General features: G+C 44.4%; 1 protein-coding gene across 1 annotated transcript; it reads left to right on the top strand.

The window, feature by feature from the left end:
- Window positions 1-22,437: 22,437 nt before the first annotated feature.
- LOC143766264 (oocyte zinc finger protein XlCOF8.4-like) lies at window positions 22,438-59,902 on the top strand. The gene is made up of 7 exons (XM_077253795.1): window positions 22,438-22,464; window positions 54,344-54,477; window positions 54,607-54,786; window positions 54,870-54,993; window positions 55,077-55,174; window positions 55,373-55,463; window positions 58,196-59,902. Exons 2-7 carry the CDS (start codon window positions 54,400-54,402, stop codon window positions 59,014-59,016), a joined length of 1,392 nt encoding a protein of 463 aa, XP_077109910.1. The 5' UTR covers window positions 22,438-22,464; window positions 54,344-54,399; the 3' UTR covers window positions 59,017-59,902.
- Window positions 59,903-72,089: the final 12,187 nt, after the last annotated feature.

Genomic DNA, 72,089 nt, shown 5'->3' with positions numbered 1-72,089 from the left:
GATCTCGCTTCGGTCAAGAGAAGACCTTTCAGTGGCTACAAAAGCTAGTTTACCAACCTCATTTAAAAGCCGCGGTGGAAGAGGCCTGTCAGCAATGTAGAAACTGCGAATTAGTTAAGCCTCCGGAGCAAAGAGCTGCACAAACCATCGTGACTTCCGCACCTCTGCAAGTATTGATGACAGATTATCTCACGATAAGTCCGGCCCACCAGGAATACGAGCAGTGTCTAGTAATGACGGACCATTTCACTAAGTTTGCCGTTCTGACTCCGACACATGACCAAACTGCCGAGTCCGCAGTACATGCCATCTTCAAAAATTTCATACAATTGTACGGCTGTGCGAAGAGAATCCACTCTGATCAAGGTGTCTGTTTCCTAGGGCGAGTGATGGAATACCAGATTGAAAAAGCGTGGATAACTCCGTATCGCCCTCAGGAAAATGGAGCCTGTGAATGGTTCAATCGGACTCATCCAAATGCTAAGGACACTAGAGGAAGACCGAAAAGCCCGGTGGCCTGGCTTTGTAGCTGAATTGGTGTGGGTATATAATATTCGAGTACACCGCGCCACTGGGTACACGCCATATTTCTTACTGTTGGGCCGGCAAGATCACTGAGCTAGAATTGGATCCAGAGGAGGACTACCCACGGTCGGGGGTGTCCACCTGGGTCCGATAACATAGTCATCATCTGCAGACACTACATTGCTTAGTGCAGACCAAGTTCCAGGAACTTGAACATCCGGAGACTGCTCCTCTGCGAGGGACAGCTCTCCAGGCCGGAGACCGAGTGCTGGTTCGAGACAAGCGTCCAAAGGAGACACTGGAGTACCGGTGGGAAAAAATCCCGAGTAAAACGGAGAATCAGTTCGGAAGGGCCCATCTATGAAATCCAACCTGAAGGAGAAAAAGATGTCCACACTCGAGTAGTCCACTGAAATATGCTACGTCCTTGTATGTCAATGGATCCCGAACAAATTGAAGAGGAGAAAAGTGTTCCTGAAATGTCCCCTCCGCCTGTTGTTGACTGCAAAGACGAAGAGCCACCTGAGCTGTCGCCTGTAAATCCGGAAGTGGGACAGATTCCCAAAGCTTCTCAGGCTCCTTTGGAATGGGCACGTCCCCGCCCTCATCTATTCAGCTTGACTCAACTACCCAACCTGATTCAACTACTCCTTCTGACTTAAGACGCTCCGAGCGGGCCACAGCCAGGATACCCCCCAGTAGATACAATCGGGACCAATTTATTTGGCAACAAGTCAATCAAGATCTAGTAGCATATCAACGCAAACTACAAGAACTCTCGCCCGTGGAATGGTAAGCAAAAGGAGAGGGGGAGTGTAAGAAGAGAGATCGGACCGGGGGTACCTTTTTCACGCCGGGGCCGGAACTATCGGGACTATCATCTTTATTGTCTGGGGGAAAGTTTAGTCTACGTTCACATTAGCGTTCGGCGCCGCAGCGTTGGGCGCCGCAGCGTCGCCGCATGCGTCATGCGCCCCTATATTTAAAATGGGGGCGCATGGACATGCGTTGTGCTGCGTTTTGCGACGCATGCGTTTTTTGGCCGCAAGCGTTGGGCGCAGAGAACGCAGCAAGTTGCATTTTTTTTGCGTCCAACTTACGGCGAAAATGGACGCATGCGTCGCAAAACGCAGCGTTTTAGCGTGCGTTTTGTTGCGTTTTTGTTTGCGTTGTGCGTTGCGTCGCCGACGCAGCGGCACACAACGCAAATGTGAACGTAGCCTTAGAGACTTGGAGCGACCTTTGCACTCAACAGCAGGGGGCGAAGCTAGGTTAAAAAGAGCAGAGAGTGCAAAACGGCAGAGAGACTTGTTGGGAAGAGGCAGCGCGCAGCAGGGGAATTTTGGTGCTTCTTCCTCTTAGCACCGTGACAGCGCAGGACCGCTCTACATTGTTCTGGATGCCACCTACAAAGACTGTGAACGGAGAACCGTTTTCTGCCCAATGGCCCCCCACTGCTCAAGTTACTCAATGTCATGGGCCAGTGTATAACGTGCGCGTGCCGCCTAAGAGAAACTGGATGACTTATCGAGAACTTTATCCTTACTCACCGGCTTACTTCTGCCGGGCTCTGTCAAGCCTCAACAGTGCGAAAGACTGCTCTTCTCTCTGCTACTCAGAAGCACGAGACAGACATCAAGGACTCATCATCACCGCCAAGAACCGGTACACCGACGCCTGCATCGTATCCATCACGTGCTGACCGTGTCGGCACGACTGTGAGCATCTGAGACTCTTCACACTGAAGCCGTCGGACTGATAATTTTACTAATATTGAACATTGGTTATACCTTTGGCCCTCGTTACCTCCTTCAGTACATTGATTGTGTTAATACCACCTGCCTCTACCTTCCCTCCTCCCTGCGTGGAGTATATCCCTGTTACAGTAAAGTTAATTTTCACCCTTGCTCTGCCTCCTATCCATTACTGCATCCCGCAAACTGCTCACAGTAATACATGTGGTAACCGTGTGCCGCATCAGTACCACACGGACGGGCACCAGGGAAGAAGCATTACAGTAGGCGCTGTTCCCCAGCCCTGGGTGCTGAACACGGCTCTCATCATTCTCCCCTGCTGTGCTGGCGATCGGCACGAGCAGGGGAGAATGATGAGAGTTATATTTAAGTGATAAAAGAGACAGCAGGTGGCAGCTGATGGGACTATTACTCCCATCAGCCTACCCTTCCTGCTGCTAATATCAGTGACAGCTGGGGGGTGACATCATAGAGGTTACCTCCGGTCACTGAGGCTCCATTATCAGCAGGGTGAACTGCGGTGACGTTGGAAGATCCCTGCTAGCACCGTGAGCTGTGAGTGCTCCCGATGCTAGCAGGGATCTCACTGGATCTTACCGCAGCTCAGCCCTGCTGATAACAGAGCCTCAGTGACCGGAGGTAGCCTCTATGACGTTACCCCCGGTCATTGATGCTGCTTTCCCAGCAGCTCATTCACCAGTGGTTCTCAGCCTGGACAGTCGCATCTTGGCACCATCCAGGTTGAAAACTAATTATGCCCCAGACATGGATTACGGCTTGGGACAGAACGACTGAGAGGTATTGTTGTTTTTATATTTTTGTTTTATTACAGGGGAACGAGGGCTTCGGTGGAATAGGCATTAGGTGAGTATAACTGTGATTGTTATTTTTAAATCTAAAAAAGGAAAACTGTGTTTTGTTTTATTTCTAAAAAAAATACTTTATTCTGTCTGTGTCTTTATTTACCATGTAACTATAGGATTATCAACCCCACAAATATGAACTCCGCTTGCCACTGCTACAGGGCAAGTGTGAAGAGCCAGGCAAAGTGCCAGAATTGTTGCATCTAATAGATGTGGCTTTTCTGGGCTGCTGCGGGCTGCTATTTTTAGGCTGGGGTGGGTCAATATCCATGGCCCCTTACCAGCCTGATAATACCAGCCCCCAGCTGTGAGCTTTAGCAAGACTGGTTGTAAAAAAAATGGGGGAACCCCACACCATGGCTAGTTATAGAGTTTTGCCTGGCTGGTTATAGAAAATACAGGGGAACCCACGTCATTTTTTTCATTAATTTATTTATAGCATAGGTGGCGGCTGATGAATACCCCCATCAGCCGCTCCTGCTATCACTGTTATTAGCAGCAGGGGTAGGCTGATGGGAGTAATAGTCCCATCAGCCACTGACTGCTGTCTCTTTTACCACTTAAATGTAAAGCTCATCATTCTCCCCGCTCACTGGTATAAAATTCTGTGAGGCACATGTGGTGTTAATATGATCACTGCACTCATAAATGAATTCATTGGAATGTGTAGTTTGAAAAATGAGTTCACATATAGGGGGTTTCTATTGTTCTGCCAATGTGACATGGCACCCTCAAACCATTCCAGCAAAATCTGAAATTGTACAACAAATTTTGGGTTCCAATTTCTCCTGTTACCCTGGGATAAAATAACAAAATTTGAATCTGAAGTAAATTTTTTGTGAAAAAAAAAGTTAAATGTTCATTTTTTTTAAACATTCCAAAAATTCCTGTGAAACACCTTGAATGTGGTTTTGAGCACCTTGAGGGGTGCAGCCGGTTTTAGAATGGTGTCACTTTTGGGTATTTTTTGACATATATGTCCCTTAAAGTGACTTCAAATGTGATGTGGTCCCTAAAAAATGTTGTTGTAAAAATCAGAAATTGCTGTTTAACTTTTAACCCTTATAACTTCCTAACAAAAAAAAGTTTGGTTCCAAAACTGTGCTGATTGTGTTGATGTAAAGTAGACATATGGGAAATGTTACTTATTAAGTATTTTGTGTGACATATCTCTGTGATTTAACGGCATAAACATTCAAAGTTGGAAAATTGTGAAATTTTCCAAATTTTTTGCCAAATTTCAATTTTTTTCACAAATAAACACAAGTCATATCAAAGACATTTTACCACTATCATGAAGTACAATATGTCTTGAGAAAACAATCTCAGAATCACCAGGATCCATTAAAGCATTCCAGAGTTATTACCTTATAAAGGGACAGTGGTCAGAATTGTAAAAATTGGCCCGGTCAGTAACGTACAAACCAACCTCGGGGGTAAAGGGGTTAAGTGAGTTTCCTGTAAAAACACAATGTGTGCATCGTGTGTATGTAATTCGATAAGGACCATAGGTCTTTTAGTGTTGGAGTTAAGACCCTTATCATTTAGTGTTAGAATTTTAGCCATTGTCTCGAATGTAGCAGTGTGAAGTATATGAAGTTTTACCTACATGTTGAACTTTGAGCCGTAAATTATTCAAGTCCTCTTTTGGATTCAGGAGAATGCAGCACAGTAACAACGGATCATTTTTTAACTTATTGATTAAGACACAAGAGGGATTGGGAAAGACAAAGACCCAACACACACATACAAAAAAGAATATGTACACATCAATGATGTTACCAGAAGAGGAGAGCAGAACGTATTCAACCCTGGTAAGGGTTACAGCAAAGTTTTTAGAAAATCAGTGATATAGAGACAATAGATCTACCTAACCTTCCCTGTGACTCTTTCAAGGGAGGAACCAGGGAACGACAAACCCTTGTGAAGGAATAGTGGCACTAGGCACATTACAATGGGACATAACAGAGGACCAAAGAAAACTCAGATGAGCAATTATCAGCTCACCCTCCAGACATATAACCAGCAAATACAATGGTATATGAGAGAAAATAGGAAAACATTAACATGAGACTCCCTGGAAAAAGTATCAAGTGAAAAGTATCCTCTATGGCTTAGAGGTAATAGAATCCCTCAGGTTGCATGTTTCACTGGATGGAGGTCTGCTTCTCCTGGTGCTCTTGGTTTGCCAAATTACAGGTCCTTCTCAAAAAATTAGCATATAGTGTTAAATTTCATTATTTACCATAATGTAATGATTACAATTAAACTTTCATATATTATAGATTCATTATCCACCAACTGAAATTTGTCAGGTCTTTTATTGTTTTAATACTGATGATTTTGGCATACAACTCCTGAAAGCCCAAAAAACCTGTCTCAATAAATTAGCATATTTCACCCGTCCAATCAAATAAAAGTGTTTTTTAATAACAAACAAAAAAACCATCAAATAATAATGTTCAGTTATGCACTCAATACTTGGTCGGGAATCCTTTGGCAGAAATGACTGCTTCAATGCGGCGTGGCATGGAGGCAATCAGCCTGTGACACTGCTGAGATGTTATGGAGGCCCAGGATGCTTCAATAGCGGCCTTAAGCTCATCCAGAGTGTTGGGTCTTGCGTCTCTCAACTTTCTCTTCACAATATCCCACAGATTCTCTATGGGGTTCAGGTCAGGAGAGTTGGCAGGCCAATTGAGCACAGTAATACCATGGTCAGTAAACCATTTACCAGTGGTTTTGGCACTGTGAGCAGGTGCCAGGTCGTGCTGGAAAATGAAATCTTCATCTCCATAAAGCATTTCAGCCGATGGAAGCATGAAGTGCTCCAAAATCTCCTGATAGCTAGCTGCATTGACCCTGCCCTTGATGAAACACAGTGGACCAACACCAGCAGCTGACATGGCACCCCACACCATCACTGACTGTGGGTACTTGACACTGGACTTCAGGCATTTTGGCATTTCCTTCTCCCCAGTCTTCCTCCAGACTCTGGCACCTTGATTTCCAAATGACATGCAAAATTTGCTTTCATCAGAAAAAAGTACTTGGGACCACTTAGCAACAGTCCAGTGCTGCTTCTCTGTAGCCCAGGTCAGGCGCTTCTGCCGCTGTTTATGGTTCAAAAGTGGCTTTACCTGGGGAATGCGGCACCTGTAGCCCATTTCCTGCACACGCCTGTGCACGGTGGCTCTGGATGTTTCCACACCAGACTCAGTCCACAATCTTCCTCAGGGTCCGGTCACCTCTTCTCGTTGTACAGCGTTTTCTGCCACATTGTTTCCTTCCAACAGACTTACCATTGAGGTGCCTTGATACAGCACTCTGGGAACAGCCTATTTGTTGAGAAATTTCTTTCTGGGTCTTACCCTCTTGCTTGAGGGTGTCAATGATGGCCTTCTTGACATCTGTCAGGTCGCTAGTCTTACCCATGATGGGGGTTTTGAGTAATGAACCAGGCAGGGAGTTTTTAAAAGCCTCAGGTATCTTTTGCATGTGTTTAGAGTTAATTAGTTGATTCAGAAGATTAGGGTAATAGGTCGTTTAGAGAACCTTTTCTTGATATGCTAATTTATTGAGACAGGTTTTTTGGGTTATCAGGAGTTGTATGCCAAAATAATCAGCATTAAAACAATAAAAGACCTGACAAATTTCAGTTGCTGGATAATGAATCTATAATATATGAAAGTTTAATTGTAATCATTACATTATGGTAAATAATGAAATTTAACACTATATGCTAATTTTTTGAGAAGGACCTGTAGTAATGGTGGAGTGGTGGGAAATTCCAGTTCCCAGTCTGCCAGGTTAGGAAGTGGGATCTCCAAGTCAGAACAGGTCTTTGAGGGAACGTAAGATAGTAGAGCATCTATCTTTGATAACTATAAATGCAATCGCGAAACCCCAACGGTTCTTAAGATCATAGTTTTTCAGGGATAGAAAGAGTGGTTTTAGGTGTCTTCTTCTTTGGAGGGTAATCCAGGAGAGGTCAGGATGTGGTTGAATGGAAGTCCCTTCAAAGTCAATTTTACGGAGAGTGCGGGCTATAGACATTATGGCCTTTAGGGCGGAGTGCTCTGTGCGTGCTGTCTAGTTTTATTGTATGGGATGCAGGTTGGCCCAGGATGGGGTTCAAGTGTTGCATGAAGATCTTCCTGTTCGAGTGTTGCATGAAGATCTGGTTCTGTAGCCTCAGGAATGCCTCTCACCCTTATGTTATTGTGTCAACTCCTATTGTCCAAGTCTTCAAGATGTTTGTTTCATCCAGAGGTTTAGTGTATGTTGTCACTCGACTCTGTAGTTCTCCTGGTGATACCATGTTCAGTTTCAAGAGTTCTCTCTGCTTAACATCTTGGAGAACGGTTAATCTCCCCTCTGCAGGCATCCTTAACTTATGAGACAAGGGATTTGAAGTCTTTGGTGGGGAGATAACTGAGATATTTTTCCAGGAATTTATGTCCTGAGGTGAAATTCTTTACCGATCCTCCATTGTGAATTGGTTGTCTTTGCGACTTTGGTGGCATTAACGACTCCAGCATTGTGAGCTCTTTTTACCAGAAAACTGTCCAAGGGTGTTAGGTTTTTTTTCTCTGCACCTTCTGTAATGGTTCAGTTCGCCTCTTCTCTTTCATATTGGTAAGCATGTTTTAGGCTGGGTATCAGTCCATTCTCTCTTTGTGTACGGTGAGGTCTGGAACGTCGCTTTTATGCAGTCAGTAATTTTTCTTTTTCCCGACCTTTGTCTAAACAAGTTAAAATTTCGGTAAGCGAGGCCTTCTAAAGGGTGGTCCAAGTTTTGAAGTAATGAGAGAGGAGAGTCCTTTGAGCTATTTTAAGTCAAGTGTAATTATAAGATATGCCATGTGATGGCAGCGGAGTACAGTAAATGATATGTTGTATTATGTAGTGGATACCTTTATTTCTTGTCTTATGCACTTCTGTAAACTGCCACTAGATGTCAGTAAAGGATTATGGATTCAGTGGCTGGTTCTACAACTTATGTAGTGCTAGGCAGGAAGGTTTTGCTTCTTTTCCCTCTTCAGATCTTTATTATTGTTATTATTTATTTATATAGCGCCATTGATTCCATGGTGCTGTACATGAGAAGGGGTTACATACAAAGTTATAGATATCGTTTACAGTAAACCAATTTAAAATGACAGACTGGTGCAGAGGGGAGAGGACCCTGTCCTTGTGGACTTACATTCAATGGGATAATGGGGAAGAGACAGAAGATCGGGGGTGCAGCAGCTCTAGTAGTGGTGAGGCAGCAGCTCGGGTGGTGGTGAGGCAGCAGCTCTGGTGGTGGTGAGGCAGCAGCTCTGTTGGTGGTGAGGCGGCAGCTCGGGTGGTGGTGAGGTGGCAGCTCTGGTGGTGGTGAGGCGGCAGCTCGGGTGGTGGTGAGGAGGCAGAATGGTTTCCTGAAGAGATGGGTTTTCAGGTTTCGTCTGAAGGATCCGAGGGTGGTGGATAACCGGACGTGTTATTGTTTATAGCAGGGCCGTACAACATACTGGCCACAGGTGGTAATCGAAAGGACTTCTTTCCTCTATTCCACCAGTACAGAGAGATGAATTGCGTTCGTGAAATCTCATCATAACATCTGGTCTGCAAGGAATCAAAAGGGGATGCGAATGACTTCAATCAGAGAAGATGTCCCCTGTAATGTAACTTAATGAAAATGTCTATTTGTGATCCTGACTATGTCTTCTCAGTACTGTGGTTCCTGTATAGTCCACTGTCTGATTATGACTGGTAACAACAACTCCTAGTATCTCTTTACCATTGTTAAGCTCATATTGGGAGTTTCATTCAACACAAGTGTATATGAGGTCGACCGGTCATTGCAATTGATTGCTATACTACTCTTACTTCTATATTCATGTACTGATGGTGGTTCTGGTGCTGCATTCATTTAATGACAGTGGTTATGATCTTGTATACGTAGCATTCAATACCTGGCTAGATGACAGTCTACATGTCTATGTTAAAACTCAAAACTGCTCCAAAAACTCAGCGTGAGTTAGGGTTTTGTTCCCACTGAGTTTTTGGAGCAGAAACTCCCCTCAAAACTTCTGGTGATGTATTCATGTACTGATGGTGTAGATGTTAAGATATTAAATAAGAAACTTTGGAGTTGAGGGAGCAGTGGTAGGCATTTTGTATAGAAATAGTGAAGTGAAAATTACACTGTGGATCTGTTAAGACACTTTTGTTAATATACTTTTCTGTTTTTAAACTTATCCTTTTCTAGGGGATAATTGTGCTATACCATAATACCCCCGGAGCCACTCTAGGAGATCTCCTATCCATCCATGTATGATCGAAGAAAGTTTCACATGGTAACATATAGTCAAGTACAACCAGCTGGCATATCCCAGGAGAAGCTTGAGGTTGGGCCAGCTGTGAAGTCTGTCATTTCAGACTGAAAGTTATGGGTCTAAGGCAGTGTAATAAAATAAAATATATTATATTAAAATATAATAAAACATGATGTTACTCACCTCAAATGTAGCTCTACCAATTCGCCACTTCACTGATCTCTATATACTGGCTGCAGTAGTGACAGCCCATCTGCAGCTCACATCACTGCTGCTGTAAATCACAGAGCTCAACAGCTCATGCTGTCTACATCAAGCGGAGTCGTTGAGCAGAGTCGCTGAGATCATTGGCTGTGGAGGTGATGTGTGCTACACTCCCATCACCACTGCAGTCAGTAACCAGAGACCATAGCAGAGGCAGAGAGGTGGCCATGGAATTGGGGAGGGTACATAACATTCCATTTTATCATTGTGACCTACTACTGGCTATTAGAGGCCAAAAACTTATAACTGGAAAATATCATGAAATAATGTAATAATAATAATAATAATAATCTTTATTTATATAGCGCCAACATATTCCGCAGCGCTTTACAGCTTAACAGTTTCAAACACAACAGTCATAAGTAACAACGTTAACAATACAATAATTCAAGCACAATGAGAGCTTACAATCTACAATGAGGTGGGGGAGATACAAAGTACAGAAGCTTATTTACAATGATTTATTTACAATGATGGTCCAGCCATCTTCAGGGAGAGGGGGATAGATGGAAGTAGTGAATGGGCTACACACAAACATAAAATGACTGATTAGGGAATATGATAGGCCGCTCTGAACAAATGTGTTTTGAGGGAGCGCCTAAAACTATGCAAATTGTGAATGGTACTAATATCTTGATGTAGAGCATTCCAGAGGATTGGCGCAGCACGGGAGAAGTCTTGGAGTCGGGAGTGGGAGGTACGGATTAGTGCAGAGGTTAGTCGAAAGTCATTTGCAGAGCACAGAGATCGGTTAGGCCGATAGACAGAAATGAGGGAGGAGATGTAAGGAGGTGCTGCACTGTGAAGAGCTTTGTGGGTGAGAACAAGTACTTTGAATTGGATTCTATAATGAATGGGCAGCCAGTGTAACGACTGGTGAAGAACGGACGTGTCCGAGTAACGATTAGCTAGATAGACAACCCTGGCTGCTGCATTAAGGATAGACTGGAGAGTCGAGTAAGGGGGATGCCAATTAATAGAGCACTGCAGTAGTCCAGGCGGGAGTGGAGGGTTTTTGTTGTTTCCATAGTGAGAAAAGGGTGGATTCCAGCGATGTTCTTTAGGTGTAAGCAGCACGAGCGGGCAAGAGATTGTATATGGGATGTGAAGGAGAGATCGGACTCAAAAGTAACACCCAGACAGCGCGCCTGCTGCCGGGGTGTTATTATGGTGCCACCCACGGAGAGGGAAACGTCAGGTTTAGGGTTAGTTAGTAAGATGGTGGGAGCAGAAGAAGTTCAGTTTTGGAGAGGTTGAGTTTCAGATAGAGAGCGGACATGATGTTGGAGACTGCAGACAGACAGTCACTGGTGTTCTGTAGTACAGCGGGAGTAAGGTCGGGGATGACGTGTATAGTTGTGTGTCGTCGGCATAAAGATGGTGCTGATGGTCTGTCCAATTGGGGCCATGTAGAGAGAGAAGAGAAGGGTGCCAAGGACTGAGCCCTGAGGTACCCCGACAGTAAGAGGAAGAGGAGACGAAGTGGAGGCAGAGAACAGAACACTGAAGGCGCGGTCAGAAAGATAGGAAGAGAACCAGGAGAGAGCAGTGTCCTTAATGCCTAGTGACTGGAGCCTAGAGAGTAGAAGAGGTTGGTCAACAGTGTCAAAAGCTGCAGAAAGATCGAGAAAAATAAGCAGAGAGTGGTCACCGTTACATTTTGCTGTCAGAAGGTCGTTGGTCACATTGATGAGTGCAGTTTCTGTTGAGTGTAGGGGCGGAAGCCGGACTGTGAAGGGTCTAGGAGGGAGTGAATGGAGAGGTAACGGGTAAGGCGGGAGTAGACTAGGTGCTCCAAGAGTTTAGAGATGAAGGGGAGGTTGGAGACCTTTCTGTAGTTATTTGTGCAGGATGGGTCGAGGGCGGGTTTCTTTAGTAACGGAGTAATAATAGAGTGTTTGAAGGAGTAGGGGAAAATGCCTGAGGAGAGTGAGAGATTAAAGATTGTAGTTAGGTGAGTAGTGACGACTGGAGAGACTGAAGGAGATGAGAGGGAATGGGGTCAGTAGTGCATGTAGTCGGACGAGAAGAAGAGAGGAGCCTGGAGACTTCTTCTTCTGTGATGGGATCAAATGTGGAGAGTGAGCAAGGGGAGATGCAGGGAGGTATGGGAGTCACTGAACTTGGTGATTGGGAGCGGATTTCCTGACAAATATTGTCTATTTTCTCTATAAAATGGGAGGCCAGGTCATCAGCACAAATGTCTGTGATGGGGGGCTTGTGCTTTTGGCCTGAGGAGGGAGTGAAAGGTGTCAAAAAGTTTCTTGGGGTTGTTGGATAGTGAGGAGATCAGGGTGGTGAAGTAGGTCTGTTTGGCGAGGTGAAGGGCAGAGTTATAGGTTTTTAACAGAAAAATGTTTCGAATTGAGAGTCCTCAGTGGTTGATACCTTTTAATGGCTAACTGAAAAGATGGTAAGGCTAGGTTCACATTGCGTTAATGGGTTAACGCTAACGGACTGCGTTGCACGGCGAAATTGTCGCAATTAACGCCGTGCAACGGGTCCGTTAGCGCACCCATTGACAGCAATGTGATTTGTCTCTGTAGGGCATCGCTAGCGCGTGCCATTTTCGGCACGCGCTAGCGATGTGCCGTTCTTTTGTGACAGACCTCGGACGCTGCTTCCGACGAGGTGCGTCCGAGGTCCGTTCCTCGCTAGCGCAGATCGGGGATCTGCGCTAGCGGGAACGGCGAACGCAAACCCTAAAGATACATTGCGTTAGCGCAATCCGCTAGCGCTTAACGGATTGCCCCAACGCAATGTGAACCTAGCCTAACAAATTGCAAGCTTTCGACACTACACAGGTCTCTTCATCAGGCATCGACTAATACAAATTCTGAAGAATCACATATTTATGCACAACATAGCACAGAAAAAAAAAAAAACCATGGATAAGATAAGGTTTTTTGTTTTTTCTGTGCTATGTTGTGCATAAATATGTGATTCTTCAGAATTTGTATTAGTCTATGCCTGATGAAGAAACCTGTGTAGTCTCGAAAGCTTGCAATTTGTTACCATCTTTTCAGTTAGCCATTAAAAGGTATCAACCACTGAGGACTCTCAATTCGAAACATTTTTCTATCTACTGGCTAACACGGTACCAAGATATATATCTTTTTTGTATCATAGGTTTTTAACATAAATTTGAAGTGTATGAAGTCTTCTGGTGTGCGAGTCTTCCTCCATAAGCTTTAAGCACTCCTAGAGCATCGCTGGAGAAATCGGGTTTGCGATGTGAGCCAGGGCTGTTTTACTCTGTGTTTGGAGGTTCTGATGTGAGGGGAGCTACTTGGTCCAGGGTACTTCTAAGAGTGTCATTGTAGTGATGTACCGCCAGATCAGGACAGGAAAAAGAGGAGATTGGGGACAGTGATGAGTGTAAGGAGTCTGAAAGTGTATGAGGGTTAATGGCTTGTAGATTTCTGACTGAATGGTAGATAGGAGTGTGCTGGGGTGGGCAAGGATTTGTGAGCGTGAAGCAGAGAATGTTGTGGTCAGAGAGGGGAAGCGGTGAGTTATTTAGGTAGGAGATTGAACACAGCCGGACAAAGACCAGGTCAAGGGTGTTACCGTCCTTGTGTGTCTCAGAGGTTGAGAGCTGTGAGAGGCCGAGCGAAGTGGTTAGTGATAGAAGCTGGGATGCAGATGTAGAAGTGGGGATGTTTATGGGGATGTTAAAGTCTCCCAGGATAAGGGTTGGGAGTTCTGAGGACATGAAGTGCGGCAGCCAGGCAGAGAAATGGTCCAGGAAGTGGGTGGGTGAGTCTGGGGGCCGGTATATGACCGCTACTCATGGAGAGGGAGAGGGGACGGAAGAGCCTGATTGTGGGAACCTCAAAAGAAGGGAATGAGAGTGATGGAGCTGGGGGATGACCTGGAAGGTGCATTGTGGGGAGAGGAGTATGCCGACTCCACCACCAGGTCTGTTTGTGGGTCTCGGGGAATGGGAGAATTGTAGGCCACAATGGGAAATGGCAGCAGGGGAGACAGTGTCAGAATCCTGGATCTAGGTTTCAGTGAGGGCCAATAGATTTAGAGAGTTGTTCAGAAAGTTGTGCAGGAAGGGAACATTACATACAGACCGTGGATTCCAAAGGGCACAATTGAAAGAGAGAGATGAGGGAGTGCAAGTAATATTAACAAGGTTAGTATGGTGTTGATGTGAGGTAGGGTGGCGGTTGAGGTTGTGGGATGGTGGACCAGGGTTGGGGGAGATGTCTCCCGAAATCAGTAGGAGTAGGAAGATAAAAAGCAAGAAGTTTTTGGAATTGTAAGAAGTTTTTTTGTGCAGTGTGTTTGGGCAAGATGGGGTGAGGTTTTTCAGGAAGGTGAGAAGTGCATGGGAGAGGGAAGGAGAGAGGAGCTGATGTTTATGAGTCGTGATGGAGGGGGTATTTGGCGGTGAATGTGGATTGCAAGGGAGCATAGGAGGATAGGAATAAAGCACATGGATAAAAGAGAGAGCAGAGTGTGGGTTACCTGACTCCTGCCCTGACTGCCATGGAATAACTGCCCTTTAACTTGATGCTTGTCTAATGCGATGCTTTGCTGAATGTGTGCAACCCCACACATGCGTGTGTACACATGTACACATACATACACAAATGTACACATACTTCCTTCACTGGCACCGTTCTTTCACTCTGAGCCCCATGTACTCATGTGATAGTCACATGGAGGCTGCAGTTATACACCTCGTACACACACGGCTCCGCTCCGTACACCTCGTACACACACGGCTCTGCTCCGTACACCTCGTACACACACGGCTACGCTCCGTACACCTCATACACACATGGCTCCGCACTCCTCGTACACACGCGGCTCCGCTCTGTACATCTCTACACACACGGCTCCGCTCTATACACCTCGTACACATGTGGCTCCGCTCCGTACACCTTGTACCCACGGCTCCGCTCTGTACACCCGCGGCTCCGCTCTGTACACCTCGTACACACACGGCTCCGCTCCATACACCTCGCACAACTGCGGCTCCGCTCCGTACACCTCGTACACACGCGGCTCAGCTCCGTACACCTTGTACACACACAGCTCTGCTCCTAACACCTCGTACACACGCGGCTCTGCTCCGTACACCTCGTACACACACAGCTCCGCTCCATACACCTAGTACACACACGGCTCTGCTCCATACACCTAGTACACACACGGCTCCGCTCCGTACACCTCGTACACACTTGGCTCCGCTCCGTACACCTGGTACACACACGGCTCCGCTCCGTACACCTAGTACACACACGGCTCCGCTCCGTACACCTCATACACACACGGCTCTGCTCCGTACACCTCGTACACACACGGCTCTGCTACATCCACCCTGTAAACCCCTCCTGACCCCACACATAAACTTCCCCTCATCCAGCACCATGACAACCAGCACAGCAGAGTCCTGCATACACTGAGGCCCCTGACCATGTGACCCCTGACTCCTCCCCTCCTGTGACCTCATCACAGGTCCTGTGCACAGAGCAGCCATATATGTGGTGTGCGGCTCTGCAGGTGGAGGTAGGTGCTGGAGCCCCGTTATTCACACTTGTGTGATTGGTTTCCATGTACAGTGCAAATGACAAATCTTTATGTAATTTGTGTGTGATCCATTTCTCCAAATGATGATAATAGTGTCTTCTAACAACACTGTGACTTCTCGCAGATGTCCTCTATGCCCTGCTTGTTTTTTCAGCATAGCGTCATAGAATAAACAGCGGGGTCTGTGGGGCCTCACTGGGGCGCTGTTATCTGGACCCCTCGGCCTCACTGACTGAGCTTTCTAGTACTTTTCCTCATTCATATTACAAAAGGCAAAACTATTTTTGTTTTCCTCCAGTATCTCAGTATGTTGGATGCTTTTTTCCTGACTGAGCTGTATTTTTCAGTATTTCCTTTCTGGTGAATATTGAGGGTATGTGTACACGGTCAGGAATCGGAAGCACTTTGGACGCAGCACATGTCCGCTGCCGGCTATTGAATACATTGTACAGGTGAGACTTATCACGTCTCCACAAGAGAAATAGACATGCTGCAGTCTGGAAAGACGTGCCCTATGTCCGTCTCCACGGGTGAGCCTCGGGCATCTCTGGTTTCTTGAAATCCCATCCACTATGCTGTATCATCTTGACGTTTTGCAAGTATGCAGCGTCCAACCTGCAGCATTTACTGACCGTGTGCACCTATCCTTAGGGCTCTGTTCACCCGTCCATTCAGATATTCCAATTATCTGTCCCATTGCAGACCAACGGAATTTTTTTTTATGCTTTTCAATTTTACGCCCATTGCGCAACATAAAAACATGTTACTTTTAATTTATAGTTTGCTACAATTACAACAATGCAAAATGTGTATTTTTTTTTTCTGTTTCGCTTATAGTAAATTTATTGCAACTCTTACATTACCGTATTTCCAGATCCAGAACACTGTTGATCCTATGACGACCAAACACTGTAAATGTGCTGCACTTTGTGTTGGACTTTAACTCCGCTCCATTTTAAATGTATAGCTTCTTGTTAACTCTCCTGTTTCTCCAATCTAGAAAAAGCAGGTCGGGTCTGTGGTTAGTAGACATAACGGGACCGTGGGGAGAGGACAGAAAAAAATACAGGGTGAAATTCTGAGCTTTCCTCCTACACCAACTTTGATTGTTGGTAACTTTACTGGAACACTGGATCCTACTCTTGACCATGATTTAGATGAGTGCATGGGTGAAGCAGATAGGAGCCCCTTATGGGTACTAGACCCATGAGGCAAAAGCCCCTGTGCTGATACCAACTTACACTGTGGTAAAGGTTACACCATTTACAAAAGGCGGAAAGTTATATACAAGGGTTAATATTTTCCTCTATATTTTTTTCATTATAAACTAGTATCAGTCTTATTTTTTCTTATCTTCTATGCAATGTTTTGAGAAAACTGTGTGTTATTGGTAGTATACAGAGAAAGACATAATGGCTAGCAAAATTTCATGTATGTGAAAAGAGGGTAGCTGATGGAAATTTCCAATGGGAACTACATTAGTCTGTAAATGGTATAACAATCCTGCTCACAGGGTTAATAAATAGTGATGAGTGAGCATGCTCATGTGCTAATAGTATTCGAGCACGCCGAAAATACTCGAGTCGCTACGACTGTTCGACAGCCATAAAACATGCAGGGGTTGCCTAACAAACGGGCTATCCCTGTATGTGTTGCGGCTGTCGAACAGCCGTAAGAAATGCACACACTGGGACTCGATTATTCGAGCACACCAAATATAATGTTCTACTCGCCGTGGCTGCATGTCTTGTGGCTATTCGACAGCCACAACACATGCATGGAATTCCTAACATACAGGCTATCCCCGTATCTGTTGCGACTGTCGAACAGCCGATAGACATGCAGCCACATTGACTCGAAGATAGTATTCGAGTACGCTGAAGATGCTCTGTTAGCACATGAGCACGCTCTGTTAATATACAGAATTGTACACTCTGAAATGGTGTGCATTTCTTTTCTCTGAGCATTAATGACTGACAGGGTCGAGTCCCACAATTTTGGCTTCACTGGTGATCCCGTAATCTGACATTGAGTCAGAACAAGCGGCTTCAACCACGATATGACCTCATCTGATGTCGGTACTTGAGCATTAGCGAGTTTGTGTGCTGCGTATAACTACTTTATATTTGGAGATTGAGGGTTTCCAGAAATATTCCGCCTCTCTTAAAACCCTCTCATATAGGTTTGGCTACGGCCTCCCCAGCCTTTCTTCCGTTAGTATATAGTTAGTGATGAGCGAGTGTACTCGTTGGTCGTGTTTTCCCAAGGTGGTCTCTGAGTATTTATGACTGCTCAGAGATTAATTTTTCATTGCCTCAGCAGCATGATTTACAGCTATTAGCCAGCTTGATTACATGTGGGTATTACCTAGCAACCAGGCAACCCCCACATGTACTCAGCCTGGCTATTAGCTGTAAATCATTCAGCTGCCGTGATGAAAACTAAACCTCCGAACACTAACAAATACTCGGAGGTCACCCGAGCGTGCTGGGGAAAACCCGAGCAACGAGTACACTCGCTCATCACTATATATAATCTCACAATACACCTCGAGTTATCTGACCACTCAGCTATAATACATACTGTTAGGCTATGTTCACACATGGCATTTTTGCTGCCCTTTTTTTCTGCAGCAAAACTTGCTCTCTTAAAGAAGCTGCAGAAAATAAAGCAGGTTTTTCTTGCGCCTTTGTGCATTTTTGTCATGTTACATTTGTCTCTTGTGCATGCTGATAAAGTTTAGCGACAAAAAAATCTACTTCATAAGGTTTTGGCACCATGAAATGCAGGAAAACCTGATACCTGTGTTTTTGCAGCATTTTTTCACCATCCATTACTGTCAATAGGTGAAGAAGGCTGAAAGAAGTGACTTGCTCTATTCTGCGAAAAACAAGTAAAGTACAAAATACTGAGGACAAAAAAAAAACAAGCTTGATGAATGCGATTTCTGAAATCTCATAGACTTTGCTGGTACTGTAAAATGCAGCTGAAAATTTGCATGCAAAGACCCAACATGTGAACATACCCTTAAGGTTGGCGTGGTCCCAGGATGAAAGCTATGGATAGTACACCCTGCTTGGCTGCTGCCACCTTTAGTAGTAGAAAAATTGATTTCCGTTTGGATTTTTGGGCCTTTAATTCAAATCATGCAGATCCTCTCGGGAACTGAGATGCCTATAAAGTAACTATTAAGGGTGACTTTATCAATGGAGTAGCTGTGCATAGAGGAGATTTAATACAGTGGGAATATGATCTGGCAAAACAGAGAGAATCTGCTGAGCAGACATTATATTACTGATCTTATTGACCTGCAGACATCTCTGGTACACACCCAAAGCGGATTGTTGGGAATAAATAAGGAAAGGATTAGGAAATCTTTGCTACATACCGTTACCGCCATATTTGAATTAGGGGATAAAAATTAGTTTTGTTTTTGGCCTTTCATCTCATTCAGAACATCCCTTTTTCTCTATCCCAGGTGTGTTAAATTCAGAGCGCCTCTTCTATAGTGATCAGTGAACCCCTTCATGACATACCAAGTAGATTTACATCATATGTCGTGTCCCTGAGTTTGATGCAGGTTTGCATGCCGAACCTGCATCTTTCCCGGAAGATCATGTGCCTTTAACAGCCATGGGTGAACTGGAGCTCCTGTTAATCTATTTATTGCCGCTGTCAGTCTTGAATAGCGGCTTTTAATACGCATCATTCCGTGCGCCCGTGATGTGATCGCGTGACACCGATGGGTTTGCTGTGACAGCCAAAGGTCTGCTGAAGGCCCCTGTTTTTGTCATTATAAGGCTATGTTCACACGATCCTTTTTTCGCTGCGGAATTTTCAGGTCCTGATTTGTGAAAACCGCAGTGCAAAACCAGCGGTGGTTTTCACTGCGGTTTTCAGTCCTTTTTCTACTGCGGATTCCACTGCGGGTTTCCAGCTGCATTTTCCTATTGGTGCAGGTGGAAACCCACAGCGGAATCCGCAGAAAGAATTGACATGGTACTTCTTTTTTTCCGCAGAAAATCAGCGCGGATTTTCCAGCGGAAAAAAGGAACGTGGGAACAGCTTTTTTCTTTTTCCATAGGGTAACATTGTACTGTACCCTGCATGGAAAAAGGATGCGGATCCGCCGCTGCAGATCCGCAGCAAAAACCGCATCGTGTGAACAAGCCCTAATACTCCTGTGAAAGCCAGTGTTTAGCTGGCATTTGTAGGAGGCCGTGATTTTCTCTATACATAGCAGTGCTATGTACAACGCAAGCGATAAGACAATTGCAGTTTCCAATCCCTCAAGGAGACTAACAAAGACCATAAAAAGTTTTTCAAAATGTGAACAAAAAATGCAACAACTTTGAATCGCCCCCTTTTTGCCCTATTAAAATAAAACAAAAAATACACATTTGGTATCACTGCATTCACTGATCTTAAAGGGAACCTGTCACACCCAAAATCGAAGGTGAGCTAAGCCCACAAGCATCAGGGGCTTATCTACAGCATTCTATAATGCTGTAGATAAGCCCCCGATGTATCCTAAAAGATGAGAAAAAGAGGTTATATTATACTCCCCCAAGGGCGGTTCCGGTCCGGTCCGATGGGCGTCGCGGTCCGGGGCCTCCCATCTTCTTACGATGACGTCTTCACGCCTTCACGCTGCCCCCTGTTGAGGGCAGAGCAAAGTACTGCAGTGCACAGGCACTGGGCCTCTCTGACCTTTCCTGGCGCCTTGCGCACTGCAGTACTTTGCTCTGCCCTCAACAGGGAAGACAAAGTACACCTGCGCCGGAGCCGCAGCATGAAGACAAGAAGAGGACGTCATTGTAAGAAGATGGGAGGCCCCGGACCGGACCGCAATGCCCAGAACCGCCCATGGGTGAGTATAATCTAACCTCTCTTTCTCATCTTTTAGGATACATTGGGGGCTTATCTACAGCATTCCAGAATGCTGTAGATAAGCCCCTGATGTTGGTGGTCTTAGCTCACCTTCGATTTTGGGGGTGACAGATTCCCTTTAAAAGTCTGACCTTAAAGGGACTCTGTCACCTGAATTTCGAGGGAACAATTTTCAGTCAATCTTGCCTTATGCAGGCGTGTACTATGGAGGACAGAGAATGAGCTTCAATCCAATATTGCAGCCAGCATGCAGCCAGCGGGTAAGGAAAGGGTGAATCAAACACCCGAAAACCCCGCCCATATGACTGAAAATTGTTCCCTCCAAATTCAGGTGACAGAGTCCCTTTAAGAAAGGTAAGAAGGTGGATCCAGCTAACTTCTGTCCAATAAGTCTGACATCTGTAGTGTGCAGTTTTTAAAGGGCATAATAAGAGATGACCTACAGAAATATATTGTAGATAATATAATAACTGACAACCAGCATGGATTCATGAAAGATAGGTTGTGTCTAACTAGCATGTTGAGTTTCTACGAGGAGGTAAGTGCAAGTCTGGATATTAGTAATGTTGCTGATGTGATTTATCTGGACTTTGCAAAGCCATTTGATACTGTATCACATAACAGCCTTATACTGCAGCTACAGGAGCAAAGACTGGGGGAATCTATATGCAGATGGGTAAGGAATTGGCTAAATGACAAGAAACAAAGAGTTGTCATAAATGGTACGCTCTCTAAATGGGATATAGTCAGCAGACGAGACCACAGGGATCTGTATTTAGCAGTCCTAAGCCTCCCCAACATGTTTCACCAGTTAGTTTGGGTCTGATGTCATGAAATGTCAACAAATAGGATCACTCCATAGTTAAGGCCAATAGTGGAGTGAACTAGTTGACCTAGTTGAACTCCTTTCTTTAACTAGCAAAAAAGGGGAATAGAAACTGGATTTAAAAAAAACTATTCTTTCTATAATTATATGGCGATGAAGTTTACAAATTAATCACTATGATTTTATTTATATATTAGATTACTTCTAATTTGAGTTCTCTATATTGGTATTGAAAAGACATACGAATTTTCTGTCTGAGCTCTTGATTTATTAAATACTCCACATTATTGCTTTTTTCTTTCATATATTGTAATGGCATATTTTACATTGGCTCATCTTTTTTTGCATATAGGTTCTAACATTATCAGACATTAATCATTGATCTATAATTTTCCTGACACGTCAAGGATGGATGGGGAAAGGGACAAGATAGCAGAGAGGATATTACACCTCACCCTAGAGATCCTCTTCCGGCTTACTGGAGAGGTGAGAGATTCTGATGACGTCACATTACATCATTCTTATCTATGGGAATAACAGATGGACAGAACTGGAGAGGTGAGGACTCTGGAAATGTCTGTAGTGAGATTTATTAATGTGTCTCTCCATAACCAGGATTATACAGTAGTGAAGAAGACCTCTAGTGAGCGCTGTCAGGACCCTGTGTGTGAGGGATGGGGAAGACCCCTGAGCCCAATCACGGGGCCTCCACCTCACCCGCTGACACATGAGGACATCAATGACCAGAAGATCCTTGAACTCGCCTGCAAGATGATAGAGCTGCTGACAGGAGAGGTGACACTGCTGGGAATGCTGGGACATTATACAGTAACGCTATGAAGGGATCGGGGGGATGACGGTATCATTGTATGTGTCAGGTTCCTATAAGGTGTCAGGATGTCTCCGTCTATTTCTCCATGGAGGAGTGGGAGTATTTAGAAGGACATAAAGATCTGTACAAGGATGTCATGATGGAGGTTCCCCAGCCCCTCACATCACCAGGTAACAGAGAGGACTAAATACATGCGGCCTTTAATAATCTGTATGTAAAGAATGAATTCAGTCCCTGTATGTGTTTCCTCCAGATCTATCCAGTAAGAGGACAACACCAGAGAGATGTCCCCGTCCTCTTCTTCCACAGGACTGTAAACAAGAAGATCCCAATGTTCCTCAGGATCATCAGGTAGATGGAGAGAAGGTGTCATGAGATCTCCCCTATGATGTGTACATGGCTGTGAAGGTCTTGTGTTCAGTCTTGTTTTATCCACCAGTATTATATGTTTTATACTTGTGTAATGAGAACGGTGGAGATGACAGGATTAGAGCTGATCAGAGGTGTGACTTCTCCATCTGTCGGTGACTTTTACAATATTTGTTTCAGGGTGAAGATCTGACCCATATTAATACAACAGAAACATATGTGAGGGGTGATGACGAGCAGTGTAGCGAGATTCCTACAGATATCCGGCCAGGTAAGTAGTAACCACTAAATGCAGAGAAGTCACAGATTCTTCCCATGAGAATACACACAGTATATATCTGCCACTTTTGTACTAGTTCTTAGCTAATAATTGACCACAACTTAACTGGTATCAAGAAATTGGCCGCAGAGCTTAGTTAATGTGATTATAATAAACAGGGCTGTGGAGTCGGTATAAAATGGACAAATCCGACCAACTCTGACAATGTATAATAAATTGGGTACAGTAGTACAATTCAGTATGTGCTGTCATTTTCTTTTTTTCACAAGAATTTGGAAAAGTTATGAAATGTACTAGAAATGTTTGTTCTGTTCTTGATCTAAGGATTTAGGATTTTAGTTGAATCCTTGCTGAACTTTATGTACATGCTCAGTAGTGAGGCAGTGCAGTGGAGTCAGAGAAATTGAGGAGTCGGAGGTTTGGCTTACTGATTCCGCAGCCCTGATAATAACAATAATGAACCCAATGGTTCAGCTATTATTGGTTCGAGTCAATTACCATTAAATAATTAAAATCTCATAATCATATCCATCCAGGCTTAAAGCTGGCTGATGCATCTCTCTAAAAAAAAAGCTCAGTACCAAAGAATAAGACAATTAGTTTGGTAAGAGACTGGAGGCTCTTCAGCTCTTTCGCTTCAAGACGAAAATTCTTACCAATTATAGGGGTTTTCATACCCTGTTACCCACTTCTCCCTCCTCAGACACCAATCAGAGGAAGCTGACTCTAAGGCCTTTCAAATCTTCTCTGTAAGTTCTTGTCACATGACTCATAACCCTTCATCATAACTCAGAAAAGGCAATAGTTTAAAATCTAACAGGAATAATTTTAACACCTTCCCGACATGCACCATACATGTACGTGTAATAAATAGCAGTGCAGAAAATTAGTGAGGTTATTCATTCATTCTGTGAAGAAGCAGAAGGGCAGGAAATGTACCTGCTGGTTTTAGCCTTTGCTCGGTGAGTAAAATGGGCAATTCCAGACATTGTGTTGAAGGAGAAAGAACTTTATTCAAGAAGTTGACTGGAAATGAGAAAACATATAAAGGAGTGTAGAAAATAATTGGCTGCTCTGCTAAAAACATTTCCAATGCTTTAAAATGGCAAGCACACAAAACGTGGTGCTATCTGCATAGATCATAGAATAACAAGAATGACAAAGAAGCATCCAATGATCAGCTCCAGGGAGATCAAAGAAGATCTTCAGTTACCTGGGAGTTCTTCAACCATCTTATGAATCTTATGGGGCCATGTGCAGCATTATATGGGGCAAATATCTGTATGGGGCCATGTGCTGCATTATATGGGGCAAATATCTGTATGGAGCATCTTATGGGGCCATAATCAGCATTTGTGGAGCATTATACGGGGCAAATGTGTCTATGAAGCATCTTATGGGGCCATAATCAGCATTTGTGCAGCATTATATGGGGCATATTTTAATATGGAGCATCTTATAGGGCCCATCATAAACTGTATGGAGCATTATATGGGGTGTATTTTGTATGGAGCATCTTATGGGGCCATCATGAACTGTATGGAGCATTATATGGGGCTCCTAATTCAATATGGATATTCAAAAACACTTACCTACTGATGTCTGAATTAATTTTACTTTTATTGGTATCTATTTTTATTTTTGACATTTACCGGTAGCTGCTGCATTTTCCACCCTAGGCTTATACTCGAGTCATTAAGTTTTCCCAGTTTTTTGTGGCAAAATTAAGGGTCTCGGCTTATACTCGGGTCGGCTTATACTCGAGTATATACGGTAATTTGAATTCCCTGTCCCTCACCATTACTTCATGAATCTTTGGGTCAAGGCGAATGGCAGCAGCAAGAGGTTCAATAAAACAAATAATAAGGGGGACAAGGGGCACCCCTGCCAGGTATCATTATGAATTAAAAGAGGCCGAGAGAGCGCGTGTGGGCGTTTAACCAATGCTGAGGGTTGGGAATACAGACTTTTCAGGGCTGTGATCAACGGCCCCGAAAGTCCAAAGCAGCAGTGCTGATCCCCCCTCCCATCCTGTTTACAAACTCAATGAGGTCTATTACATTCCTTGTATTATCCCTCCTGCCTACATGGTATAAGCTCCCATGGGCTGCCCAGTGCTAACCATCATGCATCCTGTGTGAACAGAGGCAACAGCTTAGAGCAATTTGGGCCCAACTGCACCCTGAAGGATAAAAAAGTGCAAAAAACACATCAATATATGTGTGGTATTCGTTGATATTATGGCCAAAATATGGAATCTCGCAACCCACGTCAAGGGTCCCCACGTTTGCGAGTCCTATCACTAAACATCAAAAAAGAGCTCACCAACACAAAAAGGGGACTTAGAAATCCTCCAAAAGTTTTTATAGCATGCAGATGCTGCTTTATATGCTATGTAAGCGATCAGCCTGCAAAAAATGATTGTCCCATAGTGGGACAAAGTAAAAAAGTTAGAAAAAATTTTAAAAAAATTGAAATAATTGTAAAAACATTTTTTTTAAATAATAATAAAAAGCAATATATATTCCATCTCTAAATTAATATTTGACTGAAAAAAATATATAACTTTCAGTTCCGGCTCTGGCTGCAGCTGGCATGTACAGGGAGAGCTCCCGCAGCCCCCCCGCAAAACCGACTGATACAGACCTGCCTGAACCTGCCATAGACTCCGGAGCACCACAGATGGCCCCCGATAACTCAGAGGCATGGATCATTACCTCCTGCGGAGTGCGGGGACCTAAGATGGTCCTGGAGCCCGCGCTGGAGAGCCGCATGTGCAGGGATCCAATATGGCGCCGGTGGTGAGATCATCCCGCCTCCAGATGGGAGAAGCTGAAGAGATGCGGCAGGAGGTGAGGGAGATTGAGAGCCAGGCACAGTCGCAGATAGGATGTGATGGGCACACCGTAGATGAGAGAGCGGACATAGAACAGCGACTGGGGAAGGAGGTCACCTTTAATGAACACAGGCTGTCTGGTGAAGAGACTGAGAAGGCTAGAGGGGAGACAGTGAACCAGCAAAGTAAATGGGGGGAGACATGGGGTTCCCTGAATCACTAATGCCGTATGCTACACATGACCAGACAAACCTACATCCCCATGTGGACTCTGGGGATGCTGATGGCAGAGGCAAAGGGGACTTCAGGAGCACCAGCCGTGAAAGTAGAGGCAGGAGGAAGAGGCGAGGAGCGAGTCACAAGAAATCTGAAATTCAGCGGGCACACCACTGCTCCATTGATTATGGGCAACTGGCCAGTGAGGTGGCGGCCCACTTGACGGATGAAATCAAGAGCACCATAGATTCTGCTATCCAAAGTGCTCTGCTCAAGCTGGAGATTAAATTTGAGAGACATGGTCATAAGACAAAGGAGGCTGAGCAGAAGATATCAAGCACTGAGGATACATTAACCTTATTGAATAACCACATATGAGACTTGACGATGGCTTTATCAGATAAATTGTGCGAGAAGGTCAACGACCTGGAAAACAGCTCCAGGTGAAATAACCTGGGATAGTGGAGTCTGTGCTGGATGGCTTATGTGATCTCGACCTGCCACAAGCATTAGGCCTCAAGCACAACTGTAGAGTGGAGAGAGCGCACAAAATAAGCCCATTGAGGGACCACGCTGACCCCAGAGAGAACACCAAGGGCGGGATCCAGGCGTCGATACCACGTTCCGGGCAGGTCATCGTCAAATACCTTGACTATAAGCACAAGGAGATCAGAGAAAGACGCCAGCGTCAAGGGACACAAACTTTTGCTATTTGGTGATTATTCTGCAGAGGTGATGAGGAGGAGAAAGGCCTTTAGTAAGGTGTGTACAGCGCTTTACCATAAGAAGATAAAATTTCAGCTCTTTTACCCTGCAACCCTAAAGGTGCGATGACCTGATGGCTGTTTCACATTCAAAAATTATGAGGAAGCAGAATCACAATTGTTGTCGACTGCAGAAAGGAAAGAGGAGACAAGGAGAGGAAACAGAGAATTGCCTTGGAAGAAGAAATGGATCACTTGTGGCGGTGACTCACAGAGAGAGAGGGCAAGGGTCACCAGACGAAGGGAGAGACACAGTTTGAGAGAGCACAAGGCAACAGCATCAACGGAGAACGAGATGAGAGGAGATGAAGAGGCGGGAGAAACGATCACACTGTATGTAACTATGGATGTATAGAGGAACTGCAGTTACCTTTTGCAACCTTGCCTCACATACTCGGTACCTGATTCCACCGAGAATCTCGTCAAAAATTCCCCCCCCCTCTTTTTTTTTTTTCTCTCTCCAGGTGTATTAATGATATTCATCAAAAATATGATTTTGATGGAGGGTGGGGGGTATGGGGTGGCTGTAGTCTATTGAAATAGTTGAATAATAGAGCTCAGGTTTTGTACTTAAAGCTGCGTGGAGCGGGGCGAGGGGAATGTGTGGCAGGCAGAATAAGAGAAGTCAAGCAAATGATTGTACAGGAACTTTATCTTTTTGTGGGGATTCAAGTTCAAGTTGTTAATAAGGAGGGGGGAGGGGAAACAGCTATCTTGTGAACCAGATAGAATTTGGGAAAGCCGACAAAAGTTCATTGAGGTTACCTAGAGAGACCAATTTTATGTTTGATAATGTTTAAAATTATTTCATGGAACATCAAGGGTCTGAGGTGTTATGGACCTGGTGGTTAGGTGCACCTGGAATGACCTGATGGTTAAACTAGAAGACAGGACGAGCTCTGGGAAGTGGGAACTCTGCTGACCGCAAATCCTAATCCTATAACACACACACTAGAAATAGCTGTGGAGCGTACCTAACTCTCCCTAGACGCCTCTTCACAGCCTAAGAGCTAACTACCCCTAAAGATAGGAAAATAAGCCTTACCTTGCCTCAGAGAAAATTCCCCAAAGGTAAAGGCAGCCCCCCACATATATTAACTGTGAGTTAAGAGGAAAGTCACAAACACAGGGATGAAACAGGTTTCCGCAAAGGAGGCCAGACTTACTAAATAGACTGAGGATAGGAAAGGGATCTATGTGGTCAGCACAAAAAACTACAAAAAGCCACGCAGAGTGTGCAAAAAGACCCCCGCACCGACTCATGGTGCGGAGGTGCCACTCTGCAACCCAGAGCTTCCAGCTAGCAAGGCAATATCATGTTAGCAAGCTGGACTAGAACTTAGCAAGTACTAAGAAATATATTCAGTACACAATGAACAACAAATGAACTAGCAGGGACTTAGCTTCTGCTGGAGTAGACAGGTCATCAGAAAGATCCGAGAGAGATCTGAACCAGTGCTAATACATTGGCAGCTGGCATGGAGTAACGATCTGAGTGGAGTTAAATAGAGAAGCCAACCCAGCCGCAAACGAGGGCAGCTGAGGAAGCAACCTCAAAACCAGCAGTTCCACTCACAGCCACCAGAGGGAGTCCACGAACAGAACTCGCCGAATTATCATTCATGACCACAGGAGGGAGTTCAAGAACGGAATTCACAACACTGAGGTCGCCGGGAAAAAGATCCATGGTCCTACAGCATTTAAAGAGGTTGGCAGCGGATTTAGCTCTTCTACAGGAAACACACTTGCTGAAAGAGGATTGTTTTAGAATGAACAAGGGTTGGGTAGGAAAAGTATTTGGCTCACCGACCGAGGGCAGGAAAGCAGGCGCTTTAATCACGCGGTGCTGCTAGAGGAGCATGATTCTGAAGGGAGGTGGCATCATCTGGTGATCACGGGTCCCTCTGGAAGATTGAGCATACATAATGTTTACAGTCCTTACTCAGATCAAGATCCCTTCTTTAGGGAGTTGAAAATTAACATTCCAAAGGATAATGAGTCTCATGTGGTGGTGGGAGGAGACTTTAACGGAGTTCCGTGTCACGCATAGGATAGAACTCAGAAGGGAATGGGTAAGGCTACGTTCACATTTGCGTTGTGCGCCGCAGCGTCGGCGACACAACGCAAATGTGAACGCATGCACAACGCAGCGTTTTGTGACGCATGCGTCCTTTTTTTGCTTGATTTTGGACGCACAAAAAATGCAACTTGCTGCGTCCTCTGCGCCCTGACGTGTGCGCTGCAGTGACGCATGCGTCACAAAACGCAAGTGCAACGCATGTCCATGCGCCCCCATGTTAAATATAGGGGCGCATGACGCATGCGTCGCCGCAGCGGCACCCGACGCTGCGTCGCACAACGCTAATGTGAACGTAGCCTAACAAGAAGTCGGGGGGGAGGGTAGATGTATGTCAGAGGAAGGTCTAGGTCTCAGAGATATATGGCGTCTGCAGCATCCTAATGATAGAGTTTACCCACTACTCTCACCTGCATGATAGCTGGTCGGGCATTGATCAGATTTGGATTAGTGAGAGCCTATTATCCAGAATGAGTGAGAGTGCGATAGAAAATATGGTGATTTCTGATCATAGCCCAGTGAGCATGTGGATACAAGACAATATTCAAAGGGGTACGGACATTTTGTGGAGGTTTCCCACATTCCTAACTAGAGACAAAAAATTTCATAGGATACTGAGAGAATGGTGGGAGGATTTCAGGGTGACAAATGGAGAGCATCAGCAAAATCCGGTGCTGTACTGGAAGACGGCTAAGGTGGTCTTCTGAAGTACACGGCCACACTCAAAAAAAGAAAAAAACTAACAATACTCAGCCAGTGAACTTCTGAGGGGGGCATACACGGCGTTCCTGGCGGACTGCTCTGCTTCAGCAAAAAAGAGGTGGCTGGAGGCTTAGAATAGCTTTGACTCGTGGGCGGATAAGAAGGAACAGCTGTTTCGATCACAGCAGGAAGTAGCTCTCCATAGATTTGGGAACAAGGCGGGGATGATGCTGGCCAACCTGGCAATGCGGCGGAGGCAAAAGGCCGATCTGCAGTATCCAATATCAGAAAAGTCAATGCTGATCATGGATATGGTTAAATACAAGAAGGAGGATCAAACCGGGTGCCCGGCTTTGGTCACATTGGATGCTGAGAAAGCATTTGATAATGTGAGTTGGTCATGGCTGGAATTGGCTCTGGACCAGATGGGTTTGAGAGGCAGGATGCACAATTACATACAGATGCTATACTTGAATCCACAGGCAAGGGTGTGCACCCCTGGAGTTTTATTGGATGTGTTCCCTTTGAGAAAGGGTACGCATCAGGGCTGCCCGCCGTCACCTCTGCTATTTAATATGGCCATTGAACCCTTGTCGAGAATACGCAATAGTGGGGATAGTCACAAAAGGATCAAAATAGGGGACAAAACAATGCTTTCTGCGTTGTTTGCGGATGATATTGTGTTATTTATGCGTAATCTGTATAAGGATTTAGCTCAGACACTGAATCTCATAGAAAGTTTTGGAGAGTTCTCGGGCTTCAGGCTTAACAAGAAAAAGTGTGAGCTGTTGTTCCTGAAGAGACGTGACCGGACAACAAACCATAACCAACACTCTGAGGTATCAGAGATTCCAATAGCAAGGTCTTCGATCAAATATTTGGGTATTTGTTTGGGTCGCACAACAGACTCAATTTACGCCTTAAACTACCACCCACTCATCTCAAAAATTGAATCACAATTAAGAGGCTGGAGTCGTCTGCCATTGTCGCTGTTGATGAGAGGCCACCTGATAAAAATGATGAATTTTCCAAGGCTGTTGTATCCCCTTCAGACGATTCCCCTGCTGCTTAAACATGATGATATTTCCAGGTTAAATAGAGATTTTATAAAGATTCTTTAGGGGGGGAAATCTAGGATAAAGATGAGCACGCTCATGTCCTTGATGGACGGGGGAGGGATCAGACTTCCTAATGTTAGGGGGTACAATCTTTCTTGTTTAGCTAGACATGTGGTTGCGTGGGACTAGTCGGCATTCAAACGTTAGTTTGGAGAGTGAATTTTGTAGATCTTGGGATTTGGCTTCGGTGCTACATTCCCCCTTATCCTGATGCAGTTTAGGGATACAATAGTGTCCTGGAAGGCAATACGGAAAAAGCTGGGATTACCATGGAAGGTATCCAAATATCTTAATCTCTGGGCTCATCCGAACTTCTGACTAGGTAGGGAAAACAGGTTTTTCCGAGCACGCTCGGGTGGTCTTCGAATATTTGTTAGTGTTCGGAGATTTCGTTTTCCTTGCCGCAGCTAGATTTGCGACTACTAGACAGCTTGATTACATGTGGGGATTCCCTAGCATCCAGGCAACCCATACATGTACTTAGGCTGGCTAGTAGCTGTAAATCAAGCAGCTGAATCAACAGAAACTAAATCTCTGAACACTAACAAATACTCGGAGATCACCCGAGCAACGAGTATATTCTCTCATCACTACTAAGAAATAATATTACCATTGAGAATTGGAGATTGACATTGACACTCAGTTCAGAATTATACATAGGACTATTTATGGCTTCAATCTTCCACAACGCTCAGTTAGTTCAAGCAATCTTCAGAAATATCCAAAATGTGGGACAGACCACACGGATATTTTTCATGGTTTGTGGAGATGTAGTGCCATACAAAAGTTGTGGAAATCAGTTTGTAATTTTAGTCTAGGGATAGGTGAAAAAGACTGGGAACTGGATCTGAAGCCTTGGACTTTTCATTATGTTGCAGAGGGGGATAGCTGGGGGGGAAGATGTCACTCCTACATGATATAGCATTTTTAGCAAAGAAATGCATATTAAGGTGTTGGATCTGCTGTATTTAGAAAAATTGGAAGCTGAAAGAGACTAAACAAAACCAATGGAGAAGTTCTTCAATAAATGGAGAAGATTTATTGAACGTAAGTGCTCCCAGGATGAGATAAGTCGGATAATGACTCCGTTCTTGCAGGCGGACTGTTATTTGATGAAGAACCTTCGGGGTACTTTGGGGAAACTAAAGGTTTAAATTCTTGAGTGATGTAACCTCATGTAGCATAGGTGATGCTATTCGGTTTAGGGATATGGTGAAGAACAGGGTAGGAATGGGGGATGTTCTGACAGCTGTCTTTTTATATGGAAATATAACTGTGCTGTTTATTTTTGTTTGCAACTGTTTTGATTTATGAAATTTATGAAAATGAATAAAAAGGATTTGTAAAAAAAAAATATATATAAACAACAAAAGTACATAGATTTTGTATCGCCGCGTCCGCAACGACCCGACCTATAAAACTGTCCCACTAGTTAACCCCTTTAGTGAACACCATAAAAAAATAAAACAAATGCAAAAAATAATGCTTTCTCATCATACCGCCGAACAAAAAGTGTAATAACCATGATCAAAAAGACTGATATAAATAAACATGGTACCGCTGAAAATGTCATCTTGTCCCGCAAAAAACAAGCTGCTATACAGCTGCATCAGCAGAAAAATAAAAAAGTTATAGCTCTCAGAATAAAGTGACGCAAAAATAATTATTTTTTCTATAAAATAGTTTTTATTGTATAAAAGAGCCAAAACATAAAAAAAAATAAAAGAGGTATTGCTGTAATCTTACTGATCCGAAGAATAAAACTGCCTTATCAATTTTACTTCACACAGAACAGCATAAACCCCCCTCCAAAAAAAAATGAAATTCATGAATTGCTGGTTTTTGTTCATTCCGCCTCCCAAAAATCTGAATAGAAAGCAATCAAAAAATGACGTGCCTAAAAATGGTACCAATAAAAATGTCAACTCATCCTGCAAAAAACAAGACATCGCATGACTCTGTGGGTCGAAATATGGAAAAATTATAGCTCTCAAAATGTGGTGATGCAAAAACTATTTTTTGCAGCCAAATATAAAAACCCTCTATAAGGCCTCTTTCACACATCCTGATATTTCCGGTACTGGAGATGTCAGTGTCCGTGTTTGTAATGCAAGAAGTGAGACACGTTCTCCAAACTGATCCAACATGGAGAAAAGTGGGAGTAGATCCTTGCAAGACTCTGAACGGAATTCGGACAACTACAGTTCGTTCAAACTGGAGCTGTTGGCATTAGTGTGGGCCATGACTGAGAAGTTTGCAGAATACTTGTCCGGCTCTGAAGTCCTAGTATGCATTGATAATAACCCTTTGGCCCACTTGGGTGGCTCGGATGGCGAAGTTCCGATATAAGATCACCCTCAAGAGGGGAGCTGAGAATACTGACGCCGATGCCCTATCCAGAGTGACCCATGAGAGACCTGGGCCCAACCGTGATGAACAGTTGGAGGCACAAGAGGTCACTGAGTTCCGTGATCCTGTCAGGACGTTGGCAGTTCTTCATGATCAGGTGCAGGCAGTTACTCGGGAAAGCAACCTCAGGCGGTCCAGGGATGAGTTGTCCGGATACAACAAGAAGATGGGGAGCTTGCTCATATGAGACAGTGGGTGACTCTAAAACAACTACCCAGTCAGAGAGGAACGCCCTGTCCCCAGGGGCTCTGCAGATCCTACGGCAGTGGGAAAGACTTCAATTGAAGAATGGGCTATTGTACCGGCGGAAGATAAGATTCAGTTACAATGGGAACTGGGGGTCACCTGGCAGGTGGTCATTCCCGAGACGCAGTTGCCCAAGATAGCTAAGGAGGCACACGAAAGAGGATCTCGCTTCGGTCAAGAGAAGACCTTTCAGTGGCTACAAAAGCTAGTTTACCAACCTCATTTAAAAGCCGCGGTGGAAGAGGCCTGTCAGCAATGTAGAAACTGCGAATTAGTTAAGCCTCCGGAGCAAAGAGCTGCACAAACCATCGTGACTTCCGCACCTCTGCAAGTATTGATGACAGATTATCTCACGATAAGTCCGGCCCACCAGGAATACGAGCAGTGTCTAGTAATGACGGACCATTTCACTAAGTTTGCCGTTCTGACTCCGACACATGACCAAACTGCCGAGTCCGCAGTACATGCCATCTTCAAAAATTTCATACAATTGTACGGCTGTGCGAAGAGAATCCACTCTGATCAAGGTGTCTGTTTCCTAGGGCGAGTGATGGAATACCAGATTGAAAAAGCGTGGATAACTCCGTATCGCCCTCAGGAAAATGGAGCCTGTGAATGGTTCAATCGGACTCATCCAAATGCTAAGGACACTAGAGGAAGACCGAAAAGCCCGGTGGCCTGGCTTTGTAGCTGAATTGGTGTGGGTATATAATATTCGAGTACACCGCGCCACTGGGTACACGCCATATTTCTTACTGTTGGGCCGGCAAGATCACTGAGCTAGAATTGGATCCAGAGGAGGACTACCCACGGTCGGGGGTGTCCACCTGGGTCCGATAACATAGTCATCATCTGCAGACACTACATTGCTTAGTGCAGACCAAGTTCCAGGAACTTGAACATCCGGAGACTGCTCCTCTGCGAGGGACAGCTCTCCAGGCCGGAGACCGAGTGCTGGTTCGAGACAAGCGTCCAAAGGAGACACTGGAGTACCGGTGGGAAAAAATCCCGAGTAAAACGGAGAATCAGTTCGGAAGGGCCCATCTATGAAATCCAACCTGAAGGAGAAAAAGATGTCCACACTCGAGTAGTCCACTGAAATATGCTACGTCCTTGTATGTCAATGGATCCCGAACAAATTGAAGAGGAGAAAAGTGTTCCTGAAATGTCCCCTCCGCCTGTTGTTGACTGCAAAGACGAAGAGCCACCTGAGCTGTCGCCTGTAAATCCGGAAGTGGGACAGATTCCCAAAGCTTCTCAGGCTCCTTTGGAATGGGCACGTCCCCGCCCTCATCTATTCAGCTTGACTCAACTACCCAACCTGATTCAACTACTCCTTCTGACTTAAGACGCTCCGAGCGGGCCACAGCCAGGATACCCCCCAGTAGATACAATCGGGACCAATTTATTTGGCAACAAGTCAATCAAGATCTAGTAGCATATCAACGCAAACTACAAGAACTCTCGCCCGTGGAATGGTAAGCAAAAGGAGAGGGGGAGTGTAAGAAGAGAGATCGGACCGGGGGTACCTTTTTCACGCCGGGGCCGGAACTATCGGGACTATCATCTTTATTGTCTGGGGGAAAGTTTAGTCTACGTTCACATTAGCGTTCGGCGCCGCAGCGTTGGGCGCCGCAGCGTCGCCGCATGCGTCATGCGCCCCTATATTTAAAATGGGGGCGCATGGACATGCGTTGTGCTGCGTTTTGCGACGCATGCGTTTTTTGGCCGCAAGCGTTGGGCGCAGAGAACGCAGCAAGTTGCATTTTTTTTGCGTCCAACTTACGGCGAAAATGGACGCATGCGTCGCAAAACGCAGCGTTTTAGCGTGCGTTTTGTTGCGTTTTTGTTTGCGTTGTGCGTTGCGTCGCCGACGCAGCGGCACACAACGCAAATGTGAACGTAGCCTTAGAGACTTGGAGCGACCTTTGCACTCAACAGCAGGGGGCGAAGCTAGGTTAAAAAGAGCAGAGAGTGCAAAACGGCAGAGAGACTTGTTGGGAAGAGGCAGCGCGCAGCAGGGGAATTTTGGTGCTTCTTCCTCTTAGCACCGTGACAGCGCAGGACCGCTCTACATTGTTCTGGATGCCACCTACAAAGACTGTGAACGGAGAACCGTTTTCTGCCCAATGGCCCCCCACTGCTCAAGTTACTCAATGTCATGGGCCAGTGTATAACGTGCGCGTGCCGCCTAAGAGAAACTGGATGACTTATCGAGAACTTTATCCTTACTCACCGGCTTACTTCTGCCGGGCTCTGTCAAGCCTCAACAGTGCGAAAGACTGCTCTTCTCTCTGCTACTCAGAAGCACGAGACAGACATCAAGGACTCATCATCACCGCCAAGAACCGGTACACCGACGCCTGCATCGTATCCATCACGTGCTGACCGTGTCGGCACGACTGTGAGCATCTGAGACTCTTCACACTGAAGCCGTCGGACTGATAATTTTACTAATATTGAACATTGGTTATACCTTTGGCCCTCGTTACCTCCTTCAGTACATTGATTGTGTTAATACCACCTGCCTCTACCTTCCCTCCTCCCTGCGTGGAGTATATCCCTGTTACAGTAAAGTTAATTTTCACCCTTGCTCTGCCTCCTATCCATTACTGCATCCCGCAAACTGCTCACAGTAATACATGTGGTAACCGTGTGCCGCATCAGTACCACACGGACGGGCACCAGGGAAGAAGCATTACAGTAGGCGCTGTTCCCCAGCCCTGGGTGCTGAACACGGCTCTCATCATTCTCCCCTGCTGTGCTGGCGATCGGCACGAGCAGGGGAGAATGATGAGAGTTATATTTAAGTGATAAAAGAGACAGCAGGTGGCAGCTGATGGGACTATTACTCCCATCAGCCTACCCTTCCTGCTGCTAATATCAGTGACAGCTGGGGGGTGACATCATAGAGGTTACCTCCGGTCACTGAGGCTCCATTATCAGCAGGGTGAACTGCGGTGACGTTGGAAGATCCCTGCTAGCACCGTGAGCTGTGAGTGCTCCCGATGCTAGCAGGGATCTCACTGGATCTTACCGCAGCTCAGCCCTGCTGATAACAGAGCCTCAGTGACCGGAGGTAGCCTCTATGACGTTACCCCCGGTCATTGATGCTGCTTTCCCAGCAGCTCATTCACCAGTGGTTCTCAGCCTGGACAGTCGCATCTTGGCACCATCCAGGTTGAAAACTAATTATGCCCCAGACATGGATTACGGCTTGGGACAGAACGACTGAGAGGTATTGTTGTTTTTATATTTTTGTTTTATTACAGGGGAACGAGGGCTTCGGTGGAATAGGCATTAGGTGAGTATAACTGTGATTGTTATTTTTAAATCTAAAAAAGGAAAACTGTGTTTTGTTTTATTTCTAAAAAAAATACTTTATTCTGTCTGTGTCTTTATTTACCATGTAACTATAGGATTATCAACCCCACAAATATGAACTCCGCTTGCCACTGCTACAGGGCAAGTGTGAAGAGCCAGGCAAAGTGCCAGAATTGTTGCATCTAATAGATGTGGCTTTTCTGGGCTGCTGCGGGCTGCTATTTTTAGGCTGGGGTGGGTCAATATCCATGGCCCCTTACCAGCCTGATAATACCAGCCCCCAGCTGTGAGCTTTAGCAAGACTGGTTGTAAAAAAAATGGGGGAACCCCACACCATGGCTAGTTATAGAGTTTTGCCTGGCTGGTTATAGAAAATACAGGGGAACCCACGTCATTTTTTTCATTAATTTATTTATAGCATAGGTGGCGGCTGATGAATACCCCCATCAGCCGCTCCTGCTATCACTGTTATTAGCAGCAGGGGTAGGCTGATGGGAGTAATAGTCCCATCAGCCACTGACTGCTGTCTCTTTTACCACTTAAATGTAAAGCTCATCATTCTCCCCGCTCACTGGTATAAAATTCTGTGAGGCACATGTGGTGTTAATATGATCACTGCACTCATAAATGAATTCATTGGAATGTGTAGTTTGAAAAATGAGTTCACATATAGGGGGTTTCTATTGTTCTGCCAATGTGACATGGCACCCTCAAACCATTCCAGCAAAATCTGAAATTGTACAACAAATTTTGGGTTCCAATTTCTCCTGTTACCCTGGGATAAAATAACAAAATTTGAATCTGAAGTAAATTTTTTGTGAAAAAAAAAGTTAAATGTTCATTTTTTTTAAACATTCCAAAAATTCCTGTGAAACACCTTGAATGTGGTTTTGAGCACCTTGAGGGGTGCAGCCGGTTTTAGAATGGTGTCACTTTTGGGTATTTTTTGACATATATGTCCCTTAAAGTGACTTCAAATGTGATGTGGTCCCTAAAAAATGTTGTTGTAAAAATCAGAAATTGCTGTTTAACTTTTAACCCTTATAACTTCCTAACAAAAAAAAGTTTGGTTCCAAAACTGTGCTGATTGTGTTGATGTAAAGTAGACATATGGGAAATGTTACTTATTAAGTATTTTGTGTGACATATCTCTGTGATTTAACGGCATAAACATTCAAAGTTGGAAAATTGTGAAATTTTCCAAATTTTTTGCCAAATTTCAATTTTTTTCACAAATAAACACAAGTCATATCAAAGACATTTTACCACTATCATGAAGTACAATATGTCTTGAGAAAACAATCTCAGAATCACCAGGATCCATTAAAGCATTCCAGAGTTATTACCTTATAAAGGGACAGTGGTCAGAATTGTAAAAATTGGCCCGGTCAGTAACGTACAAACCAACCTCGGGGGTAAAGGGGTTAAGTGAGTTTCCTGTAAAAACACAATGTGTGCATCGTGTGTATGTAATTCGATAAGGACCATAGGTCTTTTAGTGTTGGAGTTAAGACCCTTATCATTTAGTGTTAGAATTTTAGCCATTGTCTCGAATGTAGCAGTGTGAAGTATATGAAGTTTTACCTACATGTTGAACTTTGAGCCGTAAATTATTCAAGTCCTCTTTTGGATTCAGGAGAATGCAGCACAGTAACAACGGATCATTTTTTAACTTATTGATTAAGACACAAGAGGGATTGGGAAAGACAAAGACCCAACACACACATACAAAAAAGAATATGTACACATCAATGATGTTACCAGAAGAGGAGAGCAGAACGTATTCAACCCTGGTAAGGGTTACAGCAAAGTTTTTAGAAAATCAGTGATATAGAGACAATAGATCTACCTAACCTTCCCTGTGACTCTTTCAAGGGAGGAACCAGGGAACGACAAACCCTTGTGAAGGAATAGTGGCACTAGGCACATTACAATGGGACATAACAGAGGACCAAAGAAAACTCAGATGAGCAATTATCAGCTCACCCTCCAGACATATAACCAGCAAATACAATGGTATATGAGAGAAAATAGGAAAACATTAACATGAGACTCCCTGGAAAAAGTATCAAGTGAAAAGTATCCTCTATGGCTTAGAGGTAATAGAATCCCTCAGGTTGCATGTTTCACTGGATGGAGGTCTGCTTCTCCTGGTGCTCTTGGTTTGCCAAATTACAGGTCCTTCTCAAAAAATTAGCATATAGTGTTAAATTTCATTATTTACCATAATGTAATGATTACAATTAAACTTTCATATATTATAGATTCATTATCCACCAACTGAAATTTGTCAGGTCTTTTATTGTTTTAATACTGATGATTTTGGCATACAACTCCTGAAAGCCCAAAAAACCTGTCTCAATAAATTAGCATATTTCACCCGTCCAATCAAATAAAAGTGTTTTTTAATAACAAACAAAAAAACCATCAAATAATAATGTTCAGTTATGCACTCAATACTTGGTCGGGAATCCTTTGGCAGAAATGACTGCTTCAATGCGGCGTGGCATGGAGGCAATCAGCCTGTGACACTGCTGAGATGTTATGGAGGCCCAGGATGCTTCAATAGCGGCCTTAAGCTCATCCAGAGTGTTGGGTCTTGCGTCTCTCAACTTTCTCTTCACAATATCCCACAGATTCTCTATGGGGTTCAGGTCAGGAGAGTTGGCAGGCCAATTGAGCACAGTAATACCATGGTCAGTAAACCATTTACCAGTGGTTTTGGCACTGTGAGCAGGTGCCAGGTCGTGCTGGAAAATGAAATCTTCATCTCCATAAAGCATTTCAGCCGATGGAAGCATGAAGTGCTCCAAAATCTCCTGATAGCTAGCTGCATTGACCCTGCCCTTGATGAAACACAGTGGACCAACACCAGCAGCTGACATGGCACCCCACACCATCACTGACTGTGGGTACTTGACACTGGACTTCAGGCATTTTGGCATTTCCTTCTCCCCAGTCTTCCTCCAGACTCTGGCACCTTGATTTCCAAATGACATGCAAAATTTGCTTTCATCAGAAAAAAGTACTTGGGACCACTTAGCAACAGTCCAGTGCTGCTTCTCTGTAGCCCAGGTCAGGCGCTTCTGCCGCTGTTTATGGTTCAAAAGTGGCTTTACCTGGGGAATGCGGCACCTGTAGCCCATTTCCTGCACACGCCTGTGCACGGTGGCTCTGGATGTTTCCACACCAGACTCAGTCCACAATCTTCCTCAGGGTCCGGTCACCTCTTCTCGTTGTACAGCGTTTTCTGCCACATTGTTTCCTTCCAACAGACTTACCATTGAGGTGCCTTGATACAGCACTCTGGGAACAGCCTATTTGTTGAGAAATTTCTTTCTGGGTCTTACCCTCTTGCTTGAGGGTGTCAATGATGGCCTTCTTGACATCTGTCAGGTCGCTAGTCTTACCCATGATGGGGGTTTTGAGTAATGAACCAGGCAGGGAGTTTTTAAAAGCCTCAGGTATCTTTTGCATGTGTTTAGAGTTAATTAGTTGATTCAGAAGATTAGGGTAATAGGTCGTTTAGAGAACCTTTTCTTGATATGCTAATTTATTGAGACAGGTTTTTTGGGTTATCAGGAGTTGTATGCCAAAATAATCAGCATTAAAACAATAAAAGACCTGACAAATTTCAGTTGCTGGATAATGAATCTATAATATATGAAAGTTTAATTGTAATCATTACATTATGGTAAATAATGAAATTTAACACTATATGCTAATTTTTTGAGAAGGACCTGTAGTAATGGTGGAGTGGTGGGAAATTCCAGTTCCCAGTCTGCCAGGTTAGGAAGTGGGATCTCCAAGTCAGAACAGGTCTTTGAGGGAACGTAAGATAGTAGAGCATCTATCTTTGATAACTATAAATGCAATCGCGAAACCCCAACGGTTCTTAAGATCATAGTTTTTCAGGGATAGAAAGAGTGGTTTTAGGTGTCTTCTTCTTTGGAGGGTAATCCAGGAGAGGTCAGGATGTGGTTGAATGGAAGTCCCTTCAAAGTCAATTTTACGGAGAGTGCGGGCTATAGACATTATGGCCTTTAGGGCGGAGTGCTCTGTGCGTGCTGTCTAGTTTTATTGTATGGGATGCAGGTTGGCCCAGGATGGGGTTCAAGTGTTGCATGAAGATCTTCCTGTTCGAGTGTTGCATGAAGATCTGGTTCTGTAGCCTCAGGAATGCCTCTCACCCTTATGTTATTGTGTCAACTCCTATTGTCCAAGTCTTCAAGATGTTTGTTTCATCCAGAGGTTTAGTGTATGTTGTCACTCGACTCTGTAGTTCTCCTGGTGATACCATGTTCAGTTTCAAGAGTTCTCTCTGCTTAACATCTTGGAGAACGGTTAATCTCCCCTCTGCAGGCATCCTTAACTTATGAGACAAGGGATTTGAAGTCTTTGGTGGGGAGATAACTGAGATATTTTTCCAGGAATTTATGTCCTGAGGTGAAATTCTTTACCGATCCTCCATTGTGAATTGGTTGTCTTTGCGACTTTGGTGGCATTAACGACTCCAGCATTGTGAGCTCTTTTTACCAGAAAACTGTCCAAGGGTGTTAGGTTTTTTTTCTCTGCACCTTCTGTAATGGTTCAGTTCGCCTCTTCTCTTTCATATTGGTAAGCATGTTTTAGGCTGGGTATCAGTCCATTCTCTCTTTGTGTACGGTGAGGTCTGGAACGTCGCTTTTATGCAGTCAGTAATTTTTCTTTTTCCCGACCTTTGTCTAAACAAGTTAAAATTTCGGTAAGCGAGGCCTTCTAAAGGGTGGTCCAAGTTTTGAAGTAATGAGAGAGGAGAGTCCTTTGAGCTATTTTAAGTCAAGTGTAATTATAAGATATGCCATGTGATGGCAGCGGAGTACAGTAAATGATATGTTGTATTATGTAGTGGATACCTTTATTTCTTGTCTTATGCACTTCTGTAAACTGCCACTAGATGTCAGTAAAGGATTATGGATTCAGTGGCTGGTTCTACAACTTATGTAGTGCTAGGCAGGAAGGTTTTGCTTCTTTTCCCTCTTCAGATCTTTATTATTGTTATTATTTATTTATATAGCGCCATTGATTCCATGGTGCTGTACATGAGAAGGGGTTACATACAAAGTTATAGATATCGTTTACAGTAAACCAATTTAAAATGACAGACTGGTGCAGAGGGGAGAGGACCCTGTCCTTGTGGACTTACATTCAATGGGATAATGGGGAAGAGACAGAAGATCGGGGGTGCAGCAGCTCTAGTAGTGGTGAGGCAGCAGCTCGGGTGGTGGTGAGGCAGCAGCTCTGGTGGTGGTGAGGCAGCAGCTCTGTTGGTGGTGAGGCGGCAGCTCGGGTGGTGGTGAGGTGGCAGCTCTGGTGGTGGTGAGGCGGCAGCTCGGGTGGTGGTGAGGAGGCAGAATGGTTTCCTGAAGAGATGGGTTTTCAGGTTTCGTCTGAAGGATCCGAGGGTGGTGGATAACCGGACGTGTTATTGTTTATAGCAGGGCCGTACAACATACTGGCCACAGGTGGTAATCGAAAGGACTTCTTTCCTCTATTCCACCAGTACAGAGAGATGAATTGCGTTCGTGAAATCTCATCATAACATCTGGTCTGCAAGGAATCAAAAGGGGATGCGAATGACTTCAATCAGAGAAGATGTCCCCTGTAATGTAACTTAATGAAAATGTCTATTTGTGATCCTGACTATGTCTTCTCAGTACTGTGGTTCCTGTATAGTCCACTGTCTGATTATGACTGGTAACAACAACTCCTAGTATCTCTTTACCATTGTTAAGCTCATATTGGGAGTTTCATTCAACACAAGTGTATATGAGGTCGACCGGTCATTGCAATTGATTGCTATACTACTCTTACTTCTATATTCATGTACTGATGGTGGTTCTGGTGCTGCATTCATTTAATGACAGTGGTTATGATCTTGTATACGTAGCATTCAATACCTGGCTAGATGACAGTCTACATGTCTATGTTAAAACTCAAAACTGCTCCAAAAACTCAGCGTGAGTTAGGGTTTTGTTCCCACTGAGTTTTTGGAGCAGAAACTCCCCTCAAAACTTCTGGTGATGTATTCATGTACTGATGGTGTAGATGTTAAGATATTAAATAAGAAACTTTGGAGTTGAGGGAGCAGTGGTAGGCATTTTGTATAGAAATAGTGAAGTGAAAATTACACTGTGGATCTGTTAAGACACTTTTGTTAATATACTTTTCTGTTTTTAAACTTATCCTTTTCTAGGGGATAATTGTGCTATACCATAATACCCCCGGAGCCACTCTAGGAGATCTCCTATCCATCCATGTATGATCGAAGAAAGTTTCACATGGTAACATATAGTCAAGTACAACCAGCTGGCATATCCCAGGAGAAGCTTGAGGTTGGGCCAGCTGTGAAGTCTGTCATTTCAGACTGAAAGTTATGGGTCTAAGGCAGTGTAATAAAATAAAATATATTATATTAAAATATAATAAAACATGATGTTACTCACCTCAAATGTAGCTCTACCAATTCGCCACTTCACTGATCTCTATATACTGGCTGCAGTAGTGACAGCCCATCTGCAGCTCACATCACTGCTGCTGTAAATCACAGAGCTCAACAGCTCATGCTGTCTACATCAAGCGGAGTCGTTGAGCAGAGTCGCTGAGATCATTGGCTGTGGAGGTGATGTGTGCTACACTCCCATCACCACTGCAGTCAGTAACCAGAGACCATAGCAGAGGCAGAGAGGTGGCCATGGAATTGGGGAGGGTACATAACATTCCATTTTATCATTGTGACCTACTACTGGCTATTAGAGGCCAAAAACTTATAACTGGAAAATATCATGAAATAATGTAATAATAATAATAATAATAATCTTTATTTATATAGCGCCAACATATTCCGCAGCGCTTTACAGCTTAACAGTTTCAAACACAACAGTCATAAGTAACAACGTTAACAATACAATAATTCAAGCACAATGAGAGCTTACAATCTACAATGAGGTGGGGGAGATACAAAGTACAGAAGCTTATTTACAATGATTTATTTACAATGATGGTCCAGCCATCTTCAGGGAGAGGGGGATAGATGGAAGTAGTGAATGGGCTACACACAAACATAAAATGACTGATTAGGGAATATGATAGGCCGCTCTGAACAAATGTGTTTTGAGGGAGCGCCTAAAACTATGCAAATTGTGAATGGTACTAATATCTTGATGTAGAGCATTCCAGAGGATTGGCGCAGCACGGGAGAAGTCTTGGAGTCGGGAGTGGGAGGTACGGATTAGTGCAGAGGTTAGTCGAAAGTCATTTGCAGAGCACAGAGATCGGTTAGGCCGATAGACAGAAATGAGGGAGGAGATGTAAGGAGGTGCTGCACTGTGAAGAGCTTTGTGGGTGAGAACAAGTACTTTGAATTGGATTCTATAATGAATGGGCAGCCAGTGTAACGACTGGTGAAGAACGGACGTGTCCGAGTAACGATTAGCTAGATAGACAACCCTGGCTGCTGCATTAAGGATAGACTGGAGAGTCGAGTAAGGGGGATGCCAATTAATAGAGCACTGCAGTAGTCCAGGCGGGAGTGGAGGGTTTTTGTTGTTTCCATAGTGAGAAAAGGGTGGATTCCAGCGATGTTCTTTAGGTGTAAGCAGCACGAGCGGGCAAGAGATTGTATATGGGATGTGAAGGAGAGATCGGACTCAAAAGTAACACCCAGACAGCGCGCCTGCTGCCGGGGTGTTATTATGGTGCCACCCACGGAGAGGGAAACGTCAGGTTTAGGGTTAGTTAGTAAGATGGTGGGAGCAGAAGAAGTTCAGTTTTGGAGAGGTTGAGTTTCAGATAGAGAGCGGACATGATGTTGGAGACTGCAGACAGACAGTCACTGGTGTTCTGTAGTACAGCGGGAGTAAGGTCGGGGATGACGTGTATAGTTGTGTGTCGTCGGCATAAAGATGGTGCTGATGGTCTGTCCAATTGGGGCCATGTAGAGAGAGAAGAGAAGGGTGCCAAGGACTGAGCCCTGAGGTACCCCGACAGTAAGAGGAAGAGGAGACGAAGTGGAGGCAGAGAACAGAACACTGAAGGCGCGGTCAGAAAGATAGGAAGAGAACCAGGAGAGAGCAGTGTCCTTAATGCCTAGTGACTGGAGCCTAGAGAGTAGAAGAGGTTGGTCAACAGTGTCAAAAGCTGCAGAAAGATCGAGAAAAATAAGCAGAGAGTGGTCACCGTTACATTTTGCTGTCAGAAGGTCGTTGGTCACATTGATGAGTGCAGTTTCTGTTGAGTGTAGGGGCGGAAGCCGGACTGTGAAGGGTCTAGGAGGGAGTGAATGGAGAGGTAACGGGTAAGGCGGGAGTAGACTAGGTGCTCCAAGAGTTTAGAGATGAAGGGGAGGTTGGAGACCTTTCTGTAGTTATTTGTGCAGGATGGGTCGAGGGCGGGTTTCTTTAGTAACGGAGTAATAATAGAGTGTTTGAAGGAGTAGGGGAAAATGCCTGAGGAGAGTGAGAGATTAAAGATTGTAGTTAGGTGAGTAGTGACGACTGGAGAGACTGAAGGAGATGAGAGGGAATGGGGTCAGTAGTGCATGTAGTCGGACGAGAAGAAGAGAGGAGCCTGGAGACTTCTTCTTCTGTGATGGGATCAAATGTGGAGAGTGAGCAAGGGGAGATGCAGGGAGGTATGGGAGTCACTGAACTTGGTGATTGGGAGCGGATTTCCTGACAAATATTGTCTATTTTCTCTATAAAATGGGAGGCCAGGTCATCAGCACAAATGTCTGTGATGGGGGGCTTGTGCTTTTGGCCTGAGGAGGGAGTGAAAGGTGTCAAAAAGTTTCTTGGGGTTGTTGGATAGTGAGGAGATCAGGGTGGTGAAGTAGGTCTGTTTGGCGAGGTGAAGGGCAGAGTTATAGGTTTTTAACAGAAAAATGTTTCGAATTGAGAGTCCTCAGTGGTTGATACCTTTTAATGGCTAACTGAAAAGATGGTAAGGCTAGGTTCACATTGCGTTAATGGGTTAACGCTAACGGACTGCGTTGCACGGCGAAATTGTCGCAATTAACGCCGTGCAACGGGTCCGTTAGCGCACCCATTGACAGCAATGTGATTTGTCTCTGTAGGGCATCGCTAGCGCGTGCCATTTTCGGCACGCGCTAGCGATGTGCCGTTCTTTTGTGACAGACCTCGGACGCTGCTTCCGACGAGGTGCGTCCGAGGTCCGTTCCTCGCTAGCGCAGATCGGGGATCTGCGCTAGCGGGAACGGCGAACGCAAACCCTAAAGATACATTGCGTTAGCGCAATCCGCTAGCGCTTAACGGATTGCCCCAACGCAATGTGAACCTAGCCTAACAAATTGCAAGCTTTCGACACTACACAGGTCTCTTCATCAGGCATCGACTAATACAAATTCTGAAGAATCACATATTTATGCACAACATAGCACAGAAAAAAAAAAAAACCATGGATAAGATAAGGTTTTTTGTTTTTTCTGTGCTATGTTGTGCATAAATATGTGATTCTTCAGAATTTGTATTAGTCTATGCCTGATGAAGAAACCTGTGTAGTCTCGAAAGCTTGCAATTTGTTACCATCTTTTCAGTTAGCCATTAAAAGGTATCAACCACTGAGGACTCTCAATTCGAAACATTTTTCTATCTACTGGCTAACACGGTACCAAGATATATATCTTTTTTGTATCATAGGTTTTTAACATAAATTTGAAGTGTATGAAGTCTTCTGGTGTGCGAGTCTTCCTCCATAAGCTTTAAGCACTCCTAGAGCATCGCTGGAGAAATCGGGTTTGCGATGTGAGCCAGGGCTGTTTTACTCTGTGTTTGGAGGTTCTGATGTGAGGGGAGCTACTTGGTCCAGGGTACTTCTAAGAGTGTCATTGTAGTGATGTACCGCCAGATCAGGACAGGAAAAAGAGATTGGGGACAGTGATGAGTGTAAGGAGTCTGAAAGTGTATGAGGGTTAATGGCTTGTAGATTTCTGACTGAATGGTAGATAGGAGTGTGCTGGGGTGGGCAAGGATTTGTGAGCGTGAAGCAGAGAATGTTGTGGTCAGAGAGGGGAAGCGGTGAGTTATTTAGGTAGGAGATTGAACACAGCCGGACAAAGACCAGGTCAAGGGTGTTACCGTCCTTGTGTGTCTCAGAGGTTGAGAGCTGTGAGAGGCCGAGCGAAGTGGTTAGTGATAGAAGCTGGGATGCAGATGTAGAAGTGGGGATGTTTATGGGGATGTTAAAGTCTCCCAGGATAAGGGTTGGGAGTTCTGAGGACATGAAGTGCGGCAGCCAGGCAGAGAAATGGTCCAGGAAGTGGGTGGGTGAGTCTGGGGGCCGGTATATGACCGCTACTCATGGAGAGGGAGAGGGGACGGAAGAGCCTGATTGTGGGAACCTCAAAAGAAGGGAATGAGAGTGATGGAGCTGGGGGATGACCTGGAAGGTGCATTGTGGGGAGAGGAGTATGCCGACTCCACCACCAGGTCTGTTTGTGGGTCTCGGGGAATGGGAGAATTGTAGGCCACAATGGGAAATGGCAGCAGGGGAGACAGTGTCAGAATCCTGGATCTAGGTTTCAGTGAGGGCCAATAGATTTAGAGAGTTGTTCAGAAAGTTGTGCAGGAAGGGAACATTACATACAGACCGTGGATTCCAAAGGGCACAATTGAAAGAGAGAGATGAGGGAGTGCAAGTAATATTAACAAGGTTAGTATGGTGTTGATGTGAGGTAGGGTGGCGGTTGAGGTTGTGGGATGGTGGACCAGGGTTGGGGGAGATGTCTCCCGAAATCAGTAGGAGTAGGAAGATAAAAAGCAAGAAGTTTTTGGAATTGTAAGAAGTTTTTTTGTGCAGTGTGTTTGGGCAAGATGGGGTGAGGTTTTTCAGGAAGGTGAGAAGTGCATGGGAGAGGGAAGGAGAGAGGAGCTGATGTTTATGAGTCGTGATGGAGGGGGTATTTGGCGGTGAATGTGGATTGCAAGGGAGCATAGGAGGATAGGAATAAAGCACATGGATAAAAGAGAGAGCAGAGTGTGGGTTACCTGACTCCTGCCCTGACTGCCATGGAATAACTGCCCTTTAACTTGATGCTTGTCTAATGCGATGCTTTGCTGAATGTGTGCAACCCCACACATGCGTGTGTACACATGTACACATACATACACAAATGTACACATACTTCCTTCACTGGCACCGTTCTTTCACTCTGAGCCCCATGTACTCATGTGATAGTCACATGGAGGCTGCAGTTATACACCTCGTACACACACGGCTCCGCTCCGTACACCTCGTACACACACGGCTCTGCTCCGTACACCTCGTACACACACGGCTACGCTCCGTACACCTCATACACACATGGCTCCGCACTCCTCGTACACACGCGGCTCCGCTCTGTACATCTCTACACACACGGCTCCGCTCTATACACCTCGTACACATGTGGCTCCGCTCCGTACACCTTGTACCCACGGCTCCGCTCTGTACACCCGCGGCTCCGCTCTGTACACCTCGTACACACACGGCTCCGCTCCATACACCTCGCACAACTGCGGCTCCGCTCCGTACACCTCGTACACACGCGGCTCAGCTCCGTACACCTTGTACACACACAGCTCTGCTCCTAACACCTCGTACACACGCGGCTCTGCTCCGTACACCTCGTACACACACAGCTCCGCTCCATACACCTAGTACACACACGGCTCTGCTCCATACACCTAGTACACACACGGCTCCGCTCCGTACACCTCGTACACACTTGGCTCCGCTCCGTACACCTGGTACACACACGGCTCCGCTCCGTACACCTAGTACACACACGGCTCCGCTCCGTACACCTCATACACACACGGCTCTGCTCCGTACACCTCGTACACACACGGCTCTGCTACATCCACCCTGTAAACCCCTCCTGACCCCACACATAAACTTCCCCTCATCCAGCACCATGACAACCAGCACAGCAGAGTCCTGCATACACTGAGGCCCCTGACCATGTGACCCCTGACTCCTCCCCTCCTGTGACCTCATCACAGGTCCTGTGCACAGAGCAGCCATATATGTGGTGTGCGGCTCTGCAGGTGGAGGTAGGTGCTGGAGCCCCGTTATTCACACTTGTGTGATTGGTTTCCATGTACAGTGCAAATGACAAATCTTTATGTAATTTGTGTGTGATCCATTTCTCCAAATGATGATAATAGTGTCTTCTAACAACACTGTGACTTCTCGCAGATGTCCTCTATGCCCTGCTTGTTTTTTCAGCATAGCGTCATAGAATAAACAGCGGGGTCTGTGGGGCCTCACTGGGGCGCTGTTATCTGGACCCCTCGGCCTCACTGACTGAGCTTTCTAGTACTTTTCCTCATTCATATTACAAAAGGCAAAACTATTTTTGTTTTCCTCCAGTATCTCAGTATGTTGGATGCTTTTTTCCTGACTGAGCTGTATTTTTCAGTATTTCCTTTCTGGTGAATATTGAGGGTATGTGTACACGGTCAGGAATCGGAAGCACTTTGGACGCAGCACATGTCCGCTGCCGGCTATTGAATACATTGTACAGGTGAGACTTATCACGTCTCCACAAGAGAAATAGACATGCTGCAGTCTGGAAAGACGTGCCCTATGTCCGTCTCCACGGGTGAGCCTCGGGCATCTCTGGTTTCTTGAAATCCCATCCACTATGCTGTATCATCTTGACGTTTTGCAAGTATGCAGCGTCCAACCTGCAGCATTTACTGACCGTGTGCACCTATCCTTAGGGCTCTGTTCACCCGTCCATTCAGATATTCCAATTATCTGTCCCATTGCAGACCAACGGAATTTTTTTTTATGCTTTTCAATTTTACGCCCATTGCGCAACATAAAAACATGTTACTTTTAATTTATAGTTTGCTACAATTACAACAATGCAAAATGTGTATTTTTTTTTTCTGTTTCGCTTATAGTAAATTTATTGCAACTCTTACATTACCGTATTTCCAGATCCAGAACACTGTTGATCCTATGACGACCAAACACTGTAAATGTGCTGCACTTTGTGTTGGACTTTAACTCCGCTCCATTTTAAATGTATAGCTTCTTGTTAACTCTCCTGTTTCTCCAATCTAGAAAAAGCAGGTCGGGTCTGTGGTTAGTAGACATAACGGGACCGTGGGGAGAGGACAGAAAAAAATACAGGGTGAAATTCTGAGCTTTCCTCCTACACCAACTTTGATTGTTGGTAACTTTACTGGAACACTGGATCCTACTCTTGACCATGATTTAGATGAGTGCATGGGTGAAGCAGATAGGAGCCCCTTATGGGTACTAGACCCATGAGGCAAAAGCCCCTGTGCTGATACCAACTTACACTGTGGTAAAGGTTACACCATTTACAAAAGGCGGAAAGTTATATACAAGGGTTAATATTTTCCTCTATATTTTTTTCATTATAAACTAGTATCAGTCTTATTTTTTCTTATCTTCTATGCAATGTTTTGAGAAAACTGTGTGTTATTGGTAGTATACAGAGAAAGACATAATGGCTAGCAAAATTTCATGTATGTGAAAAGAGGGTAGCTGATGGAAATTTCCAATGGGAACTACATTAGTCTGTAAATGGTATAACAATCCTGCTCACAGGGTTAATAAATAGTGATGAGTGAGCATGCTCATGTGCTAATAGTATTCGAGCACGCCGAAAATACTCGAGTCGCTACGACTGTTCGACAACCATAACACATGCAGGGATTGCCTAACAAACGGGCTATCCCTGTATGTGTTGCGGCTGTCGAACAGCCGTAAGAAATGCACACACTGGGACTCGATTATTCGAGCACACCAAATATAATGTTCTACTCGCCGTGGCTGCATGTCTTGTGGCTATTCGACAGCCACAACACATGCATGGAATTCCTAACATACAGGCTATCCCCGTATCTGTTGCGACTGTCGAACAGCCGATAGACATGCAGCCACATTGACTCGAAGATAGTATTCGAGTACGCTGAAGATGCTCTGTTAGCACATGAGCACGCTCTGTTAATATACAGAATTGTACACTCTGAAATGGTGTGCATTTCTTTTCTCTGAGCATTAATGACTGACAGGGTCGAGTCCCACAATTTTGGCTTCACTGGTGATCCCGTAATCTGACATTGAGTCAGAACAAGCGGCTTCAACCACGATATGACCTCATCTGATGTCGGTACTTGAGCATTAGCGAGTTTGTGTGCTGCGTATAACTACTTTATATTTGGAGATTGAGGGTTTCCAGAAATATTCCGCCTCTCTTAAAACCCTCTCATATAGGTTTGGCTACGGCCTCCCCAGCCTTTCTTCCGTTAGTATATAGTTAGTGATGAGCGAGTGTACTCGTTGGTCGTGTTTTCCCAAGGTGGTCTCTGAGTATTTATGACTGCTCAGAGATTAATTTTTCATTGCCTCAGCAGCATGATTTACAGCTATTAGCCAGCTTGATTACATGTGGGTATTACCTAGCAACCAGGCAACCCCCACATGTACTCAGCCTGGCTATTAGCTGTAAATCATTCAGCTGCCGTGATGAAAACTAAACCTCCGAACACTAACAAATACTCGGAGGTCACCCGAGCGTGCTGGGGAAAACCCGAGCAACGAGTACACTCGCTCATCACTATATATAATCTCACAATACACCTCGAGTTATCTGACCACTCAGCTATAATACATACTGTTAGGCTATGTTCACACATGGCATTTTTGCTGCCCTTTTTTTCTGCAGCAAAACTTGCTCTCTTAAAGAAGCTGCAGAAAATAAAGCAGGTTTTTCTTGCGCCTTTGTGCATTTTTGTCATGTTACATTTGTCTCTTGTGCATGCTGATAAAGTTTAGCGACAAAAAAATCTACTTCATAAGGTTTTGGCACCATGAAATGCAGGAAAACCTGATACCTGTGTTTTTGCAGCATTTTTTCACCATCCATTACTGTCAATAGGTGAAGAAGGCTGAAAGAAGTGACTTGCTCTATTCTGCGAAAAACAAGTAAAGTACAAAATACTGAGGACAAAAAAAAAACAAGCTTGATGAATGCGATTTCTGAAATCTCATAGACTTTGCTGGTACTGTAAAATGCAGCTGAAAATTTGCATGCAAAGACCCAACATGTGAACATACCCTTAAGGTTGGCGTGGTCCCAGGATGAAAGCTATGGATAGTACACCCTGCTTGGCTGCTGCCACCTTTAGTAGTAGAAAAATTGATTTCCGTTTGGATTTTTGGGCCTTTAATTCAAATCATGCAGATCCTCTCGGGAACTGAGATGCCTATAAAGTAACTATTAAGGGTGACTTTATCAATGGAGTAGCTGTGCATAGAGGAGATTTAATACAGTGGGAATATGATCTGGCAAAACAGAGAGAATCTGCTGAGCAGACATTATATTACTGATCTTATTGACCTGCAGACATCTCTGGTACACACCCAAAGCGGATTGTTGGGAATAAATAAGGAAAGGATTAGGAAATCTTTGCTACATACCGTTACCGCCATATTTGAATTAGGGGATAAAAATTAGTTTTGTTTTTGGCCTTTCATCTCATTCAGAACATCCCTTTTTCTCTATCCCAGGTGTGTTAAATTCAGAGCGCCTCTTCTATAGTGATCAGTGAACCCCTTCATGACATACCAAGTAGATTTACATCATATGTCGTGTCCCTGAGTTTGATGCAGGTTTGCATGCCGAACCTGCATCTTTCCCGGAAGATCATGTGCCTTTAACAGCCATGGGTGAACTGGAGCTCCTGTTAATCTATTTATTGCCGCTGTCAGTCTTGAATAGCGGCTTTTAATACGCATCATTCCGTGCGCCCGTGATGTGATCGCGTGACACCGATGGGTTTGCTGTGACAGCCAAAGGTCTGCTGAAGGCCCCTGTTTTTGTCATTATAAGGCTATGTTCACACGATCCTTTTTTCGCTGCGGAATTTTCAGGTCCTGATTTGTGAAAACCGCAGTGCAAAACCAGCGGTGGTTTTCACTGCGGTTTTCAGTCCTTTTTCTACTGCGGATTCCACTGCGGGTTTCCAGCTGCATTTTCCTATTGGTGCAGGTGGAAACCCACAGCGGAATCCGCAGAAAGAATTGACATGGTACTTCTTTTTTTCCGCAGAAAATCAGCGCGGATTTTCCAGCGGAAAAAAGGAACGTGGGAACAGCTTTTTTCTTTTTCCATAGGGTAACATTGTACTGTACCCTGCATGGAAAAAGGATGCGGATCCGCCGCTGCAGATCCGCAGCAAAAACCGCATCGTGTGAACAAGCCCTAATACTCCTGTGAAAGCCAGTGTTTAGCTGGCATTTGTAGGAGGCCGTGATTTTCTCTATACATAGCAGTGCTATGTACAACGCAAGCGATAAGACAATTGCAGTTTCCAATCCCTCAAGGAGACTAACAAAGACCATAAAAAGTTTTTCAAAATGTGAACAAAAAATGCAACAACTTTGAATCGCCCCCTTTTTGCCCTATTAAAATAAAACAAAAAATACACATTTGGTATCACTGCATTCACTGATCTTAAAGGGAACCTGTCACACCCAAAATCGAAGGTGAGCTAAGCCCACAAGCATCAGGGGCTTATCTACAGCATTCTATAATGCTGTAGATAAGCCCCCGATGTATCCTAAAAGATGAGAAAAAGAGGTTATATTATACTCCCCCAAGGGCGGTTCCGGTCCGGTCCGATGGGCGTCGCGGTCCGGGGCCTCCCATCTTCTTACGATGACGTCTTCACGCCTTCACGCTGCCCCCTGTTGAGGGCAGAGCAAAGTACTGCAGTGCACAGGCACTGGGCCTCTCTGACCTTTCCTGGCGCCTTGCGCACTGCAGTACTTTGCTCTGCCCTCAACAGGGAAGACAAAGTACACCTGCGCCGGAGCCGCAGCATGAAGACAAGAAGAGGACGTCATTGTAAGAAGATGGGAGGCCCCGGACCGGACCGCAATGCCCAGAACCGCCCATGGGTGAGTATAATCTAACCTCTCTTTCTCATCTTTTAGGATACATTGGGGGCTTATCTACAGCATTCCAGAATGCTGTAGATAAGCCCCTGATGTTGGTGGTCTTAGCTCACCTTCGATTTTGGGGGTGACAGATTCCCTTTAAAAGTCTGACCTTAAAGGGACTCTGTCACCTGAATTTCGAGGGAACAATTTTCAGTCAATCTTGCCTTATGCAGGCGTGTACTATGGAGGACAGAGAATGAGCTTCAATCCAATATTGCAGCCAGCATGCAGCCAGCGGGTAAGGAAAGGGTGAATCAAACACCCGAAAACCCCGCCCATATGACTGAAAATTGTTCCCTCCAAATTCAGGTGACAGAGTCCCTTTAAGAAAGGTAAGAAGGTGGATCCAGCTAACTTCTGTCCAATAAGTCTGACATCTGTAGTGTGCAGTTTTTAAAGGGCATAATAAGAGATGACCTACAGAAATATATTGTAGATAATATAATAACTGACAACCAGCATGGATTCATGAAAGATAGGTTGTGTCTAACTAGCATGTTGAGTTTCTACGAGGAGGTAAGTGCAAGTCTGGATATTAGTAATGTTGCTGATGTGATTTATCTGGACTTTGCAAAGCCATTTGATACTGTATCACATAACAGCCTTATACTGCAGCTACAGGAGCAAAGACTGGGGGAATCTATATGCAGATGGGTAAGGAATTGGCTAAATGACAAGAAACAAAGAGTTGTCATAAATGGTACGCTCTCTAAATGGGATATAGTCAGCAGACGAGACCACAGGGATCTGTATTTAGCAGTCCTAAGCCTCCCCAACATGTTTCACCAGTTAGTTTGGGTCTGATGTCATGAAATGTCAACAAATAGGATCACTCCATAGTTAAGGCCAATAGTGGAGTGAACTAGTTGACCTAGTTGAACTCCTTTCTTTAACTAGCAAAAAAGGGGAATAGAAACTGGATTTAAAAAAAACTATTCTTTCTATAATTATATGGCGATGAAGTTTACAAATTAATCACTATGATTTTATTTATATATTAGATTACTTCTAATTTGAGTTCTCTATATTGGTATTGAAAAGACATACGAATTTTCTGTCTGAGCTCTTGATTTATTAAATACTCCACATTATTGCTTTTTTCTTTCATATATTGTAATGGCATATTTTACATTGGCTCATCTTTTTTTGCATATAGGTTCTAACATTATCAGACATTAATCATTGATCTATAATTTTCCTGACACGTCAAGGATGGATGGGGAAAGGGACAAGATAGCAGAGAGGATATTACACCTCACCCTAGAGATCCTCTTCCGGCTTACTGGAGAGGTGAGAGATTCTGATGACGTCACATTACATCATTCTTATCTATGGGAATAACAGATGGACAGAACTGGAGAGGTGAGGACTCTGGAAATGTCTGTAGTGAGATTTATTAATGTGTCTCTCCATAACCAGGATTATACAGTAGTGAAGAAGACCTCTAGTGAGCACTGTCAGGACCCTGTGTGTGAGGGATGGGGAAGACCCCTGAGCCCAATCACGGGGCCTCCACCTCACCCGCTGACACATGAGGACATCAATGACCAGAAGATCCTTGAACTCGCCTGCAAGATGATAGAGCTGCTGACAGGAGAGGTGACACTGCTGGGAATGCTGGGACATTATACAGTAACGCTATGAAGGGATCGGGGGGATGACGGTATCATTGTATGTGTCAGGTTCCTATAAGGTGTCAGGATGTCTCCGTCTATTTCTCCATGGAGGAGTGGGAGTATTTAGAAGGACATAAAGATCTGTACAAGGATGTCATGATGGAGGTTCCCCAGCCCCTCACATCACCAGGTAACAGAGAGGACTAAATACATGCGGCCTTTAATAATCTGTATGTAAAGAATGAATTCAGTCCCTGTATGTGTTTCCTCCAGATCTATCCAGTAAGAGGACAACACCAGAGAGATGTCCCCGTCCTCTTCTTCCACAGGACTGTAAACAAGAAGATCCCAATGTTCCTCAGGATCATCAGGTAGATGGAGAGAAGGTGTCATGAGATCTCCCCTATGATGTGTACATGGCTGTGAAGGTCTTGTGTTCAGTCTTGTTTTATCCACCAGTATTATATGTTTTATACTTGTGTAATGAGAACGGTGGAGATGACAGGATTAGAGCTGATCAGAGGTGTGACTTCTCCATCTGTCGGTGACTTTTACAATATTTGTTTCAGGGTGAAGATCTGACCCATATTAATACAACAGAAACATATGTGAGGGGTGATGACGAGCAGTGTAGCGAGATTCCTACAGATATCCGGCCAGGTAAGTAGTAACCACTAAATGCAGAGAAGTCACAGATTCTTCCCATGAGAATACACACAGTATATATCTGCCACTTTTGTACTAGTTCTTAGCTAATAATTGACCACAACTTAACTGGTATCAAGAAATTGGCCGCAGAGCTTAGTTAATGTGATTATAATAAACAGGGCTGTGGAGTCGGTATAAAATGGACAAATCCGACCAACTCTGACAATGTATAATAAATTGGGTACAGTAGTACAATTCAGTATGTGCTGTCATTTTCTTTTTTTCACAAGAATTTGGAAAAGTTATGAAATGTACTAGAAATGTTTGTTCTGTTCTTGATCTAAGGATTTAGGATTTTAGTTGAATCCTTGCTGAACTTTATGTACATGCTCAGTAGTGAGGCAGTGCAGTGGAGTCAGAGAAATTGAGGAGTCGGAGGTTTGGCTTACTGATTCCGCAGCCCTGATAATAACAATAATGAACCCAATGGTTCAGCTATTATTGGTTCGAGTCAATTACCATTAAATAATTAAAATCTCATAATCATATCCATCCAGGCTTAAAGCTGGCTGATGCATCTCTCTAAAAAAAAAGCTCAGTACCAAAGAATAAGACAATTAGTTTGGTAAGAGACTGGAGGCTCTTCAGCTCTTTCGCTTCAAGACGAAAATTCTTACCAATTATAGGGGTTTTCATACCCTGTTACCCACTTCTCCCTCCTCAGACACCAATCAGAGGAAGCTGACTCTAAGGCCTTTCAAATCTTCTCTGTAAGTTCTTGTCACATGACTCATAACCCTTCATCATAACTCAGAAAAGGCAATAGTTTAAAATCTAACAGGAATAATTTTAACACCTTCCCGACATGCACCATACATGTACGTGTAATAAATAGCAGTGCAGAAAATTAGTGAGGTTATTCATTCATTCTGTGAAGAAGCAGAAGGGCAGGAAATGTACCTGCTGGTTTTAGCCTTTGCTCGGTGAGTAAAATGGGCAATTCCAGACATTGTGTTGAAGGAGAAAGAACTTTATTCAAGAAGTTGACTGGAAATGAGAAAACATATAAAGGAGTGTAGAAAATAATTGGCTGCTCTGCTAAAAACATTTCCAATGCTTTAAAATGGCAAGCACACAAAACGTGGTGCTATCTGCATAGATCATAGAATAACAAGAATGACAAAGAAGCATCCAATGATCAGCTCCAGGGAGATCAAAGAAGATCTTCAGTTACCTGGGAGTTCTTCAACCATCAGAAGACTCCTACGTGAAGCCATTGCTGGAAAAAAAAAAGACGCGTAGAAAAGGTTACAGTTTGCCAAAGAACATATTGACTTGCCTAAAGGGAAGAGGCCAACATTCTATTGACAGATTAGAGCAAGTTTGTTCTTACTGGGTCTAAAAGCCGCATCACACCCTGAATGTACAGTGTATAAGGAAGAAAACACCAAATAGACTTGTACTTTTTCTTGTCTACTCCTAGCCTTATTTACACTACCTAGGGCAGAAACAAAATGAAAATATACCCTGATAAAAGTAATAGTGTTTTTGATTTAAAAAAAAAAAGTTTAAAAGCCACCCTACCAGCACCAAGGTGTACCCAAATTCGGGATGTTCCTAACCTCTAGTATTAAAACCTTACCATGTATCGTAGTGACTTCAGTGTGAATAAGAGTTGAGTAGGACCTGTAACACTAATGCTGGTTCCCCTGCATGGTCCCTCTTTGCCCTCCATGCAGGGATGCCGTCATACCACCCCAGCTGCGTGGTGACTTCCCCATCTCCTGCTTCCTGTCCATGCCACACAGGTTTCTCACGCACACTCCCCTGGTCTCAAAGCACGTTCACTTTGTAAATTCCCTCAGCCAATATCTGGGAGGCATTTAGTATAAAAGGCATCATCCCCTTGTGTGTGCAACTGTATATTGCCAGGTCTCCTGTCCTAATCCATTGTAGTTGGTTCCCTGTTAGTGATGAGCGAATATACTCGTTGCTCAGGTTTTCCCGAGCACACTCAGGTGGTCTCCGAGTATTTGTTAGCGTTCGGAGATTTAGTTTTCATAGCCTCAGCTGAATGATTTACAGCTACTAGCCAGGCTGAGTACATGTGGGGGTTGACTAGTTGCTAGGGAATCCCCACATGTAATCAAGCTGGCTAATGGCTGTAACTGATTCAGCTGCCGCGATAAAAACTAAATCTCCAAACACTAACAAATACTTGGAGATCACCCGAGCGTGCTCGGGAAAACCCGAGCAATGAGTATATTCGCTCATCACTATTCCTTATCCTGATTCTGTTCCCGCATTCCTGAATTGTGTGTATATTACCGTGATGCCTCTCCGGCGATACCTAAATTCCAAAGCTGCACTTGTCTGAACAGGCTCTGAATCCAGTCCATGTCAGCGTACCTGCCTCTTTTGGGATCGGCAGCTGCAATACCGAGTATTTAACTAGAAAAGCTTGATTACGGTTCACTGAAACATGAATCTATGAAGATGTTGGCTCTCGTAAAAGAAAAAAAAGCCTTACAGAAAGTAACATGAGGCCTAGTATCACCTTCTGGTGCTTGAGGTCTACTGTTGGATTAGGATTTCCTTTGCATCACTATCTTAGTTAAAAAGAAAATTTTTCTTAATGCCTTGTATTTTGTTTGGATATTTTTAAATATAAATATTGTAAATTATCAGCATAAATCCTAACTGATACTATTAAATAATAATAACATTGATTTTATTCTTGGCAGATGATGGTATTTGGAGCTCAGAGGGACATTGGATATCTTTAGATTGTAAAGCAGATCATCGTGATATCACACAAGACACATATGAAGAGCATGTCATAATTCCAAATATAGCCCTTCACAGCAACAATTTATCATCAGATCATTTTGAACGGATCCTATCTTGTGATTCATCGCTAAATGTTCAGAAAAATAAAGGACACAGAAAAGGTGGCAAAGAGAAGAAGCCATTTTCTTGTTCAGAATGTGGAAAATGTTTTGCCGTGCAATCAAAACTTATAAAACATAAGAGAAGTCACACAGGGGAGAAGCCATTTGCTTGTGAAGAATGTGGGAAATGTTTTACAGAGAGATCGATTCTATTGAGACATCAAACCATTCACACAGGTGCAAAGCCGTTTTCATGTCCAGAATGTGGAAAATGTTTCAACCAGAAATCGTGTCTTGTTACACATCAGAGAATTCACACAGGAACAAAGCCATTTGCATGCTCGGAATGCGGGAAAAGTTATGCTGCCAAGTCAAATCTTGCTAAACATCAATGGGTTCACGCAGGACTGAAACCGTTTTCGTGTTCAGAATGTGGGAAGCTTTTTATCTATAAAGCATCTCTTGTTACACATTTACGTATTCACACAGGGGTGAAGCCATTCTCATGTTCTGAATGTGGAAAACGATTTATCCAGAATTCGGCTCTCGTCAGACATCAAAAAATTCACACGGAGCAAAAGGTATTTTCATGCCCAGAATGTGAGAAATGTTTCACCAAGAAGTCAAGTCTTCATAACCATCAAAAAATTCATATAGAGCAGAAGCCACTTTAATACACGGTAGGCAGAGAGATCTGCTTAGACTTTATGACAAAGAGCCAGGAGGGATCGAAACATTGCACATTTGATGCTAGGCATGTGTCTGTCTCTCGTTTTAATTTGGAAGAAAGATTTTTTTGCATCTTTTGGAATAAGCGTGTGCTGCGAATTACTTTCTACACAGCCAGAATTAAGTCACACGTCATTGATTTAGACAGGAAACACAATGTAAAACACTAACAACTTTGTACTATTATGTCACATGTAAATATTTGGTTTCATGCAACTACTTTTAGGTAAGATAAAGTAAATACAAAATGTGACTTTCATTAGATTATTCCACTTATTGAATAGTAGATGTATTGAAAACCTATATCCTGCTCGTAAAAAACGGAATTGCTTCACTAAACCAAAAAACTGGTTGCAAATGAAAGTTTACAATTACATGGAATGCGTTTTTCACATCACTGTGGAGGATTTTCGGACAGTTTTCTTTGCAGAATTCTTTTGAGTACTTTAATTAGGCTTTCGAGCTTGAGACGCCTCTTTAAATTCTTGTCACAGCATCTCAAAGAGATTCAAGTTAGGACTAAGACTCAGCCCAATGAACACCTTGAAGGGTGGTCTGATACCTATACTGCCTTCTACAAATGTATAAAATGGCTCACCTTTCTCCCTATACAGCTAATCCCAATGTATGCTTTTTTCATTACTTCCTGTAACATGTTGCTTGAGGGGTGTCTCAAGCAGAACATTACAGCAGGATGGTCCTGCAGTCCTTTCCCTGCAGCTTCTACCACCACCTTTCTACCACAAACAGGACAACATCAGGGTGAGTGATGCTGTGGTCACTTACCACAGCTTTGTCATTGCCATCTCCTTATGACATCAACTTTAACCCCTTAGGGTATGTGTCCACGGTCAGTAGACGCTGCGTGTTTGACGCTGCAGCGTCAAACAAGCAGCATCCAGATGTTTCAGCATAGTGGAGGGGATTTTTGGAAATCCCGTGTCCACTATGCGTGGAAACCCGCACGCGGCGGCCCTGCGACTCCGGACATGCTGCGCGTCTTTTCAGATCGCAGCATGCCCGTGCTACCTGCGGCGACGCTGCGTCGCCGCAGGTAATATCACAGGGCCCTATGGCGAGGGTTGCGATGATCCCGGATGTGTACAGCCGGCCATCCTGATCGTGGACACGCAGCCTTAGTGACAGAGCCAATTTGCAGCTTAATGACCAGGCCAATTTTTACAATTCTGACCACTGTCACTTTATGAGATTATAACTCTGGAACGCTTTAACGGATCCCGCTGATTCTGAGACTGTTTTTTCATGACATATTGTACTTCATGTTAGTGGTAACATTTCTTCGATATTACTTGTGTTTATTTATGAAAAAAATGGAAATCTGGTGCAAACTTTGAATTTTTATGCCCTTAAATCAGAGAGATATATCACACAAAATAGTTAATAAATAACATTTCCCACATGTCTACTTTACATCAGCACAATTTTGGAAACAAAGTTTTTTTTGTTAGGAAGTTATAAGGGTTAAAAGTTGACCAGCGATTTCTCATTTTTACAACAAGATTTACAAAACCATTTTTTAGGGACCATCTCACATTTAAAGTAACTTTGAGGGGTGTACATGGCAGGAAATACCCAAGAGTTACACCATTCTAAAAACTGCACCCCTGAAGGTGCTCAAAACCACATTCAAGAAGTTTATTAACCCTTCAGGTGCTTCACAGGAACTGAAGCAATGTGGAAGGAAAAAATTAACATTTAACTTTTTTTTTATTACAAACGTTTTACTTCAGAACCAATTTTTTTTTATTTTCACAAGTGTAAAAAGAGAAAATGAACCACAATATTTGTTGTGCAATTTCTCCTAAATACGCCGATACCCCATATGTGGGAGTAAACCACTGTTTGGGCGCAGGGCAGAGCTCGGAAGAGAAGGAGCGCAGTTTGACTTTTTCAATGCAGAATTGGCTGGAATTGAGATCGGATGCCATGTCGCGTTTGGAGAGCTCCTGATATGCCTAAACAGTGGAAACCCCCCACAAGTGACACCATTTTGGAAACTAGACCCCTTAAGGAACTTTTCTAGATGTGCGGTGAGCACAGAAGTTTATAATGTAGAGCCGTGAAAGTAAAAAAATCTTTTTGCCTGCAATTTTTTATTTTTACAAGGGTAACAGGAGAAATTGGACCCCAAAAATTGTCTAGTTTGTCCCGAGTACGTTGATACCCCATATGTAGGAGGGACCACTGTTTGGGCTCACATCGGGGCTCGGAAGGGAAGTAATGACGTTTTAAAATGCAGACTTTGATGGAATGGTCTGCGGGCGTCATGTTGCATTTGCAGAGCCCCTGATGTACCTAAACAGTAGAAAATCCCACAAGTGACCCCATTTTGGAAACTAGACCCCCCAAGGAGCTTATCTAGATGTGTGGTGAGCACTATGAACCCCCAAGTGCTAAACATAAATTTATAACGTAGAGCCGTGAAAATAAAAAATCATATTTTTTCCACAAAAATGATCTTTTCACCCCCAAATTTTTACTTTCACAAGGGTAACAGGAGAAATTGGACCCCAAAAGTTATTGTACAATTTCTCCTGAGTACACTGATTCTCCATATGTGGGGGGAACACTGTTTGGGCGCATGGCAGAGCTTGAAAGGGAAGGAGCGCCGTTTGGAATGCAGACTTTGATAGAATGCTCTGCAGGCCTCATGTTGCGTTTGCAGAGCCCCTGATGTGCCTTTACAGTAGAAACCCCCACAAGTGACCCCATTTTGAAAACTAGACCCTCGAAGGAACTTAACTAGATGTGTGGTGAGCACTTTGAACACCCAAGTGCTTCACAGAAGTTTATAATGTAGAGCCGTGAAAATAAAAAATCCTTTTTTTTCCACGAAAATTATTTTTTAGCCCCCAATTTTTTATATTCACAAGGGTAACAGGAGAAATTGGACCAAAAAGTTGTCGAATTTGTCCTGAGTACGCTGATGACCCATATGTGGGGGTAAACCACTGTTTGGGCGCACGGCGGAGCTAAGAAAGGAGGGAGCACCATTTGAGTTTTTGAACGCAAAATTGGCTGGAATCAATGGTGGAGCCATGTCGCGTTTGCAGACCCCCAGATGTAACCTAAACAGTGAAAAAAAAACAATTCTAACTCCAACCCTAACTTCAACACACCACTAACCCTAATCCCAACCCTATCCATAATCCTAATCACAACCCTAACCCCAACACACCCCTAATCACAACTCTAACCCCAACACAACCCTAATCACAACCCTAACCATAACCCTAATCATAACTCCAACACACCCCTAACCATAACCCTAATCAAAACCTTAACCCTAATTCCAACTCTAACTGCAAACCTAACCCAAACCCTAATCCCAACTCTAACCCTAACTTTAGCCCCAACCCTAACTTTAGCCCAACTCCCTTTAGCCCAACTGTAACCCTAATTGGAAAATGGAAATACATTTTCTTTATTTTATTATTTTTTCCTAACCAAGGGAGTGATAAAGGGGGGTTTATTTAATATTTTTTTTTTTTTTGATCACTGTGATAGACCCTATCACGGTGACCAAAATGAACCAATAGGAAAAATCTTCCTATTGTTGCCGGGTGCCGGCCGGCAGATCTCATCGGGCGCACTGTCATTTTCTTCCCGGAAAAAGATGGTCGCGCCCATGGGGGGAAGCAGAAGGGCCGAGGAGCACCGGGGGGGGACCTAATTTCTCTTTCCTTTGATGTGCGATCACATGAGAGGAGAGAGAAATTAAATGGCAGATCCAATTTTTTTTTTTTTTTACGGGTAGTAACGGGGATTGCAAAACGCGAATCATGCTTTTTGGAGTCTCGGCTACCCCCCGGCAGCCGAGATCTGCCAGGTGCCGGCTGGCAAATTCGGCGGGCGCACTGCACATGAGCACGCCATTTTCTTCCCTGGAGAAGATGGTGGCGCTCATGGGAGGAAGCATGAGGGCTGAGGAGCACCGGGAGGTACTGTGGAGGCATCGGGGACCCTATTTCTTTGTCCTCTGTTGTGGGATAACATCGGAGGACAGAGAAATTAAAAGGCAAATCGCGCTTTTTTTTTTTTTTTGCGGTCGCCGGTATACGGTTAATACCGGGGGTCGGTAAAAACTGACCCGAATCATGTTCTCTGGGGTCTCAGCTACCCCCGGCAACTGAGACCCCTGAGAAAATCTGACTCTGGGGGGGCGCTATACACTTTTTCCACAACGCCGGTGCTGTGGTTTAAGTTCCCTTAACTACCGCCGTTAAAAGGTGTATCGGCGGTCGTTAAGGGGTTAAAGGAGGTGATTGAAAAATGCCTACAGCTTCCGTGGTAGTTGTCAAGCTTCAATTGTGTGACCACTTTTATTGGCCTCCACCAAACTCCCAGCTACTATCACCAACATCCCTTTCCCTGAAATGAGACTTTATCAGAGGGTGGTGATAGAAGGAGGGCAAGTTAAAGTGGAGTCTACAACCACCCTCAAACAATTAGCCATCAGTGGCGGCCCTGGTGTTACTAACTTAGAAGAAGTGGCAATTACAAGGTAGAGATGCTACATCTCCAAGTAGTTTGAATGTTCTCTGTGCTTTTGCGTGTGTTTCCTACAAGTTTCCCAGCTTCCTACCATCCTCCAAAGACCTACTGATAGGTAATTTAAATTGTGAGTCCCAATGAGGACAGTGCTGATAATTAGTAATGACGAGCGAATATACTCGTTACTCCAGATTTTCTGAGCATGCTCGGGTGTCCTCCGAGTATTTTTTAGTGCTCGGAGATTTAGTTTTTATTGCCGCAGCTGAATGATTTACATCTGTTAGCCAGCATAAGTACGTGGGGATTCCCTAGCAACCAGGCAACCCCCACATGTACTTATGCTGGCTAACAGATGTGTCATGAATCCCAATGGCTAGGGATAGCACAGGACAAGCAAGGTACAAATATATAACGGACGAGCTCTAGGGTGATGGAACCTGGGCTGACCGCTGCCCTACGCCTGACAAACGCAACTAGAGATAGCCAGGGAGCGTGCCTACGTTGGTTCTAGACGCCACGCACCAGCCTAAGAGCTAACTAGTACTGCAGAGAAAATAAAGACCTCACTTGCCTCCAGAGGAACGAACCCCAAAAGGTATAGTTACCCCCCACATGTATTGACGGTGAAATGAGAGGAAGGCACACACATAGAGATGATATATATAGGTTTAGCAAATAGAGGCCCGCTGTAAACTAGAAAGCAGAACGATACAAAAGGGGTCTGAGCGGTCAGCAAAAAACCCTAATCAAAAAACCATCCTGAGATTACAAGAACCCATGTGCCAACTCATGGCACATGGGGAGAACCTCAGTCCACTAGAGCTACCAGCTAGCATAGAGACATAATAAGCAAGCTGGACAAAAAACCAAACAACTGAAAATCAGCACTTAGCTTATCCTGAAAGATCTGGGAGCAGGTAGGCAGGAACAAAACAGAGCACATCTGAATACATTGATAGCCGGCAAGGAAATGACAGAAAGGCCAGGTAAAATAGGAAACACCCAGCCTCTGATGGACAGGTGGAAACCAAAGGCCGCAACCCACCAAAGTCACCCAGTACCAGCAGTAACCACCAGAGGGAGCCCACAAACAGAATCCACAACAGTACCCCCCCCTTGAGGAGGGGTCACCGAACCCTCACGAGAACCCCCAGGGCGATCAGGGTGAGCTCTATGGAAGGCGCGGACCAAATCAGTCGCATGAACATCGGAGGCGACCACCCAGGAATTATCCTCCTGACCATAACCCTTCCACTTAACCAAATACTGGAGTTTGCGTCTGGAAACACGAGAATCCAAGATCTTCTCAACAACATACTCCAATTCTCCCTCCACCAGCACCGGAGCAGGAGGCTCAACCGAAGGAACAACGGGCACCTCATACCTCCGCAACAACGACCGATGGAACACATTATGAATAGCAAACGATGCTGGGAGATCCAAACGAAAAGATACAGGGTTAAGAATCTCCGAGATCCTATAAGGACCGATGAACCGAGGCTTGAACTTAGGAGAAGAGACCTTCATAGGGACAAAACGAGAAGACAACCACACCAAATCCCCAACAAGAAGTCGGGGACCCACGCGGCGACGGCGATTAGCAAACTGCTGAGTCTTCTCCTGAGATAACTTCAAATTGTCCACCACCTGATTCCAAATTTGATGTAGCCTGTCCACCACCACGTCCACTCCAGGACAATCCGAAGACTCCACCTGACCAGAGGAAAAACGAGGATGAAACCCCGAATTACAAAAAAAAGGAGAGACCAACGTGGCAGAACTAGCCCGATTATTAAGAGCAAATTCGGCCAGTGGCAAAAAAGCAACCCAGTCATCTTGGTCAGCAGAAACAAAACACCTCAAATAAGTTTCCAAGGTCTGATTAGTTCGCTCCGTCTGGCCATTCGTCTGAGGATGGAATGCAGACGAGAAAGACAAATCAATGCCCATCTTGGCACAAAATGTCCGCCAAAATCTAGACACAAACTGGGATCCCCTGTCAGAAACGATATTCTCCGGAATCCCATGCAAACGAACCACGTTCTGAAAAAATAAAGGGACCAACTCAGAGGAGGAAGGCAACTTAGGCAAGGGCACCAAATGAACCATCTTAGAAAAGCGGTCACACACAACCCAGATAACAGACATTTTCTGTGAAACCGGGAGATCAGAAATAAAATCCATGGAAATGTGCGTCCAAGGCCTCTTCGGGATGGGCAAGGATAACAACAACCCACTGGCCCGAGAACAGCAAGGCTTAGCTCGAGCACACACTTCACAAGACTGCACAAAGGTACGCACATCCCTAGACAAGGAAGGCCACCAAAAAGACCTGGCCACCAAGTCTCTAGTACCAAATATTCCAGGATGACCAGCCAACACAGAAGAATGGACCTCGGAGATGACTCTACTAGTCCAATCATCCGGAACAAACAGTCTTTCTGGTGGACAACGATCCGGTTTATCCACCTGAAACTCCTGCAATGCACGTCGCAAGTCTGGGGATACGGCGGACAATATTACCCCATCCCTAAGGATACCAGTAGGCCCAGAATCTCCAGGAGAGTCAGGCACAAAACTCCTGGAAAGAGCATCTGCCTTCACATTCTTTGAACCTGGCAGGTATGAAACCACGAAATTGAAACGAGAAAAAAACAACGACCAACGAGCCTGTCTAGGATTCAAACGCCTGGCAGACTCAAGGTAAATGAGATTCTTGTGATCAGTCAAGACCACCACACGATGTTTAGCACCCTCAAGCCAATGACGCCACTCCTCAAATGCCCACTTCATGGCCAAAAGCTCCCGATTACCCACATCATAATTGCGCTCGGCGGGCGAGAATTTTCTAGAGAAGAATGCACATGGCTTCATCACCGAGCCATCAGAACTTCTCTGTGACAAAACCGCCCCCGCTCCAATCTCGGAAGCATCAACCTCAACCTGAAAAGGAAGTGAAACATCTGGTTGACACAACACAGGAGCAGAAGAAAACCGGCGCTTAAGTTCCTGAAAGGCCCCCACAGCCGCAGGAGACCAATCAGCAACATCAGCGCCCTTTTTAGTCAAATCAGTCAAAGGTTTAACAATACTGGAAAAATTTGCAATGAACCGACGATAAAAATTAGCAAACCCCAAGAACTTCTGTAGGCTCTTAACAGATGTAGGTTGTGTCCAGTCACAAATTGCCTGAACCTTGACGGGATCCATCTCAATAGTAGAAGGAGAAAAAATGTACCCCAAAAAATAAATCTTCTGGACTCCGAAGAGACACTTTGAGCCCTTCACAAACAGAGAATTGGCCCGCAGAACCTGAAACACCTTCCTGACCTGTAGAACATGAGACTCCCAGTCATCAGAAAACACCAAAATATCATCCAAATACACAATCATAAACTTATCCAGATATTCACGAAAAATATTGTGCATAAAGGACTGAAAGACTGACGGAGCATTGGAGAGTCCAAAAGGCATTACCAAATACTCAAAATGGCCCTCAGGCGTATTAAATGCGGTTTTCCACTCATCACCTTGTTTTATCCGCACCAGATTATACGCACCGCGAAGATCTATCTTAGTGAACCACCTAGCCCCCTTAATGCGAGCAAACAAGTCAGTCAATAATGGCAATGGATACTGATATTTGACTGTAATCTTATTCAGAAGGCGATAATCTATACAAGGCCTCAGGGAACCATCTTTTTTTGCCACGAAAAAAAAACCTGCTCCCAGAGGGGACGAAGATGGACGAATATGTCCCTTTTCCAAGGACTCCTTAATATAATTCCGCATAGCAGTATGCTCTGGCAGTGACAGATTAAATAAACGACCCTTAGGGAACTTACTGCCAGGAATCAATTCTATAGCACAGTCACAATCTCTATGAGGAGGGAGCGAATTGAGCTTAGGCTCCTCAAAAACATCCCTATAGTCAGACAAAAACTCAGGGATCTCAGAAGGAGTAGATGAAGCGATTGAAATCGGAGGTGCATGATCATGAACCCCCTGACATCCCCAGCTTAACACAGACATTGTTTTCCAGTCCAGGACAGGATTATGAGTTTGTAACCATGGCAGCCCCAGCACTAGTACATCATGTAAATTATACAGTACAAGGAAGCGAATCACCTCCTGATGAACGGGAGTCATGCGCATGGTCACTTGTGTCCAATACTGCGGTTTATTCATAGCCAATGGTGTAGAGTCAATTCCCTTCAGAGGAATAGGAACTTCCAGAGGCTCCAGACTAAAACCGCAGCGTTTAGCAAATGACCAATCCATAAGACTCAGGGCAGCGCCCGAATCCACATAGGCATCAACGGAAATGGAAGACAGTGAAAAAATCAGAGTCACAGACAAAATGAACTTAGGCTGCAGAGTACCAATGGCAAAAGATTTATCAAGCTTTTTTGTGCGTTTAGAGCATGCTGATATAACATGAGCTGAATCACCACAATAAAAACACAATCCATTTTTCCGCCTATAATTTTGCCGTTCACTTCTGGACTGAATTCTATCACATTGCATAGTCTCAGGTGCCTGTTCAGAAGACACCGCCAACTGGTGCACGGGTTTGCGCTCCCGCAAACGCCGATCAATCTGTATGGCCATAGCCATAGACTCATTCAGACCTGTAGGCGTAGGGAACCCCACCATAATATCCTTAATGGCCTCAGAAAGACCATTTCTGAAGTTTGCAGCCAGGGCGCACTCATTCCACTGAGTAAGCACCGACCATTTCCGAAATTTTTGACAATATATTTCCGCTTCATCATGCCCCTGAGAGAGGGCTAACAAAGCCTTTTCAGCCTGAATCTCCAGGTTGGGTTCCTCATAGAGCAATCCCAATGCCAGAAAAAACGCATCCACACTGAGCAATGCAGGATCCCCTGGTGCCAATGCAAATGCCCAATTCTGAGGGTCGCCCCGCAGGAAAGATATTACAATCCTGACCTGTTGAGCAGGGTCTCCAGAGGAGCGAGATTTTAAAGAAAGAAACAATTTACAATTGTTCCTGAAATTCAGGAAGGTAGATCTATCTCCAGAAAAGAACTCTGGAATAGGAATTCTAGGTTCAGACATGGGAGTGTGAACAACAAAATCCTGTATGTTTTGAACTTTTGCCGCGAGATTACTCAGGCTGGAAGCCAAACTCTGGACATCCATGTTAAACAGCTAAGATCAGAGCCATTCAAGGGTTAAGAGGAGGTAAGAAGCAGCTAGACAGCAATTAAGGGCTAGGCAGCAAAACTCTGAAGGGAAAAAAAAAAAAAATTTCCCTTAAACACTTCTTATTCTCCTGCTTCAGCCCAAACAATTAACACTTTGTGGGCCGGCTATACTGTCATGAATCCCAATGGCTAGGGATAGCACAGGACAAGCAAGGTACAAATATATAACGGACAAGCTCTAGGGTGATGGAACCTGGGCTGACCGCTGCCCTACGCCTGACAAACGCAACTAGAGATAGCCAGGGAGCGTGCCTACGTTGGTTCTAGACGCCACGCACCAGCCTAAGAGCTAACTAGTACTGCAGAGAAAATAAAGACCTCACTTGCCTCCAGAGGAACGAACCCCAAAAGGTATAGTTGCCCCCCACATGTATTGACGGTGAAATGAGAGGAAGGCACACACATAGAGATGATATATATAGGTTTAGCAAATTGAGGCCCGCTGTAAACTAGAAAGCAGAACGATACAAAAGGGGTCTGAGCGGTCAGCAAAAAACCCTAATCAAAAAACCATCCTGAGATTACAAGAACCCATGTGCCAACTCATGGCACATGGGGAGAACCTCAGTCCACTAGAGCTACCAGCTAGCATAGAGACATAATAAGCAAGCTGGACAAAAAACCAAACAACTGAAAATCAGCACTTAGCTTATCCTGAAAGATCTGGGAGCAGGTAGGCAGGAACAAAACAGAGCACATCTGAATACATTGATAGCCGGCAAGGAAATGACAGAAAGGCCAGGTAAAATAGGAAACACCCAGCCTCTGATGGACAGGTGGAAACCAAAGGCCGCAACCCACCAAAGTCACCCAGTACCAGCAGTAACCACCAGAGGGAGCCCACAAACAGAATCCACAACACAGATGTGAATCATTCAGCTGCGGCAATAAAAACGAAATCTCTGAGCACTAAAAAATACTCGGAGGACACCTGAGCATGCTCGCCATGCTCGAGAAATCTCGAGTAAGGAGTATATTCGCTTATCACTGCTGATAATGTCTGTAAAGTATGAAGGCGCTATGCAATTAAGCATAATAAATAATAACCTATTAAATCCTCAAGTAAAGACGGGTTTGATCTGAAATGTTCAAGCGAGACAAATATGGAAAAATAGAAGAAACTAGGTGAGGAGCTTTTCAATACTTGTTGTTCACTAATAAAACATTTGAAAACTAATTTTTTATTTGGATATTTTATCCGTTTAGACATTGTATATATTTTTTAGATATTAAAGAAGTTGTCCACTACTTTAACATTGATGACCTGCCCTTGGGATGGGTCATCAATGTCTAGGCATCCCCCGCCAATCAGCTGTTCTCTGTGTTGGCAGCGGCTGGAAGTGTTCAGTTACAGAGCTCCTACATCTGCTGATCGTGGTCGTTGCCATGTACTGCACATCCGCCCCCTATTGACTTGAGTAGTATGAGTATTTTATCAGCAGGAGATTATCGCATGAGGGCTAGTTGTCTCTTGCTTCCTAGTTGACTGCTTTGTGTAACCACATACATACTATTGCTTATCACATTTCTGGCAATGTACAGTTTATTCTTAAAGCTGCCAATCATTAGTGTTGGTTGGGTTAAGCAGGGGTCAGCATTCTGAGTATTGCTCAATCTGCAACCGAGAAAACCTTGATTGCATCAAAATGACATCAATAATCTCAGCAAGTGATCTCATCAAGGTCTCAACTCCTACATCATGCTGGTGTAAGGTTCCCTTTAATACACTACATATTTTAAATAATTCTTCCAACCCCATTACGTCACTGAGCCGGTGTGGAGAGTCTCCTAATCATATCCTCAACATTAGTTTTGAACTTTTGATAAAGCCTCTTATGTAGCAATTTACGGGAATGAAGATGCCACTGCTTCCCAACAGGAAGCTCTATTAGGCAAACCTCAGAAGTAACTAGTACTACAAGATGAAACGCCTAGAAAATAAGGTCCATTATTTCTGAAACCAGGCACATTTATTTAGAATACTCAATTTATCCAACAAAAGCCACCACCTGTCACCTTACTGGACCCTCTTGAATACTGTGTGAAATTTTAACCCACTTAAGGGATCAAAAGATGATTGAAGCCTCTTAACAGAGGAGTGAAGCAAAAATTTCAGCTCCTCTACATCGTGGCCACCAAAGTTTACCATAAATTGATCCAGAAGTTAAAATTGAACTAATATACAAGACCTACTAAGGTCTTGAAGGTTATGAAGAAGCACGATAATGGGTACAATTCCATCTGCAGCCAAAAACCAGGAGACAGAACAAATTCCCTAGGAATCCTAAAAAGAGAACACCTGGCTCATCAGTAACCTCACTAAGAAACTTAAACTAGACTGAAAACATTTGTGTTTGTGGAGTTAAATCGTCCTGCAAAAAAGATCATGGTTCTCGGCAGCACATCCATCCTGTATAAACAAGGCTTGTTCTGCAACGAACAATGGCAGTTCACGAGCACTAAACTAAGTATTCTAGATCGTCAAATGTGACTGAGACTAGGTCATCCCACGTGGCCCAATGCCCATTTTAAATATTAAGGTGGGTTTTTTCGGGGGTTCGGGAGCTGGGTAGTGAGGGCAATGAGCTCACTGGGGGACCAAGGCTGGTATGTTTCTACTGGCCATACCTGGGGCAGATCCTGTACCAGCAAATTATCAACAATTCTAGGAGGTAGAAACTGTACTTGACTCCTGGTCCTGATGGGGAACAGAGTCACACTGGGTGTTATCCCTGGGCGTGGGGACCCACAGGAAACGCAACAATTAATCCTAGAGGAATTTTGTTAACCACAATATCTGCAGGCCCATCCCATCTGTCTGGCATAAGGCAGGGATGCAGGTTTTACATCAACTTCAGACACTTCCAAGCCTGGTTTCCTCTGATTTATGTTCACTCATTGAAAAACGCTGGGCAACTTCTAACCACCTCAAATTTGTTCTTACCTTTCAGCCATCCTTACCAATTGCAGATACATTTCTTGCATTCCGCATTCCTTCTTAATCTTTCAGATTCCCCCTTGCTCATACCGAATTGCCTCAGAATCAATTCACATCCATCTACTGCTTAAACAACACTACCAAACCTGTTGCATCATATGCACAGACAAGAGTGGTACCTCTTATGTTGCTTACTCCCTTACAGTTGCCAGTCCTCTTGACTGCATCTTCAATGCTTGCAATTATCCAAAAAAACTGAAATGGGCTATTGAGTTTTAACTGCAAAAGGATCTACTTATTCCTAAGAGAAGAATTTCAACCCCCAGAACCACTG

This window comes from Ranitomeya variabilis, chromosome 4 (genome assembly GCF_051348905.1).
Source record: "Ranitomeya variabilis isolate aRanVar5 chromosome 4, aRanVar5.hap1, whole genome shotgun sequence".
NCBI lineage: Eukaryota > Metazoa > Chordata > Amphibia > Anura > Dendrobatidae > Ranitomeya > Ranitomeya variabilis.
The sequence above is the reverse complement of the archived record's forward strand: the minus strand, read 5'-3'. Positions and strand labels throughout refer to the sequence as shown.

Coding starts and splice junctions, on each gene's coding strand:
- LOC143766264 (XM_077253795.1), top strand. CDS start 54,400: ATGGATGGGGAAAGGGACAAGATAGCAGAGAGGATATTACACCTCACC. Junction 55,175..55,372: donor ATGTTCCTCAGGATCATCAG/GTAGATGGAGAG, acceptor TATTTGTTTCAG/GGTGAAGATCTGACCCATAT. Junction 55,464..58,195: donor TCCTACAGATATCCGGCCAG/GTAAGTAGTAAC, acceptor TATTCTTGGCAG/ATGATGGTATTTGGAGCTCA.